The sequence below is a fragment of the Macaca mulatta genome, chromosome 19 (genome assembly GCF_049350105.2).
Source record: "Macaca mulatta isolate MMU2019108-1 chromosome 19, T2T-MMU8v2.0, whole genome shotgun sequence".
NCBI lineage: Eukaryota > Metazoa > Chordata > Mammalia > Primates > Cercopithecidae > Macaca > Macaca mulatta.
This window is the reverse complement of record NC_133424.1, coordinates 53762367-53834455: the sequence shown is the minus strand read 5'-3', so window position 1 is coordinate 53834455 and position 72089 is coordinate 53762367. Positions and strand designations below refer to the sequence as shown.

General features: G+C 42.6%; 1 protein-coding gene across 4 annotated transcripts; it reads left to right on the top strand.

The window, feature by feature from the left end:
* Positions 1-47614: 47614 nt before the first annotated feature.
* Positions 47615-66066, top strand: LOC106995754 (pregnancy-specific beta-1-glycoprotein 3-like). Of its 4 annotated transcripts, none has more exons than XR_013410715.1 (7): positions 47615-47771; positions 49043-49402; positions 54691-54960; positions 57659-57937; positions 58327-58581; positions 63718-63802; positions 65581-66066. XR_013410715.1 is itself a non-coding variant. In XM_028838893.2 (7 exons), exons 1-6 carry the CDS (start codon positions 47708-47710, stop codon positions 63750-63752), a joined length of 1263 nt encoding a protein of 420 aa, XP_028694726.2. In that variant the 5' UTR covers positions 47615-47707; the 3' UTR covers positions 63753-63798; positions 65581-66066. The 4 variants fall into 4 exon arrangements, 3 of the variants coding, with proteins under 3 accessions (XP_028694726.2, XP_077839181.1, XP_077839180.1); XM_028838893.2 differs by having other exon boundaries at positions 63718-63798; XM_077983055.1 differs by lacking the exon at positions 54691-54960 and having other exon boundaries at positions 63718-63798.
* Positions 66067-72089: the final 6023 nt, after the last annotated feature.

Genomic DNA, 72089 nt, shown 5'->3' with positions numbered 1-72089 from the left:
GAAATGAAATGGGAGCTATTACCACCAACGCCACAGAAATACAAAAGATCATTCACAGGTGCTACAAACACATTTATGTGCATAAACTAGAAAACCTAGAGTGGATGAATAAATTCCTGGAAATATAAAACCCTCCTAGATTAAATTAGAAAGAATTACAAACCCTGAACAGACCAACAAAAAGCAGCAAGATTGAAAAGATAATTTAAAAATTAACAACAACATGGCGGAGCAAGATGGCCGAATAGGAACAGCTCCAGTCTCAAACTCCCAGGGCCAGTGACACAGAAGAACAGAGATTTCTGCATTTTCAACTGACGTACTGGGTTCATCTCACTGGGGAGTGCCGGACGATCGGTGCTGGTCAGCTGCTGCAGCCCGACCAGCGAGAGCTGAAGCAGGGCGAGGCATTGCCTCACCTGGGAAGCGCAAGGGGGAAGGGAATCCCTTTTCCTAGCCAGGGGAACTGAGACACACAACACCTGGAAAATCGGGTAACTCCCACCCCAATACTGCGCTTTAAGCAAACAGGCACACCAGGAGATCATATCCCACACCTGGCCGGGAGGGTCCCACACCCACGGAGCCTCCCTCATTGCTAGAACAGCAGTCTGTGATCTACCGGCAAGGCAGCAGTGAGGCTGGGGGAGGGGCGCCCGCCATTGCTGAGGCTTAAGTAGGTAAACAAAGCTGCTGGGAAGCTCGAACTGGGTGGAGCTCACAGCAGCTCAAGGAAACCTGCCTGTCTCTATAGACTCCACCTCTGGCGACAGGGCAATAACAAAGGCAGCCGAAACCTCTGCAGATGCAAATGACTCTGTCTGACAGCTTTGAAGAGAACAGTGGATCTCCCAACGCAGAGGTTGAGATCTGAGAAGGGACAGACTCCCTGCTCAAGTGGGTCCCTGACCCCTGAGTAGCCTAACTGGGAGACATCCCCCACTAGGGGCAGTCTGACACCCCACACCTCACAGGGTGGAGTACACCCCTGAGAGGAAGCTTCCAAAGCAAGAATCAGACAGGGACACTCGCTGTTCAGAAATATTCTATCTTCTGCAGCCTCTGCTGCTGATACCCAGGCAAACAGGGTCTGGAGTGGACCTCAAGCAATCTCCAACAGACCTACAGCTGACGGTCCTGACCGTTAGAAGGAAAACTATCCAACAGGAAGGACACCTACACCAAAACCCCATCAGTACATCACCATCATCAAAGACCAGAGGCAGATAAAACCACAAAGATGGGGAAAAAGCAGGGCAGAAAAGCTGGAAATTCAAAAAATAAGAGCGCATCTCCCCCGACAAAGGAGCGCAGCTGATCGCCAGCAACGGATCAAAGCTGGACGGAGAATGACTTTGACGAGATGAGAGAAGAAGGCTTCAGTCCATCAAATTTCTCAGAGCTAAAGGAGGAATTACGTACCCAGCGCAAAGAAACTAAAAATCTTGAAAAAAACGTGGAAGAATTGATGGCTAGAGTAATTAATGCAGAGAAGGTCCTAAACGAAATGAAAGAGATGAAAACCATGACACGAGAAATACGTGACAAATGCACAAGCTTCAGTAACCAACTCGATCAACTGGAAGAAAGAGTATCTGCGATTGAGGATCAAATGAATGAAATGAAGTGAGAAGAGAAACCCAAAGAAAAAAGAAGAAAAAGAAATGAACAAAGCCTGCAAGAAGTATGGGATTATGTAAAAAGACCAAATCTACGTCTGATTGGGGTGCCTGAAAGTGAGGGGGAAAATGGAACCAAGTTGGAAAACACTCTTCAGGATATCATCCAGGAGAACTTCCCCAACCTAGTAGGGCAGGCCAACATTCAAATCCAGGAAATACAGAGAATGCCACAAAGATACTCCTCGAGAAGAGCAACTCCAAGACACATAATTGCCAGATTCACCAAAGTTGAAATGAAGGAAAAAATGTTAAGGGCAGCCAGAGAGAAAGGTCGGGTTACCCACAAAGGGAAGCCCATCAGACTAACAGCAGATCTCTCGGCAGAAACTCTCCAAGCCAGAAGAGAGTGGGGGCCAATATTCAACCTTCTTAAAGAAAAGAATTTTAAACCCAGAATTTCATATCCAGCCAAACTAAGTTTCATAAGTGAAGGAGAAATAAAATCCTTTACAGATAAGCAAATGCTTAGAGATTTTGTCACCACTAGACCTGCCTTACAAGAGACCCTGAAGGAAGCACTAAACATGGAAAGGAACAACTGGTACCAGCCATTGCATGCCAAAAACATGCCAAAATGTAAAGACCATCGAGGCTAGGAAGAAACTGCATCAACTAACGAGCAAAATAACCAGATAATATCATAATGGCAGGATCAAGTTCACACATAACAATCTTAACCTTAAATGTAAATGGACTAAATGCTCCAATTAAAAGACACAGACTGGCAAACTGGATAAAGAGTCAAGACCCATCAGTCTGCTGTATTCAGGAGACCCATCTCACACGCAGAGACATACATAGGCTCAAAATAAAGGGATGGAGGAAGATTTACCAAGCAAATGGAGAACAAAAAAAAGCGGGGGTTGCAATACTAGTCTCTGATAAAACAGACTTTAAACCATCAAAGATCAAAAGAGACAAAGAAGGCCATTACATAATGGTAAAGGGATCAATTCAACAGGAAGAGCTAACTATCCTAAATATATATTCACCCAATACAGGAGCACCCAGATTCATAAAGCAAGTCCTTAGAGACTTACAAAGAGACTTAGACTCCCATACAATAATAATGGGAGACTTCAACACTCCACTGTCAACATTAGACAGATCAACGAGACAGAAAGTTAACAAGGATATCCAGGAATTGAACTCATCTCTGCAGCAAGCAGACCTAATAGACATCTATAGAACTCTCCACCCCAAATCAACAGAATATACATTCTTCTCAGCACCACATCGTACTTACTCCAAAATCGACCACGTACTTGGAAGTAAAGCACTCCTCAGCCAATGTACAAGAACAGAAATTATAACAAACTGTCTCTCAGACCACAGTGCAATCAAACTAGAACTCAGGACTAAGAAACTCAATGAAAACCGCTCAACTACATGGAAACTGAACAACCTGCTCCTGAATGACTACTGGGTACATAACGAAATGAAGGCAGAAATAAAGATGTTCTTTGAAACCAATGAGAACAAAGATACAACATACCAGAATCTCTGGGACACATTTAAAGCAGTGTGTAGAGGGAAATTTATAGCACTAAATGCCCACAAGAGAAAGCAGGAAAGATCTAAAATTGACACTCTAACATCGCAATTAAAAGAACTAGAGAAGCAAGAGCAAACACATTTGAAAGCTAGCAGAAGGCAAGAAATAACTAAGATCAGAGCAGAACTGAAGGAGATAGAGACACAAAAAACTCTCCAAAAAATCAATGAATCCAGGAGTTGGTTTTTTGAAAAGATCAACAAAATTGACAGACCACTAGCAAGACTAATAAAGAAAAGAGAGAAGAATCAAATCGACGCAATTAAAAATGATATAGGGAATATCACCACCGACCCCACAGAAATACAAACTACCATCAGAGAATACTATAAACACCTCTACGCAAATAAACTGGAAAATCTAGAAGAAATGGATAATTTCCTGGACACTTACACTCTTCCAAGACTAAACCAGGAAGAAGTTGAATCCCTGAATAGACCAATAGCAGGCTCTGAAATTGAGGCAATACTTAATAGCCTACCAACCAAAAAAAGTCCAGCACCAGATGGATTCACAGCTGAATTCTAACAGAGATACAAGGACGTGTTGGTACCATTCCTTCTGAAACTATTCCAATCAATAGAAAAAGAGGGAATCCTCCCTAACTCATTTTATGAGGCCAACATCATCCTGATCCCAAAGCCTGGCAGAGACACAACAAAAAAAGAGAATTTTAGACCAATATCCCTGATGAACATCGATGCAAAAATCCTCAATAAAATACTGGCAAACCGGATTCAGCAGCACATCAAAAAGCTTATCCACCATGATCAAGTGGGCTTCATCCCTGGGATGCAAGGCTGGTTCAACATTCGCAAATCAATAAACATAACCCAGCATATAAACAGAACCAAAGACAAGAACCACATGATTATCTCAATAGATGGAGAAAAGGCTTTTGACAAAATTCAACAGCCCTTCATGCTAAAAACGCTCAATAAATTCGGTATTGATGCAACGTACCTCAAAATAATAAGAGCTATTTATGACAAACCCACAGCCAATATCATACTTAATGGGCAAAAACTGGAAAAACTCCCTTTGAAAACTGGCACAAGACAGGGATGCCCTCTCTCACCACTCCTATTCAACATAGTGTTGGAAGTTCTGGCTAGGGCAATCAGGCAAGAGAAAGAAATCAAGGGTATTCAGTTAGGAAAAGAAGAATTCAAATTGTCCCTGTTTGCAGATGACATGATTGTATATTTAGAAAACCCCATCGTCTCAGTCCAAAATCTCCTTAAGCTGATAAGCAACTTCAGTAAAGTCTCAGGATACAAAATGAATGTGTAAAAATCACAAGGGTTCTTATACACCAGTAACAGACAAACAGAGAGCCAAATCAGGAATGAACTTCCATTCACAATTGCTTCAAAGAGAATAAAATACCTAGGAATCCAACTTACGAGGGATGTAAAGGACCTCTTCAAGGAGAACTACAAACCACTGCTCAGTGAAATCAAAGAGGACACAAACAAATGGAAGAACATACCATGCTCATGGATAGGAAGAATCAATATCGTGAAAATGGCCATACTGCCCAAGGTTATTTATAGATTCAATGCCATCCCCATCAAGCTACCAATGAGTTTCTTCACAGAATTGGAAAAAAACTGCTTTAAAGTTCATATGGAACCAAAAAAGAGCCCGCATCTCCAAGACAATCCTAAGTCAAAAGAACAAAGCTGGAGGCATCACGCTACCTGACTTCAAACTATACTACAAGGCTACAGTAACCAAAACAGCATGGTACTGGTACCAAAACAGAGATATAAACCAGTGGAACAGAACAGAGTCTTCAGAAATAATACCACACATCTACAGCCATCTGATCTTTGACAAACCTCAGAGAAACAAGAAATGGGGAAAGGAATCCCTATTTAATAAATGGTGCTGGGAAAACTGTCTAGCCATAAATAGAAAGCTGAAACTGGATCCTTTCCTTACTCCTTATACGAAAATTAATTCAAGATGGATTAGAGACTTAAGTGTTAGACCTAATACCATAAAAACCCTAGAGGAAAACCTAGGTAGTACCATTCAGGACACAGGCATGGGCAAAGACTTCATGTCTAAAACACCAAAAGCCACGGCAGCAAAAGCCAAAATGACAAATGGGATCTAATTAAACTAAAGAGCTTCTGCACAGCAAAAGAAACTACCATCAGAGTGAACAGGCAACCTACAGAATGGGAGAAAATTTTTGCAATCTACTCATCTGACAAAGGGCTAATATCCAGAACCTACAAAGAACTCAAACAAATTTACAAGAAAAAAACAAACAACCCCATCAAAAAGTGGGCAAAGGATATGAACAGACATTTCTCAAAAGAAGACATTCATACAGCCAACAGACACATGAAAAAATGTTCAGCATCACTGGCCATCAGAGAAATGCAAATCAAAACCACAATGAGATACCATCTCACACCAGATAGAATGGCAATCATTAAAAGGTCAGGAAACAACGGGTGCTGGAGAGGATGTGGAGAAATAGGAACACTTTTACACTGTTGGTGGGATTTTAAACTAGTTCAACCATTTTGGAAAACAGTATGGCGATTCCTCAAGGATCTAGAACTAGATGTACCATATGACCCAGCCATCCCATTACTGGAGATATACCCAAAGGATTCTAAATCATGCTGCTATAAAGACACATGCACACGTATGTTTATTGCGGCACTATTCACAATAGCAAAGACTTGGAATCAACCCAAATGTCCATCAGTGACAGATTGGATTAAGAAAATGTGGCACATATACACCATGGAATACTATGCAGTCATAAAAAAGGATGAGTTTGTGTCCTTTGTAGGGACATGGATGCAGCTGGAAACCATCATTCTTAGCAAACTATCACAAGAACAGAAAACCAAACACCGCATGTTCTCACTCATAGGTGGGAACTGAACAATGAGATCACTTGGACTCGGGAAGGGGGACATCACACACCGGGGCCTATTATGGGGAGGGGGGTGGGGGGAGGGATTGCATAGGATTTATACCTGATGTAAATCACGAGTTGATGGGTGCAGCACAGCAACATGACACAAGTATACATATGTAACAAACGTGCACGTTATGCACATGTACCCTAGAACTTAAAGTATAATAAAAAAAAATTTCTTTGAACTGAACAATAATGATGCATTCTATCAAAACATCTGGAATTATGCAAAGACTGTGCTAAAAGTTCATCGCCTTAAATGCCTACATCAAAATGACTGAAAGAGCACAAATAGACAATCTAAGGTTACATTTCTAGAAATTCAAGAAACAAGAACACACCAAACCCAAACCCAACAGAAGAACGAAATTTGCGAAGAACAGAGCAGAATCAAATGAAGTTGAAACAAAATAGTACCAAATATAAATTAAATGTAAAGCAGGCTTTTTTGAAAAATAAATAAAATTGATAGACCATTGGCAAGATTAACCAAGAAAAGAAGAGAGAAGGGCCAAATAAGCTCATTTAGAAATGAAATGGGAGCTATTACCACCAACGCCACAGAAATACAAAAGATCATTCAAAGGTACTACAAACACATTTATGTGCATAAACTAGAAAACCTAGAGTGGATGAATAAATTCCTGGAAATATAAACCCCTCCTAGATTAAATTAGAGAGAGTTAGAAACCCTGAACAGGCCAATAAAAAGCAGCAAGATTGAAAGGATAATTTAAAAATTAACAACAAAACAAAACAAATTCCAGGACTATTCCACATGCTAGAGAAAGATGGAATTCTCCCTAAATCATTCTATGAAGCCAGTATCACCCTAATACCAAACCCAGAAAAGGATATAACAAAGAAAACTACAGATCAATATCCCTGATGCACACAGACGCAGAAATTCTTTACAAAATACTAGCTAACTGAATCCAACAGCACATCAAAAACATAATCCACCATGATCAAGTAGGTTTCATAATAGGGATGCAGGAATTGTTCTACATACACAAGTCAATAAATCTGGTACACCACATAAACAGAATTTTAAAATCACAAGATCCTCTCAATAGACACTGAAAAGGTACTTGACAACATCCAGCATCGTTTATTATTAAAACTCTCAGCAAAATTGGCACACAAACCCACAGCCAACATAATACTGAATGAGAAAAAGTTGAAAGCATCACTCTCAGCAGGAGAACAAGAAGAGGATAGCCGCTCTCAACACTTTTATTCAACAGAGTACTGAAAGTCCTAGCCAAATCAATCAAACAAGGGAAGTGAAAAAAAGGGCATCCAAATTGGTAAAGAGGAAGTAAAACAGTCGCTCTTTGCTGATAATATAATCGTATACCTAGAAGACGCTAAAGACCCCTCCAAGTGACCAAGCAGAGAATCAAATCAAGAATTGAACAACTTTTATGACAGCAGTTTTGAAGAAATAATAACTAGGAATATATCTAAACAAGGAGGTGGAAGACCTCAGGAAAAACTACAAAACACTGCTGAAAGAAATGATACATGATGCAAAATATGAAAATGCACCCCTTGCTCATCGATGAATAGAATCATTGTTGTGAAAATGACCACACTGACAAAAGCAATCTACAAATTCAATGCAATACCCATTAAAATGCCACCATCATTCTTCACAGAGCTAGAAAAAACAATTCAAAAATTCGTATGGAACCAAACAAGACCCAGCATACCCAAAGCAAGACTAAGCAAAAGAACAAATCTGGTGGTGTCACATCACCTGACTTCAAACAATACTCTAAGTCCATAGTCACCAAAACAGCATGGTGCTGGTATAAAAATAGGCACATAGACCAATAGAACAGAATACAGATCCCAGAAATAAACCTAAATACTTACAGCCAACTTATCTTTGACAAAGCAAACAAAAATATAAATTGGGTAAAGAACACCTTATTCAACAAATGGTGCTGAAATAATTGGCAAGGCGAATGTAGGAGAATCAAACTAGATCCCCATTTTTCACCTTACACAAAAATCAACTCAAGATGAATCAAGGACTTAAATCTAAGACCTGAAACTATAAAAATTCTAGAAGATGACATTGGAACAATCCTTCTGGACTTTGGCTTATGCAAAATATTCATGACCAAGAACCCAAAAGCAAATGCAACAAAAGCAAAAATAAATAGGTGAGACTAAACTGAAAAGCTTCTGAACAACAAAGCAACAGTCAGCAGACTAAACATATAACCCACAGAGTGAAAGGAAATCTTCATAATCTATACATCTGAAAGATAACCAACATCCAGAAACTACAAGAAACTCAAAACAAATGGACAAACAACAACCCCGATAAAAAGTGGGCTAAGTACATGAATAAACAATTCTCAAAACAAGATAAACAAATCGCTAACAAACATATGAAAAAATGCTCAATTTCACTAATGATCAGGGAAATGCAAATCAAAACCACAATGTGATACCATCTTACTCCTGCAAGAATGTCCACGTTCAAAAAATGAAAAAATAATACTTGTTGGCCAGGCACGATGGCTTCCACTTGTAATCCCAACACTTTGGGAGGCCAAGATGGGCGAATCACTTAAGGTCAAGGGTGTGAAACCAGCGTGTAAAACATGGTGAAATTCTGTCTCTACTACAAATACAAAAAAATTACCTAGGTGAGGTGGCACATGCCTGTAATCCCAGCTACTCCAGAGGCTGAGGCAGAAGAATGGCTTGAACCTGGGAGGCAGAAATTACAGTAAGCCAAGATCATGCCAGTGCACTCCAACCTGGGTGAAAGAGCAAGACTCTATCCATCTCAAAAATAAATAAATAAAAATAATAGATGTTGATGTGGAAGCAGTGAAAAGGAAAAACGTCTACCCTGCTGGTGGGAATGTAAACTATAAATGAGTGGATAAAGAAATTGTGGTATATATATGATTGAATACTACTCAGCCATAAAAGGAAGGAATTAATGGCATTCGCAGCAACCTGGAAGAAACTGGAGACTATTATTCTAAGTGAAGTAACCCAGGAATGAAAACAAAACACTGTATGTTCTCATTCATCAGTGGGAGCTAAGCTATGAGGATGCAAAGGCATAACAATGATACAATAGACTTAGGAAAAAGGGTGGGAAAGGGGTGAAGGATAAAAGACTACAAACTGAGTTCAGTGTATGCGGCTCGGATGATGGGTGCACCAAAATCTCACAAATCACCACAGAAGAACTTATGTAATTAAATATCAAATCCCCAAAAGCCTATGGAAATAAAAGATTTAAAAATAAATCAAATAAAATGATAAGACTTTAAAAACATAGTTCCTGAAAAATTCTTCTAAAATGTAAAAAAAAAATTAAAAAACAAAAGGTCCTGAACGTCATATACCAGAAACTCTATTATGTTGCCTCTTAATGCATATATTTGAACCCACTGGCTCAACTTCTGAGAACTTATCGGGAAGCTGCTGATCACCTGTTTCAGGTGTTTTCTATCTATTGTGAGACTATATCTCCCTGGCACTACCTGCAACCAATTATTTCTTTAGAGAGATGTTAACAACCACCTGACTTGACCATGACCTGGTGATGACCACTAGACATTTCTAGTGTGGGGAGGTATAAGGATCTCTCCTGCCCGGCTCATATCTGACCAGCTACCTACTGTAACACTTTCAGGTTTTCTTTTTCTTTGTTGTTTTTTTAGACAGAGCCTCGCTCTATCACCCAGGCTGGAGTGTAGTGGCGCGATCTCAGCTCACTGCAACATCCGCCTCCTGCGTTCACATCATTTTCCTGCCTCAGCTTCCAGAGTAGCCGGGACTACTGGCGCCCACCACCACGCCTGGCTAATTTTTTGTATTTTTAGTAGAGGGGGGTTTCACCGTGTTAGCCAGGATGGTCTAGATCTCCTGATCCAGCCTGCCTCGGCCTCCCAAAGTGCTGGGATTACAGGCGTGAGCCACTGTGCCCGGCCTCAGATTTCTTATTGTCAGATTTTAGGTAGGACAAACAGCTGATGTTTCTGGCCTTTGATTTTTTTTTTAACCAAAAGTATCCTCCCAAATGAAACTATTAAGCATTAACCACGATTATGGCTTAGCTAAGCATGTATGAGACATCTCCAAAGAGGTGAAGGAGCAACTCAAAAACTCAAAAATCACACAAATATCAAAACAAATAAGGCTGCTTCCCTCATCCGAAATAAAATCGAGGATGCAGCATTAAAAGCATAAAATTTTTAACTATTCAATGACAAGGTAAAGTGGCTTTTATTCTTATTTTCTCAGAGGATCTAAGGCAAGCAGTTTGAGCTTACAAAAAAAGTTTAACTTTGTTTTAGATCAGATTGTTGCTCTGTAATTTAGTCAAAAGAAATTTTAAGGCTAGCCATAACACTATTAGGTGTCTTTCCTTGACATTCAATCCTCTGATCAACCGTTTGTAATAAGAGAGCTCTAAAATATTTTTTAACTTAGAAGTCTCAATTTAAAGAATCCGTCTTCTGGCCAAGGACTATTAGAATTTCCAGTGGTGTATTGATTCTAAGTGACTCAATCCAACAGCCTCTTCAGTGAAAAAACAATCCCAGTGATCTTTTCCTCCACCCCAACAAAATAAAATATGTACTCTCAGGAATAGGCTTACGAAAGCAAAAGACTCTTGTTGCCACAGCCCTATTCAAGCAACAAGACTTGGGATGACAAAAGTACATGATGGATGGGACTTCTTATGACAAGTCCTCCTGGGAGCTTCTGACTTGGTAACAAATCAATCCCTCAAGGATATGTGACAAGGTGAGATAAAACTTTGTCCAGTACCTCCCTTTATGAACAACACTGAAGGAAAGAGGTAAAGGAAAAGACTATTTCTGGGAGGAAATGGATTAAGCAATCAAAATATTCATACCCCAGCATCACTTAAAAGTACACCAGAATTACTACACCAAGACTAGACCAACACAAATCTTCTCCCATTAATCAAAATTTGGTGGAGGAAACAGTGATTTTTACCATCCAATTGGAAAGAATGCACAGAGAGAAGCCAGGAAACTTGAGACTAATACATTTTTATCCTTTAGCTGGCTGATTATTTTTCTGCATTTCTGTATGTCCAAAATGATGTTATGGCAGCAAAACAGGTTTTAGTGGTAATACAGGTCATGGGAGAAAGAAAGGAAGTTCAGTTAGCAAAGTTGGTCTTGTGTCTGTGAAACCTTGCAGGTAGCAGCCCTCAGAGAAAATCAATGCTAAATTTTTTTACCTTTAAGGTATCAGATTCAGTCCATTTCTCCCAGATCCAGATAAGGGAAGACATGCCTGCATTAATAATGATTCTCTATTATGTAGATCTTTTTCCACAAAAGGCAACTGTGCAGGGCCATTTCTATTTGCTGGCCCTCTGGGAGACACAACAAAATTTGTCAAAGAAATATGTCGTGGGTTAAAAATATTTTTATTTTCTTCAACTAACAGGTGTTTCTAGAGGTGGAATTGGATGTTCTCCAGTTACAGAACTTTAGCCAATTTAAAGGCCTGTTTCACCAAAATGTAGAGCTCCTGATAGACTTGGATTTGACCAAGTGAAAGGGTTTTGGACATTAGACAGGGTGAAGAGTTGGTCAAATCCAAAGGAAGAATGATAAAACCCAAAACCACAAATAGCGATTGCACTATTTACATACTGTTAAACACTGTAAGCATAAGGAGAGGTTAGAATGAAGTAGTAAAAGCCTTATCCTGCAGCTAGCAAATTCTAAAACAAAACCCTAAACCAGCTCCTCAGTTGAGCAGGGAGCTAGCTGTAGTCTGATCTCCATTGTCACAGGAGCAGGAAACTCATGTTCCTTTTAGGAAGTGAGCAAGGCTCCATGAGGAGAGGAGTTCCATGAAAAAACAAAACTCAGATCTCAAACAAAAAAAAATCTGAGAAAGCAGGGACCTCAAGAGAAAGTAGGATCCAATTCCCTGAAAGTCACACGATTGGTCAGAACTAAAGCTCTATAGTTGGTACTGAGCATGAACAATAGAAGAAGCCCTGCAGGTCAAAGGTTCTAAACTCCATTAAGAGGACCCCTTCATGGTTGGCAAAATGTAAATTAAATTGAGTGCCCAATTCAAGTTTCTGAATCAATTGAAGTTTATTGGACCAGAGCTTGAGGGCATACCCTGGAAAAACACAAGTTGTAGAAACCCTCTGTGGCTTGTTATGTCTTTGAGGAGGTTTTCAGGAGGTCTGGCATTTATACATGTTCTTAAAGCAGGGAAGACAGGTAGGAAGAGACAAGTAGGGGGAAGAATATTTGGTCTCATCTTGTCTTTATTCTGTATGTAGAAAGAAAAAGCATTATCAGTGTAAAATCTAACAGACTTTAGTTTTAGGAGCGAGACGGATTGCACACCTAAAGTTAAAAAAGCTGGGACCTTGTTTTATGGAGAATATACATCTTAAGATGAAGATGAAAATGAAGAGGAAAAAACCTGCTATGCACCGGGAACCTTTATGTTTGCACTTCATATAATGCTCACAATGACCCTTTAATCACTTACTATTATCCCTCTATCCCAAAACGTCAATGAACTTGTCCCTTATCTCACAGCCCATTAAAGGTGGAACCAGGACTCAGACTCACATATTTCTGAATCTAAAACTCATGCTTCCAGCAAAAGAAACAATCAACAGAGTGAATAGACAAGCTAAAAAGTGAGAGAGAATATTTAGAAACTATGTATTTAACAAAGGTCTGATATCCAGCATCTATATGAAACTTAAATAAATTAACAAGAAAAAAACAGTAAAAAGTGGGCAAAGGACATGGAGAGACACTTTTTAAAACAAGTTATACATGTGGCCAAGAGCACATAAAAAAGCTCAGTATCACTGATCATTAGAGAAACATAAATCAAAACCACAATAAGACACTATCTCACACCAATCAGAATGACTAGTATCAAAAAATAAAAGATAACATGCTGGCAAAGCTGCAGAGAAAAAGGAATGCTTATACACTGTTTGTGGCAGTGTCAATTCGTTCAACCATTGTGAAAAGCAGTGTGACAATTCCTCAGGGCTAAAAACAGAACTACCATTTGACCCAGCAATCTCATTATTGGTTATATACCCAGAGGAATATAAACCATTCTACCATAAAGACACATGCACACAAATTTTCATTGCAGCATTATTTGCTATAGAAAAGACATGGAATCAACCTAAATGCCAATCAATGGAACCTGAATTTTTTTAATGTGGTACATACACGCCATGGAACACTATGCGTCCATAAAAAAAAGAATGAGATCTTGTCTATTACAGGAACATAAATGAAGCTAGAGGATAACTTCCTTAGCAAACTAATGCAGACTAGAAAATGAAATATTGCATGTATAAGTGGGCACTAAATAATGAGAACACATGGACACGATGGGAGCAACACACACCAGGGCCTACTTCAGGGTGGAGGGTGGGAGGCAAAACAACAGAAGAAAAAAATAATTATTGAGTGTTAGGCTTAGTACCTAATTGATGATATAATCTGTACATCAAACCCCCGTGACACGGGTTTACCTACATAACAGACCTACACCTGTACCCTAAAACTAAAATAAGCATTTTTTAAAGCCACAATGAATTTCAAACATCAACAGTTTAATCTCTAATCCTTCTCCAATCAAGATTTTAAGATTTGTTTTGAAAAGAAAACTTTTAATGAGCAGAATGAATTAGTTTCTTTTTTCTAAAAGAATAATAAACTAAAACTCATATTTCACTCTACACAATTGTACCTACCAGAATTCAAAGAAAGGAAAGTTGGCTGCCTCTAACAGAAATAACCATGCAGACATCAATGAAGAGACAGGGTCTGAAATGGGCCTTAGGACAAAAACAATTAAGGAGCTTGATTGTCTGAGTCCCACCGGCAGACCCTGACCCAGTGACGGAAAAACAAATATACTCAGACACAAATATCCAGTGAAAGAGCGGGCGGGGCTGCCAAGCCACTCACCAATACCAAGAAAGTTCAGGAAAACAGTTAGCAGCAGTGACCCCAATCAGCCAGCTAAGTTTGCATTTATTTAGTACAGATTAAATGACAAACATCTTGAGTAAACACCGCTAGAGGGTAATTGATATTACCAACCTCCCGAGTAGAGAGCAATCATGCACCTGCAGATAATCAAAGGTTGTTTTTAAGACCACCTGAGTAAACTCCTCTACAATCCTATGTAGCTACACCTTTGAAGAGAATTCACCTGCCTTCAGCCAAATATTTTACTGAAGCTATGCAAACCCCCCGCCTTCCAAGAAGGTTTGTGACTATTTGCTATAACTATCTTTATAATTTTTCCTCTAAAATCTTTCCCACCACCCTGACTGAACTCCCACATCGCCCCCTTTTCTGTTTTTTGTATCAGGCTTTGTTCATTGAAGAGCACAGCTGTGTGCAGCAATAGGTTTGTCAGTTGAGATGGTCGTTGCTCTTATTCTGGCTTTGCATCCTAGAATTAGCAAATCACATGAGACAAACATAATTAGCAACATACTTTTCCAATCAAGGAGTGACCTGTAGTGTTACTTGCCATCTCAGTTCACTGTATGCCATTACTGAGAAACCCCCTTGGGGGTAAGCTTATCCTTTCTAGCCAAACAGTGACATCCTTTGAGGCTGCGAAGGGAGTGTCTGCCCAGGTGACAGGGCGAAAGAAAGGCGGATCTAAGATATGAGCCCAATAGAGTGTAGCAGGTACAGGTTGCAGACAAAGCGAGAGCATAAAAACGATCAATACCCTACACGAGTTGCAATGTACAACAGAGAGCATAGCCAGGAACAAATAATCTGGAGTAAACGGTGTCTGTGTCCAGAGCAGGATTTATTCAGCTTCCTGAGTTGTCTTCTTCAGCATCCCCCAAGTAATGTCTGGGGCTTGTGTCCTCTGTGGACGCCATATCTTCCTGGGCTGCGGGTCCCGTAGGGTCTCTCCTAGGCTGGCTCAAGCTTTTCATCCTTTGATGAGGACGTAGTCTCCAGGCTGGTGCTGGTGTACTGGAAATTCTAGGCGTGGTGCCTGTGCTAAGAGATCCTTTATAATCTTTGTTAAAGAGCAGGTTAGTGCTTGAAGAAAAACCTGTTGTGCTTTATTTTAATGTCCAGTTTACAGAAAAACTGGAGGATACTTCTTTAGCCAATATGTTTACACACAGAATTTCTTTTACAATTAAAGTTTTAAAACTCATTTACACCTTCAAAATAAAAATTATACATTTCTTGCATAAATTCCTTTTTATAATATTTTTCATGGCTTTCACAATCTTTGACATGCCTTAACTTTCTGACTTTGTTTTATAACCTTCCTTACTAAAGGTGCATTCTTATGACTTTCTTAATATTTCTTTCTCTTCGTCCTACTTTATCACTCTATGTCTTACTTTATGTGTCTCTTTCTCATCTGTCTCTTCTAGTCTTTCTCTTTTTTTTTTAATTTATTTATTATTATTATACTTTAAGTTGTAGGGTACATGTGCATAACGTGCAGGTTTGTTACATATGTATACTTGTGCCATGTTGCTGTGCTGCACCCATCAACTCGTCATTTACCTCAGGTATAACTCCCAATGCAATCCCTCCCCCCTCCCCCCTCCCCATGATAGGCCCCTGTGTGTGATGTTCCCCTTCCTGAGTCCAAGTGATCTCATTGTTCAGTTCCTACCTATGAGTGAGAACATGCGGTGTTTGGTTTTCTGTTCTTGTGATAGTTTGCTAAGAATGATGGTTTCCAGCTGCATCCATGTCCCTACAAAGGACACAAACTCATCCTTTTTGATGGCTGCATAGTATTCCATGGTGTATATGTGCCACATTTTCTTAATCCAATCTGTCACTGACGGACATTTGGGTTGATTCCAAGTCTTTGCTATTGTGAATAGTGCTGCAATAAACATACGTGTGCATGTGTCTTTATAGCAGCATAATTTATAATCCTTTGGGTATATACCCAGTAATGGGATGGCTGGGTCATATGGTACATCTAGTTCTAGATCCTTGAGGAATCGCCATACTGTTTTCCACAATGGTTGAACTAGTTTAAAATCCCACCAACAGTGTAAAAGTGTTCCTATTTCTCCACATCCTCTCCAGCACCTGTTGTTTCCTGACTTTTTAATGATCGCCATTCTAACTGGTGTGAGATGGTATCTCATTGTGGTTTTGATTTGCATTTCTCTGATGGACAGTGATGATGAGCATTTTTTCATGTGTCTGTTGGCTATATGAATGTCTTCTTTTGAGAAATGTCTGTTCATATCCTTTGCCCACTTTTTGATGGGGTTGTTTGTTTTTTTCTTGTAAATTTGTTTGAGTTCTTTGTAGGTTCTGGATATTAGCCCTTTGTCAGATAAGTAGATTGCAAAAATTTTCTCCCATTCTGTAGGTTGCCTGTTCACTCTGATGGTAGTTTCTTTTGCTGTGCAGAAGCTCTTTAGTTTAATGAGATCCCATTTGTCAATTTTGGCTTTTGCTGCCATTGCTTTTGGTGTTTTAGACATGAAGTCTTTGCCCATGCCTGTGTCCTGAATGGTACTACCTAGGTTTTCCTCTAGGGTTTTTATGGTATTAGGTCTAACATTTAAGTCTCTAATCCATCTTGAATTAATTTTCGTATAAGGAGTAAGGAAAGGATCCAGTTTCAGCTTTCTACTTATGGCTAGCCAATTTTCCCAGCACCATTTATTAAATAGGGAATCCTTTCCCCATTTCTTGTTTCTCTCAGGTTTGTCAAAGATCAGATGGCTGTAGATGTGTGGTATTATTTCTGAGGACTCTGTTCTCTTCCATTGGTCTATATCTCTGTTTTGGTACCAGTACCATGCTGTTTTGGTTACTGTAGCCTTGTAGTATAGTTTGAAGTCAGGTAGCGTGATGCCTCCAGCTTTGTTCTTTTGACTTAGGATTGTCTTGGAGATGCGGGCTCTTTTTTGGTTCCATATGAACTTTAAAGCAGTTTTTTCCAATTCTGTGAAGAAACTCATTGGTAGCTTGATGGGGATGGCATTGAATCTATAAATAACCTTGGGCAGTATGGCCATTTTCACGATATTGATTCTTCCTATCCATGAGCATGGTATGTTCTTCCATTTGTTTGTGTCCTCTTTGATTTCACTGAGCAGTGGTTTGTAGTTCTCCTTGAAGAGGTCCTTTACATCCCTTGAAAGTTGGATTCCTAGGTATTTTATTCTCTTTGAAGCAATTGTGAATGGAAGTTCATTCCTGATTTGGCTCTCTGTTTGTCTGTTACTGGTGTATAAGAATGCTTGTGATTTTTACACATTCATTTTGTATCCTGAGACTTTGCTGAAGTTGCTTATCAGCTTAAGGAGATTTTGGGCTGAGACGATGGGGTTTTCTAAATATACAATCATGTCATCTGCAAACAGGGACAATTTGAATTCTTCTTTTCCTAACTGAATACCCTTGATTTCTTTCTCTTGCCTAATTGCCCTAGCCAGAACTTCCAACACTATGTTGAATAGGAGTGGTGAGAGAGGGCATCCCTGTCTTGTGCCAGTTTTCAAAGGGAATTTTTCCAGTTTTTGCCCATTCAGTATGATATTGGCTGTGGGTTTGTCATAAATAGCTCCTATTATTTTGAGGTACGTTCCATCAATACCGAATTTATTAAGCGTTTTTAGCATGAAGGGCTGTTGAATTTTGTCAAAAGCCTTTTCTGCATCTATTGAGATAATCATGTGGTTCTTGTCTTTGGTTCTGTTTATATGCTGGGTTATGTTTATTGATTTGCGAATGTTGAACCAGCCTTGCATCCCAGGGATGAAGCCCACTTGATCATGGTGGATAAGCTTTTTGATGTGCTGCTGAATCCGGTTTGCCAGTATTTTATTGAGGATTTTTGCATCGATGTTCATCAGGGATATTGGTCTAAAATTCTCTTTTTTTGTTGTGTCTCTGCCAGGCTTTGGGATCAGGATGATGTTGGCCTCATAAAATGAGTTAGGGAGGATTCCCTCTTTTTCTATTGATTGGAATAGTTTCAGAAGGAATGGTACCAACACGTCCTTGTATCTCTGTTAGAATTCAGCTGTGAATCCATCTGGTGCTGGACTTTTTTTGGTTGGTAGGCTATTAAGTATTGCCTCAATTTCAGAGCCTGCTATTGGTCTATTCAGGGATTCAACTTCTTCCTGGTTTAGTCTTGGAAGAGTGTAAGTGTCCAGGAAATTATCCATTTCTTCTAGATTTTCCAGTTTATTTGCGTAGAGGTGTTTATAGTATTCTCTGATGGTAGTTTGTATTTCTGTGGGGTCGGTGGTGATATTCCCTATATCATTTTTAATTGCGTCGATTTGATTCTTCTCTCTTTTCTTTATTAGTCTTGCTAGTGGTCTGTCAATTTTGTTGATCTTTTCAAAAAACCAACTCCTGGATTCATTGATTTTTTGGAGAGTTTTTTGTGTCTCTATCTCCTTCAGTTCTGCTCTGATCTTAGTTATTTCTTGCCTTCTGCTAGCTTTCAAATGTGTTTGCTCTTGCTTCTCTAGTTCTTTTAATTGCGATGTTAGAGTGTCAATTTTAGATCTTTCCTGCTTTCTCTTGTGGGCATTTAGTGCTATAAATTTCCCTCTACACACTGCTTTAAATGTGTCCCAGAGATTCTGGTATGTTGTATCTTTGTTCTCATTGGTTTCAAAGAACATCTTTATTTCTGCCTTCATTTCGTTATGTACCCAGTAGTCATTCAGGAGCAGGTTGTTCAGTTTCCATGTAGTTGAGCGGTTTTCATTGAGTTTCTTAGTCCTGAGTTCTAGTTTGATTGCACTGTGGTCTGAGAGACAGTTTGTTATAATTTCTGTTCTTGTACATTGGCTGAGGAGTGCTTTACTTCCAAGTACGTGGTCGATTTTGGAGTAAGTACGATGTGGTGCTGAGAAGAATGTATATTCTGTTGATTTGGGGTGGAGAGTTCTATAGATGTCTATTAGGTCTGCTTGCTGCAGAGATGAGTTCAATTCCTGGATATCCTTGTTAACTTTCTGTCTCGTTGATCTGTCTAATGTTGACAGTGGAGTGTTGAAGTCTCCCATTATTATTGTATGGGAGTCTAAGTCTCTTTGTAAGTCTCTAAGGACTTGCTTTATGAATCTGGGTGCTCCTGTATTGGGTGAATATATATTTAGGATAGTTAGCTCTTCCTGTTGAATTGATCCCTTTACCATTATGTAATGGCCTTCTTTGTCTCTTTTGATCTTTGATGGTTTAAAGTCTGTTTTATCAGAGACTAGTATTGCAACCCCCGCTTTTTTTTGTTCTCCATTTGCTTGGTAAATCTTCCTCCATCCCTTTATTTTGAGCCTATGTATGTCTCTGCGTGTGAGATGGGTCTCCTGAATACAGCAGACTGATGGGTCTTGACTCTTTATCCAGTTTGCCAGTCTGTGTCTTTTAATTGGAGCATTTAGTCCATTTACATTTAAGGTTAAGATTGTTATGTGTGAACTTGATCCTGCCATTATGATATTAACTGGTTATTTTGCTCGTTAGTTGATGCAGTTTCTTCCTAGCCTCGATGGTCTTTACATTTTGGCATGTTTTTGGCATGCAATGGCTGGTACCAGTTGTTCCTTTCCATGTTTAGTGCTTCCTTCAGGGTCTCTTGTAAGGCAGGTCTAGTGGTGACAAAATCTCTAAGCATTTGCTTATCTGTAAAGGATTTTATTTCTCCTTCACTTATGAAACTTAGTTTGGCTGGATATGAAATTCTGGGTTTAAAATTCTTTTCTTTAAGAAGGTTGAATATTGGCCCCCACTCTCTTCTGGCTTGGAGAGTTTCTGCCGAGAGATCTGCTGTTAGTCTGATGGGCTTCCCTTTGTGGGTAACCCGACCTTTCTCTCTGGCTGCCCTTAACATTTTTTCCTTCATTTCAACTTTGGTGAATCTGGCAATTATGTGTCTTGGAGTTGCTCTTCTCGAGGAGTATCTTTGTGGCATTCTCTGTATTTCCTGGATTTGAATGTTGGCCTGCCCTACTAGGTTGGGGAAGTTCTCCTGGATGATATCCTGAAGAGTGTTTTCCAACTTGGTTCCATTTTCCCCCTCACTTTCAGGCACCCCAATCAGACGTAGATTTGGTCTTTTTACATAATCCCATACTTCTTGCAGGCTTTGTTCATTTCTTTTTCTTCTTTTTTCTTTGGGTTTCTCTTCTCACTTCATTTCATTCATTTGATCCTCAATCGCAGATACTCTTTCTTCCAGTTGATCGAGTTGGTTACTGAAGCTTGTGCATTTGTCACGTATTTCTCGTGTCATGGTTTTCATCTCTTTAATTTCGTTTAGGACCTTCTCTGCATTAATTACTCTAGCCATCAATTCTTCCACGTTTTTTTCAAGATTTTTAGTTTCTTTGCGCTGGGTACGTAATTCCTCCTTTAGCTCTGAGAAATTTGATGGACTGAAGCCTTCTTCTCTCATCTCGTCAAAGTCATTCTCCGTCCAGCTTTGATCCATTGCTGGTGATAAGCTGCGTTCCTTTGCCGGGGGAGATGCGCTCTTATTTTTTGAATTTCCAGCTTTTCTGCCCTGCTTTTTCCCCATCTTTGTGGTTTTATCTGCCTCTGGTCTTTGATGATGGTGATGTACTGATGGGGTTTTGGTGTAGGTGTCCTTCCTGTTTGATAGTTTTCCTTCTAACAGTCAGGACCCTCAGCTGTAGGTCTGTTGGAGATTGCTTGAGGTCCACTCCAGATCCTGTTTGCCTGGGTAACAGCAGCAGAGGCTGCAGAAGATAGAATATTTCTGAACAGCGAGTGTACCTGTCTGATTCTTGCTTTGGAAGCTTCCTCTCAGGGGTGTACTCCACCCTGTGAGGTGTGGGGTGTCAGACTGCCCCTAGTGCGGGATGTCTCCCAGTTAGGCTACTCAGGGGTCAGGGACCCACTTGAGCAGGGAGTCTGTTCCTTCTCAGATCTCAACCTCCGCGTTGGGAGATCCACTGTTCTCTTCAAAGCTGTCAGACAGAGTCCTTTGCGTCTGCAGAGGTTTCGGCTGTGTTTGTTATTGCCCCGTCCCCAGAGGTGGAGTCTACAGAGACAGGCAGGTTTCCTTGAGCTGCTGTGAGCTCCACCCAGCTCGAGCTTCCCAGCAGCTTTGTTTACCTACTTAAGCCTCAGCAATGGCGGGCGCCCCTCCCCCAGCCTCGCTGCTGCCTTGCCGGTAGATCACAGACTGCTGTGCTAGCAATGAGGGAGGCTCCGTGGGTGTGGGACCCTCCCGGCCAGGTGTGGGATATGATCTCCTGGTGTGCCTGTTTGCTTAAAGCGCAGTATTGGGGTGGGAGTTACCCGATTTTCCAGGTGTTGTGTGTCTCAGTTCCCCTGGCTAGGAAAAGGGATTCCCTTCCCCCTTGTGCTTCCCAGGTGAGGCGATGCCTCGCCCTGCTTCAGCTCTCGCTGGTCGGGCTGCAGCAGCTGACCAGCACCGATCGTCCGGCACTCCCCAGTGAGATGAACCCAGTACCTCAGTTGAAAATGCAGAAATCTCTGTTCTTCTGTGTCGCTCACGCTGGGAGTTGGAGACTGGAGCTGTTCCTATTCGGCCATCTTGCTCCGCCCCCCCTCTAGTCTTTCTCTTAATCATTTTTTCCCTTTTAGAGGCAAAACTGCTTCGAATTGCTTTTTACTTAAAGGAATCCTGATGATACAAGGATCATTACCTAACAACTGATTGCATCGTCTGTGGCCCAAATACATGACTTTACTTATTAACTGGATATAGGGAGATAGTGTTTTTGTCCTGGTATGTGAGTAAAAATTCATTTCTAGAAAGCACAGTCCCAGGGTCATCGGTCCTGTTAACCTTGTAGGGGAGTGTTTGGTGGGAAAAACAGACAACTGAACAGAACAGAGCAGAGCTATGCCATCTAGTTGCCTGTGAAAAATGGCTTGTTCTATTTCCTCAATCTCCCTTTTTGCTGCAGGGGTTAAATATCTGAGAGAATCTAAGGTTGTATTGCCCTTTAAGATAGAAAACAGGTTTTGCAACTGATAAGTCGTTATGCCCAAGACAGGGCAAAGTCAGTTTAAATCGCCCAGAAATTTCTGATAATCATTTGAGGTATGTAAGTTGCTAGTATTTAATTAAACGTTTTGAGGTCTTACTGACGGGGAAGTTAGTATGTACCTCAGATATTTCCAAGGAGAGGACATTTGTACTTTTTCAGGTGCTATGATTAAACCTCTTAACTGTTTTTTGTTTGTTTCTTTGTTTGTTTTTGTTTTTGAGACGGAGTCTTGCTCTCTCACCAGGCTGCAGTGCAGTGGTATGATCTTGGCTCACCGCAACCTCTGCCTCCCGGGTTCAAGTGATTCCCCTGCTTCAGCACCCCGAGTAGCTGAAACTAGAGGTGCATGCCATCATGCCCGGCTAATTTTTGTATTTTAGTAGAGGCAGGATTTCACCATGTTGGCCAGGATGGTCTCCATCTCCTGACCTCGTGATCCGCCTCAGCCTCCTAAAGTGCTGGAATTTCAGGCGTCAGCCACCGTGCCTGGCCAACTGTGTATTTTTTATGACGGAGGCATATAAACTTAAAAGTGCTGGCTCTCTTGGGGCTGCCAGTAATATATCATCCATAAAATAAATAATCTTGCAATTAGAAAATTATTTTCTACTGGGGAGCAAAGCCTGATCTACGTGTTACTAACACATGGTAGGACTATTCAGCATTCCCTGAGGAAGCACTTTCCAATGAAATCAGCAAGCTGACCTTTCATTATTAATAGCTGGTAATATAAACACAAATTTTTGTCTGTTCTGTTCTATGAGAGGAATAGTATAAAAACTGTCTTTTAAGTCAATCACAATTAGAGGCCAATCTTGAGGAATCGCCACGGGGGAAGGGGTCCCATAGGCTGTAGATTAACATTAATAGCACGGAAGTCATGCAAAAGTTTCCATTTGCCAGACTTTTGGGAATGACGAAATGGGTGAATTCCAAGGGCTGTTAGATGGTTCTATATGACCAGCTTTTAATTGTTCCCCAACTAATTCATGGGCTCTTTGTAATTTCTCCCCCTTCAGAGGTCACTGTTCTACCCAAATAAGATTTTGAGAGAGCCACATCAGGGGTAGTGGAGGAAAAACAGTGGCAATGACTATAATTTAAATATAACTTAAATTTTAACAGAGAATTATAATTTGGGATGTTCCTTGTATACAAGGAACACATGACATTTTACCATGGGCCCCCTGGGAGCAGCAGGGCAGCGAGGCAGGTCCTGGGCAGGGGTCCCACTGTGCTTGCATAGGCAGCGTTTTTTGTCTGCACCCATCCATCCTCCCACCGCTGGGCGGAGGCTGCCTGCCTGGATGGATCTTGTCAGCTTGGGCACTGCTGGTTTTTCTCCCACTGAGCCTTTTCTTACGCCCGCCGCCTGGTTGGCTGCACAGCTTCGGCTTCTAATGCCTTTTCTTATCTCTTTATAAACATACACCTGGTTGCCTTTTTGATTTTGCATCACTGGGCAGGCTAAAAGCTCCCCTTCCAATGCCGCTTGCTTAAGACAGGGTCCCATAGCTGTAGTGTATGCCTTGTCTTTTTTCTTATTTATTGGAGGAGGGGGCTCAGGCAAAACCTCCCTTTCGTCTTTGTTATTTTGGCCAGGTAATAGTGGGCCTGAGGGACTCAGGGGTGGTAAAGTAGGTGATGGTTCTTTCTCCTTCCCCTTTTTAGGCTCTTCTGTGTATAATGGGACCAGAGTCACCCTCACTAAAGCCCATAGCATTAAAGATTATACTGGGACCCGTTGCTCTTGCGCATGAGGTGAGGGGATCGAGACCATCCTGGCTAACACGGTGAAACCCCATCTCTACTGAAAATACAAAAAAATTAGCTAGGTGTGGTGGCAGGTGCCGGTAGTCCCAGCAACTCAGGGAGCTGAGGGAAGAGAATGGTGTGAACCCAGGAGACGGAGCTTGCAGTGAGCCGAGATCGCGCCACTGCACTCCAGCCTGGGTGACAGAGCGAGACTCTGTCTCAAAAAAAAGAAAGAAAGAAAGAAAGAAAGAAAGAAAGAAAGAAAGAAAGAAAGAAAGAAAGAAAGAAAGAAAGAAAGAAAGAAAGAAAACAACAACAACAACAAAAAGATTTCTTCCCACTTGATCCCAAAGCTCTAAGTCTAGCTTACCTTCTTTCAGGAACCATGGGTTAAGTGATACAATTTGCATTAGGTCCCTTAATTGAGCCTGCAAAACCGAGGCTCCAGTGGCTTTAAGCAGCTGTTTGAATGCTTTTAGATACTGCTTCTGTTGTGCTGATAAGTGTTGTCCCGAGATAAAACCCTACCCTGAACAATTCCGTCGAACTTGGAGATCCCAAGCGGGCACCGATGACCTACTGACCTACTGACTTATCGACTTACTGGCTTACCAACCGCACAGTCTTCACCTTCATTTTCAAGGGTTCTGTCGTGATTATTTGCAGCTATACCTCAGACCTGGGCACCAACTTGCTAGGTCCTGGAGTAAACAAGCTATTTTTTTATTTATTTTATTTTTTTATTTATTTATTTGTTTACTCAGGACGGCCTGTGTAAACAAGCTATTTAGATAAACACCTCTACATTCCTGTATATCTATGCCCTAAGCTTTTAAGATAATTCAGCTACCTTCAGCCAAACATTTTACTGAAGCCATGCATATCCCCAGACTTCCAGGAAGGTTTGTGATTATTTCCTATAACTATCTTTACAATTTTTCTTCTAAAATATTTCCCACAACCTTGACTGAAGTGCTACAGCTGAGAAGACAAGGAAGGGCATTATATAAGCAAGAATAAATTAGAACAAATTTGGCCATAAGAAAGTAAAATGGCCCCGGAGCAAGATGGCTGAATAGGAACAGCTCCAGCCTCCAGCTCCCAGCACAAGTGACACAAAAGACAGGTGATTTCTGCATTTTCAACTGAGGTACTGGGTTCATCTCACTGGGGAGTTTCGGGCGATCGGTGCTGGTCAGCTGGTGCAGCCCGACCAGTGAGGGCTGAAGAAGTTCGAGGCATCACCTCACCTGGGAAGTGCTAGGGAGAAGGGAATCCCTTTAGAAACTGAGACACACAACACCTGAAAAATCAGGTAACTCCCACCCTAATACTGTATTTTACCAAGGGTCTTAGCAAACGGCACAGCAGGAGATTATATCCCATCTGGTGTGAGGGTCCCACGCCCATGGAGCCTCCCTCATTGCTAGCACAGAAGTCTGAGATCTAACTGCAAGTCAGCAGCGAGGCTGGGGGAGGAGCACCCGCCATTGCTGAAACTTAAGTAGGTAAACAAAGCCTCTGGGAAGCTTGAACTGCGTGGAGCCCACCGCAGCTCAAGGAGGCCTGCCTGTCTCTGTAGACTTCACCTCTGCAGACAGGGCATAGCTAAAAAAAAAGGCAGCAGAAACATCTGCAGATGTTAATGACCCTGTCTGACAGCTTTGAAGAGAGCAGTGGCTCTTCCAGCACAGAGGTTGAGATCTGAGAACAAACAAACTGCCTGCTCAAGTGGGTCCCTTGTTATGCCTAGACTGTTTATTCCCTGAAGAAGACCACCAGAGTCCAGAGTCAAAGCTAAGCAGCAAGGATCTTTATTACAGGTTCGAACCCGGAACTCTCCCTCGCTCGTAGAATGAGACGGGCAGAAGAGCTCCCCCACCGAGTCCTGAACAGCGTTATATAGTCTAAGGAGAGTGGGCATAGAATCATTATACAGATTAGATGTATGATTGGCTGGAGTTTGAACAAAGCGATTTGGCAAACTATGATTGGTTCCCGCCATTTCTGATATTTCAGTTCAACCTTTGAGGCGGAAGAGCAGTTTTACACAAAGGCAGTTAATTATATTGCGTCAGGTTGCACAACCAGTTTATGGCTATCTTACTTAAACACACACCTAGTTTATGGCTATGTTACTTAAACACATCTTGTGACCTGGCCTCAGAAAGAAAAACAGGTACTTACAGAACTTACAAAACCTCTGGTACGTGCAGAGATTAGAAAGCAGAACAAAGGGTTTAGCAATAGGGTGTATCGGGGGGAAGGGTACGCATTTTTGTGTCTTTGTGTCCTTTCATTTCCCCCTCTCATAAGTAACTGGACATCTAATCTTGGATTTTTGAAGTTTTACAATGCAACTTCACTTTCTGGGTGTAGGAGAGGCTGGTGATGGCTACGGAGGACCATGAGTTGAATTGTATCAAACCTCTCTCTGACAAATTGTAAAATTTTATTTATTACACAGGGGCCTATGGTGAACAGAAGTAATAAGGACATTAGGGGGCCTAAAAGGGCGGCCAGAAGGGAAAACATTGAAGAGTTCTACCAATTGTTAGCAGCTGTAGCGAATTGCTGCCTTTTCATTTCTAAGCTTAGTTTATGCAGACATTGGACTCTCTCTTCAACTAACCCTGATTCATTAATATAGAAACAGCATTCCTCTTTGAGGAACATACAGGTTCCTCTTTTTTCTGTGGTGAGCAGATCTAGGGCTCTTCTATTCTGTAAAGTTACCTGGGCCAGGGAAGTGAGTTGTCTCTGGAGGGATGCAAATGACTCGGCTGATGCTTCCATTGCCATGGAAAACTGTTGAAGTAACTTATCGTTTTCTATCATGGAGTGTTGTAACGCCCCTCCTGCTAGCCCCGCCGCGACGACAGAGGTGGTTAAGGATATTCCGGAAATTAGTGGTAGAAAAACTGCCCATCTATGTCGCGTAGTTTCAGTTGGGGCAGTCCCTGCCTAGCCTATAAACTCTGCCGGGATCAGCAGGGTCAGTCGGGGAACTAGTGTAATGGGGATACACAACTGTCTATCAGAGATGCTTTTGGACAGAGTTTTTAGCAGGGTCATATTACACCAGAAGAACACACCAGGGGGAGCACGTATGGGGCTATTAGGGTATGTAGCCGTCTGGTTGCAGAGGCTGCTACCAAATGCTGAATAACAGTAGGGGTATTTTTCCTTGTAAGGGTCACGATACAGGGCTACATCGGGTATTGCAACTGTTGATGAATTAGAGTCTGGCATATAGTTTGTGGGGGGGGAGGACAGGGGAACAGCGGTTAATGGTGGTCTTCTTAGGGTGGCACACATAAAGCAAGAGGACAGGTCACCTAAGCCGGTGAGGTTGGCGACTGCTAGCCTTTCCTGTAGTAGGGTTAGCCAAGAGAAGGGCTGCAAGTCCTGTGATAGCTTAGTTTCTTGTCTGTGGATCTGTGTATGGATTAAGGGTTGAATCTGGACTAGACTTCGCCACAAATATAAGTGGCTACTGGGCCAGGTACTAGTTGATGAATAGTACACGCCTCCGTGTTGCGGGGTTGTCTACCAAGAGTCCTACGGGTCTCTAATTATCTAAGTATAGGTGACTGGAGACTCAGTTTGGTAAAAATACCACCTTTGTTGTTCTGTCCAGTATCGGACAGAGTGCATCGTACAGTAGCTGTATGGGCAACCTGCACTCTGGTGCCACCAATAATTTTTACAATTATATTCAGTCTGATCATACTTAAAACAGATCATGGGTATTGCTGGTTGGGCAATCTGGAACTTAGTGAAATTGAGGTAAACTATAGTATTACACCCGGAGGGGGGGTAGTCTGCGCTAGCTAGCAGTTTACCTGCCTGGGGGGTTTCCCCGGGGTGAGTTTTGTTCTCATAGAGCCAGAACCTCCAGACATAGGGATTAGATGGCGCAGCAGTGAGGAGAGTCAGATGCATAAGGCATAAAAGCATAGGTAAGCTAGACATGGTTACGGCTATGGGGATGACGGCGCAGGGTTAGCTTTAAGGGATTGTTCTTAGCTTTGTCTACAGTCCATGTAACCGGTGCTCTAGACGGCATGAGAAGGTCGGATGCTGGGTCCACTGGTTTGACGTGTGTGCAGTGGATTCACGAAGTGATGCTTTCTACCTTGAGAGTGGTGGGAGTAGTCAGGAGTACTTGCAGTGGTCCTTTCCACCTGGGTTGAAGAGTTTCTTGCCGGTGGCGCTTGACTAGGACCTAGTCTCCTGGCTGGAACGGATGGGACGTCGGCGGAGGTCCTGCTTCATACAGTTCTCGTAGTCTGGGCTAAATTTCCTGGTGAATTTTCTGTAAGGCTTCTAAGGAGAACAAGGGCTCAGAGACATTTTCAGTCTCAGGTTTGAGTAAGTCATCTTTTAGACTTGGGACCAGGGGTGGGGGTGTGCCATACATGATTTCATATGGTGTGAGGCCTAGTCTGTAAGGGGTATTTCAGGCCTGGAACAGAGTGTAGGGGAGAAGTACTACCTAATTAGTGCCAGTCTCCATGGTCAATTTAGTTAAGGTCTCCTTTAGAGTCCGATTCATCCTTTCTACCTGTCCTGAGCTTTGGGGCCTATAAGCACAATGTAATTTCTAATTTGCCCTAAGAATGGAAGCCAAATCCTGACTTACCTTAGCAACGAAGGCTGGTCTATTGTCTGACCTTATTTGGACAGGAAAGCCATACCTGGGGAGGATTTCTTCCAAAATTTTCTTTGCTACAACCTGAGCAGTTTCTCTCTTAGTTGGGAACGCTTCTGTCCATCCTGAAAAAGTATCTACAAAGACAAGTAAGTACTGATACCTATATTTTCCAGGCTTTATCTCAGTAAAGTCTATTTCCTAATAGATGCCAGGCCTAGTTCCTCTACTCTTAATTCCTGCAGCGGTCTGGGTTTGGGGGCAAGCGTTGTTCAGTTGGCAGGCTTTGCAATTTGTTGTGACATCGCTGGCCAGTTCAGCTATGCACCTGATTCTGAACTTGGCGTGCCTGATTAAGTCTATCATTCGCCGGGCACCCAGGTGGGTTGTCCGGTGGATATGTTCTAACACCTACCATCCTAGTTTTTCTGGTAGGATGGTCTGGTCATTTATATCAGTCCACCACCTATTTTGAACCTGTTTTAGGGGAAGCATGTCTATCCATTCGCGATCCTGTTTGGTATAGTTGGGAAAACATGGCAAATTTCATGGGCCAGGACCAGGGAGCTGGAGCGCGAGGAGCTGACTGGGAGATTTTGCTATGCTCCTTGCGGTTTGGTCAGCTAAGAAGTTGCCTCGAGCAATTGGCGTAGTTGGTTTCTGATGCCCACGGCAATGTACGATAGCCAATTTCTTTGGTTTCTACAAAGCAGCTAATAAAGCTAGGATCTCTTGCTTGTTTTTTATTTCTTTGCCTTCAGCTGTTAATAGTCCTCTCTCTCTGTAGATGGCCTCATGTATGTGCGCAGTAGCGAAAGCATAGCAGCTATCCGTGTATACTGTTAGTTTTTTCTCTGCCCTTAGGGTGAGGGCCTGTGTGAGTGCTATCAGTTCGGCTCTTTGGGCCGATGTCCTTGGAGGCAAGGGTTCGGCCCAGATTACCTCAGTCTCTGATGTTACAGCCACTCCTGCATACCGCTGGCCTTGGTGGACGTAGCTGCTGCCATCAGTGAACCAGATGAGTTCTGTGTCTGGGAGCGGACGATCTTGCAGGTCCTCCTGCACCTCATGTATCTGAGCCAGTATCTCAGTGCATTCACGGGATGGGGCGTCCAAATCTGGATTTGGCAGCAGTGAAGCAGGGTTTAAAGAGGCTGGGGGCAGAAAAGTTATTCTGAGGGGGTTTAACAGCAGTCCTTGATAGTGGGTGAGCCGAGCGTTACTTATCCATCAGTCCGGCGGCTGCCGGAGGACGCCTTCAATGGCATGCGGGGTTATAATGCACAACTCTTGCCTTATGATAAGTTTATCAGCATCCTGGACCATTAGGGCGGTCGCCGCGATTATCCGGAGGCAGGGTGGCCAGTCAGCAGCCACCGAATCTAATTTTGTGACAAATAGGCAACTGGCCTCTGCCAGGGGCCTAGGTACTGTGTTAACACGGCTTTTGCAACACCTTTACTTTCATCCACGTATAAGTGGAAGGGCTTGGAGATATCAGGGACCCTTAGCGCGGGGGCCAATAACAAGGCAGTTTTGATTTGTTGAAAGGCCAGCTCAGCCTCTTCCGTCCAATTGAAGGGCTGCCGTTCCTTTGTTGCCTGGTATAGGGGCTTGGCTAACTCAGCAAATCTGGGTATCTATAACATACAGAACCTTGCCGACCCCAGCAATTCTCTTACTTGCCGTGTCGACTGGGGTCTAGGGATGCGTAGGACTGTTTCCTTTCGGGCTTTGGTTAGCCAGCGTTGCCCCTTTTTTAATAGGTACCCCAGATAAGTTACCTCCGACTTGCAGATCTGAGCCTTTGTTGCTGAGGCTCAGTAGCCTAGCTCCTCCAGAGTCTTCAAGAGGTCCTGAGTCTCTTGAACACAAGTTTCCGGGGACCTGGCCGCTATGAAGAGATCATCAACATATTGCAAAAGAGTTATTTCAGGGTGTTGCCGCCGGTACTTACTTAGATCTTCATGAAGGGCTTCATCGAACAGGGTTGGCGAGTTCTTGAACCTTTGTGGCAGCCGGGTCCATGTTAGTTGACCGTTGATGCCCCTCTCAGGATCCGTCCATTGAAATGCAAAGAGTTCTTGACTTTTGGGAGCCAGAGGAAGGCTGAAGAAAGCATCTTTTAGATCAAGAACGGTATACCACTGTTTTTCGGGATGTAAGGCACTCAGAAGGGTGTATAGATTGGGCACAGTGGGATGTATGTCCATGACCTTTTTATTAACTTCTCTTAAATCTTGTACTGGCCTGCAGTCCGTACTGTTGGGTTTACGAACAGGTAACAGTGGAGTATTCCAGGATGAGTGGCAAGCCCATAGGACTCCTTGGTCTAGGAGTCGGCAGATATGGGGTGTAATTCCTTCTTTTGCCTCCAGGGGCATAGGATATTGCCGAACCCGAACTGGGTCCGTCCCTGGCTTAACTTCCACAAATATGGCAGGTCAATGTTTAGCTAGCCCTAAGCCCCCAGTTTCTGCCCACGCTTCAGGGAAACACTGGAGCCAAGAGTCAATTTCCTGATCGGGGAGCTTTTGCTCTTGATGGAGTCTGTACTCATCTTCTAAGATGACAGTCAGGATAGATATTGGCCTGTTTTGGGAATCAGTTATCTTGGGCCCTTCTGGCTCAAAGTGGATTTGGGCCCTTATTTTTGTCAGTAAGTCCTTCCTTAGTAGTGGGCAGGGGCTCTCTGGGATGACTAGGAAGGAATGGGAGACTTTTCCCGTTCCTAAGTCTACAGTCCTCTGGGTTGTCCAGGGGTATTTTTTGATGCCTGTGGCCCCGTGCACCCAGGATGTTTTCTTAGACATTTTTCCAATAGGTTTGGTTAGGACTGAGCGTTCCGCCCTAGTATCGACCAAGAAGCAAACTGGGGACCCCTCCACTTGCAAAGTTACCTTGGGTTCGGGGAGGGGGTCCGAACCCTGTCCTCCTTAGTCGGAATCCTGGGTAACGAGTACGGAGGTTGGGTTAGCTGGTCTCCGTTTCTTTGGGCAGTCTTTAATCCAGTGACCACGTTCCTTGCAATAAGCACACTGATCCTTTTCTAATCCTTGCCTAGAGCCTTGCTTTTTCTGCTTTCCGCTTTGGCCATTCCCTGCCTGGGGGAAAGCTGCTACTAAGACTTTGGTCATTTCTTTGGTTGCCTTGAACTGTTTTTCTTCTGGAGTATCCTTATTATTATAAACTCGCTGGGCCATCTGAAGGAGGTCCTGAATCTGCTTTCCCTCTAAACCTTCTAATTTCTGGAGTTTTCTTTTAATATCTGGTGCTGCCTGGTTTACAAAGGACATTACTACTGCTGCCTGATTTTCCGGTGCTTCCGGGTCCATAGGGGTAAACTGTCTGAAACCTTCCATTAATCGCTCTAAGTATACAGCGGGGCTTTCTGTCTTACCTTGTAACACAGAATATACTTTAGCCAAATTAGTGGGCTTGAGAGCTGCAGCCCGGAGACCCGCCATTAGAGTCTGACGGTAAATGAGCAGTCATCCTTTACCTTCTGCCATGTCTTAGTCCTATCTGGGCCGGGTCAAAGGAAAAGCCGCGTTAATGAGGTCAGGATTTGCAGTTGGCTGGCCGTCATCTCCTGGAACCAGCTTTCTGGCCTCAAATTGGATTCTTTCCTGCTCCTCCGTTGTAAACAGGATTCGGAGGAGCTGTTGACAGTCATCCTAGGTCGGCTGGTGAGTAAACATGACACTAACAGCGAGGTTAGATCCTTGGGATTGTCTGAGAACCGAGCATTTTGGGACTTCCAATTGTATAAATCACTAGTGGAAAAAGGCCAATACATGAGACGGGAGAGCCTGGTATCATCGAGCGATCCTATTTCTCTGAGAGGCAGGGCTACAGTGGAGTCAGGGAGTCGGGAAGCTTGGTCCTGCTGTACGCGGCCTCGCGTTCGGCCGGCCGGCCCCCCTGGGTTACTTTTGCTTTTGGCCGCTTCTGCTTCTCGGTTTCCCTCTATGGAAGCACTACCTTGGGGGACTGGGTCCTGCGGGATAAGGTGCGGATATGGTGGGGGAAGTGTGGGTTCTAACGTTAGGGGGTCCTGGCTGTCTGGCAGCACAGGGGCCGAGGGAGCAGAGGGAGTCCTTTGTCTTGTAGGTCGCGTTACTAGGACCTTGCAAGGCTCAGGGATGAATGGAGTTACCTAGGGCGGTGGATTTTCCACAAGATCCTGCCACACTAGAATATAAGGAATTTGATCAGGATGTCCTGACAGCCCTGGCAGGAAAATCTTACTTTTTACCTTAGTAATAATAGAGAGACAGAAAGTTCCTTTGGAGGGCCACCTTACGCCGAAAGAGGGCCACTCCGAATGGCAGAAACTAACTAGCTTTCCTTTCTTTAGTTCTACGCTTCAGTTACGCCCCCGAGCCTTCACATCTTTGAAATTGGTAACTAGGAGTGAGAGCGGCGTGCTCTGGTTGTTGCCTATCTTTGGACTGCTCCTACAAAGAGAAGGAGGGACGAAAATGAGTGTGAAGCAGAGGGGAGTATCCGACAGGTCCGGTCCTGGAAGGGGAAGAAAAGGTTTTATGTTTCGTTTTGGACTTACACTTAACACTTAACAATAGCGGACAGACAGTGATTAACGATGAGCCTTCGCGAGCGCGCGTCGGACTTCCGACCTGAGTCAGACGGGGCAACCAAGGATGCAGGCCCCCAGATGGGCACTGGGGGACGTCTCCCACCAGTCCCGAGTGGCTGTCTTCTAGCACGTCCGCCAAGACCATGCCACTTACAGAACAGACCAATACAGATTACAGATTATGGATTTCATGAAATTTCAGGGAGACAGACAGAGACAAAGACAGAGACAGTGACAAAGCCGGCTTACCTACAGATTAAGATCCATTGACTTGGGGGTCTGGTGGGCTTGGGGGAAATCCCGGACGAGCCCCCATTTGTTATGCCTAGACCGTTTATTCCCCGAAGAAGACCACCAGAGTCCAGAGTCAAAGCTAAGCAGCAAGGATCTTTATTACAGGTTCGAACCCGGAACTCTCCCTCGCTCGTAGAATGAGACGGGCAGAAGAGCTCCCCCACCGAGTCCTGAACAGCGTTATATAGTCTAAGGAGAGTGGGCATAGAATCATTATACAGATTAGATGTATGATTGGCTGGAGTTTGAACAAAGCGATTTGGCAAACTATGATTGGTTCCCGCCATTTCTGATATTTCAGTTCAACCTTTGAGGCGGAAGAGCAGTTTTACACAAAGGCAGTTAATTATATTGCGTCAGGTTGCACAACCAGTTTATGGCTATCTTACTTAAACACACACCTAGTTTATGGATATCTTACTTAAACACATCTTGTGACCTGGCCTCAGAAAGAAAAACAGGTACTTAAGGAACTTACGAAACCTCTGGTATGTGCAGAGATTAGAAAGCAGAACAAAGGGTTTAGCAATAGGGTGTATCGGGGGAAAGGGTACGCATTTTTGTGTCTTTGTGTCCTGTCACCCTAACCCCAGAGTAGCCTCACTGGGGGACATCCCCCACTAGGTGCAGACCAACACCTCACACCTCACATGGTGGGATACAGCCCTGAGACAAAGCTTCCAGAGCAAGAATCAGACAGCAGCAATCGCTGTTCAGCAATATTCTATCTTCTGCAGCCTCCGCTGCTGATACCCAGGCAAACAGGGTCTGAATGGACCTCAAGCAAACTCCAGCAGATCTGCAGCTGAGGGTCCTGACTGTTAGAAGGAAAACTAACAAACAGAAAGGACACCCACACCAAAACCCCATCAGTACCTCACCATCATCAAAGACCAAAGGCAGATAAAACCACAAAGACGGGGAAAAAGCAGTGCAGAAAAGCTGGAAATTCAAAAAATCAGAGTGCATCTCCCCTTCCAAAGAAATGCATCTCATTGCCAGCAATGGACAAAAGCTGGACAGAGAATGACTTTGACCAGTTGAGAGAAGAAGGCTTCAGTCGATCAAACTTCTCAGAGCTAAAGGAGGAACTACATAACCAGCGCAAAGAAACTAAAAACCTTGAAAAAAGAATGGATGAACGGATAACTAGAATAATCAATGCAGAGAAGACCTTAAAAGAACTGATAGAGATGAAAACCATAACACAAGAAATACATGACAAATGCACAAGCTTCAGTAACCAACTAGATCAACTAGAAGAAAGAATATCAGCGATTGGAGATCAAAGGAATGAAATGAAGTGAGAAGAGAAGAGTGGAGAAAAAAGAGTAAAAAGAAATGAACAAGCCTACAAGAAGTATGGGATTATGTGAAAAGACCAAATCTACATCTGATTGGTGTGCCTGAAAGTGACAGGGAAAATGGAACCAAGGTGGAAAACACTGCAAGATATCATCCAGGAGAACTTCCCCAACCTAGTAAGGCAGGCCAACATTCAACTTCAGGAAATACAGAGAACACCACAAAGATACTCCTCGAGAAGAGCAACTCCAAGACACATAATTGTCTGATTCCCCAAAGTTGAAATGAAGGAAAAAATGTTAAGGGAAGCCAGAGAGAAAGGTCGGGTTATACACAAAGGGAAGTCTATCAGACTAACAGTGGATCTCTCAGCAGAAACTCTTTAAGTCAGAAGAGAGTGGGGCCAATATTCAACATTCTAAAAGAAAGAAATTTTCATTCCAGAATTTCATATCCAGCCAAACTATGTTTCATAAGTGAAGGAGAAATAAAATCCTTTACAGACAAGCAAATGCTTAGAGATTTTGTCACCACCAGGCCTGCCTTACAAGAGATCCTGAATGAAGCACTAAACATGGAAAGGAACAGCTGTTACTAGCCATTGCAAAAACATGCCAAAATGTAAAGACCATCGATGCTAGGAAGAAATTGCGTCAACTAAGGAGCAAAATAATTGGCTAATATCACAATGACAGGATCAAGTTCACACATAGCATTATTGACCTTAAATGTAAATGGACTAAATGGTCCAATTAAAAGACACAGACTGGCAAATTGGATAGTCAAGACCCATCAGTTTGCTGTATTCAGGAGACTCATATCACATGCAGAGACACAAATAGGCTCAAAATACAGGAATGGAGGAAGATCTACCAAGCAAATGGAGAACAAAAAAAAGCAGGATTGCAATCCTAGTCTCTGATAAAACAGACTTTAAACCATCAAAGATCAAAAGAGACAAAGAAGGCCATTACATAATGGCTTCCAATCAATAGAAAAAGAGGGAATCCCCCCTAACTCATTATATGAGGCCAACATCATCCTGATACCAAAACCTGACAGAGACACAACAAAAAAAGAGAATATTAGACTAATATCCCTTATGAACATCGATGCAAAAATCCTCAATAAAATACTGGCAAACCGAATCCAGCAGCACATTAAAAAGCTTATCCACAATGATCAAGTGGGCTTCATCCCTGGGATGCAAGGCTGGTACAACATACACAAATCAATAAACGTAATCCAACATATAAACAGAACCAAAGACAAAAACCACATGATTATCTTAATAGATGCAGAAAAGGCCTTTGACAAAATTCAACAGCCCTTCATGCTAAAAACTCCCAATAATTCAGTTTTGATGGAATGTATCTCAAAATGATAAGAGCTATTTATGACAAACCCACAGCCAATATCATACTGAATGGGCAAATACTGGAAGCATTCCCTTTGAAAACTGGCACAAGACAGGGATATGCTCTCTCACCACTCCTATTCAACATAGTGTTGGAAGTTCTGGCTAGGGCAATCAGGCAAGAGAAAGAAATCAAGGGTATTCAGTTAGGAAAAGAAGAAGTCAAATTGTCCCTCTTTGCAGATGACATGATTGTATATTTACAAAATTCCATCATCTCAGCCCAAAATCTCCTTAAGCTGATAAGCAACTTTGGCAGTCTCAGGATACAAAATCAATGTGCAAAAATCACAAGCATTCTTACACACCAGTAACAGACAAACAGAGAGCCAAATCAGGAATGAACTTCCATTCACAATTGCTTCAAAGAGAATAAAATATCTAGGAACCAAACTTACAAGGGATGTAAAGGACCTCGTCACGGAAAACTACAAACCACTACTCAGTGAAATCAAAGAGGGTACAAACAAATGGAAGAACATACCATGCTGATGGAAAGGAAGAATCAATATCATGAAAATGGCCATATTGCCCAAGGTAATTTATAGATTCAATGCCATCCCCATCAAGCTACGAATGACTTTCTTCACAGAATTGGAAAAAACTGCTTTAAAGTTCATATGGAACCAAAAAAGAGCCCGCATTGCCAAGACAATCCTAAGTCAAAAGAACAAAGCTGGAGGCATCACGCTACCTGACTTCAGACTGTATTACACGGCTACAGTAACCAAAACAGCATGGTACTGGTACCAAAACAGAGATGTAGACCAATGGAACAGAACACAGCCCTCAGAAATAATACCACACATCTACAGCCATCTGATCTTCAACAAACCTGACAAAAACAAGAAGGGGGAAAGGATTCCTATTTAACAAATGGTGCTGGGAAAATTGGCTAGCCATAAGTAGAAAGCTGAAACTGGATCCTTTCCTTACTCCTTATAAGAAAATTAATTCAAGATGGATTACAGACGTAAATGTTAGACCTAAAACCATAAAAACCCTAGAAGAAAACCTAGGTAATACCATTCAGGACATAGACATGGGCAAGGACTTCATGTCTAAAACACCAAAAGCAATGGCAACAAAAGCCTAAATTGACATATGGGATTTAATTAAACTAAAGAGCTTCTGCACAGCAAAAGAAACTACCATCAGAGTGAACAGGCAACCTACAGAATGGGAGAAAATTTTTGCAATCTACTCATCTGAAAAAGGGCTAATATGCAGAACCTACAAAGAACTCAAAAATTTACGAGAAGAAAGCAAATAACCCCATCAAAAAGTGGGCAAAGGATATGAACAGACACTTCTCAAAAGAAGACATGCATACAGCCAACAGGCACATGAAAAAATGCTCATCATCCGTGGCCATCAGAGAAATGCAAATCAAAACCACAGTGAGATACCATCTCACACCAGTTAGAATGGCGATCATTAAAAAGTCAGGAAACAACAGGTGCTGGAGAGGATGTGGAGAAATAGGAACACTTTTACACTGTTGGTGGGATTGTAAACTCGTTCAACCATTGTGGAAAACAGTATGGCAATTCCTCAAGGATCTAGAACTAGAAATACCATATGACCCAGCCATGCCATTACTGGGTAAATACCCAAAGGATTATAAATCATGCTGCTATAAAGACACATTCACACATAAGTATATTGCGGCACTATTCACAATAGTAAAGACTTGGAATCTACCCAAATGTCCATCAGTGACAGACTGGACTAAGAAATGTGGCACATATACACCATGGAATACTATGCAGCCATAAAAAAGGATGAATTCATGTCCTTTGTAGGGACATGGATGCAGCTGGAAACCATCATTGTCAGCAAACTATCACAAGAACAGAAAACCAAACACCACATGTTCTCACTCATAGGTGGGAATTGAACAATGAGATCACTTGGACTCTGGAAGGGGAACATCACACACCGGGGTCTATTATGGGAAGGGAGGAGGGATGGCATTGGGAGTTATAACTGATGTAAATGACAAGTTCATGGGTGCTGACGAGTTGATGGGTGCAGCCCACCAACATGGCACAAGTATACATATGTAACAAACCTGCACGTTGTGCACATGTACCCTAGAATTTAAAGTATAATTTTAAAAAAGAAGAAGAAAGAAAGAAAAAGAAGAAAGAAAGTAAAATGTTGGTCAGGTCTTTCAACACAGATCAAAATAAAAGGAGATTAGGGCCATGCTATGAGGACATTGAATGGCAGACCACATAATGGGAACATCATCCTACAGATAAGAGGAGTCACTGTAAAGCTTTGAGAAGGTCACAAACATGACAAACAGCATTTCCAGGAAGATTACTCTGACCAGTATTAGGCAAGATAAGTTGGGAAATGATCTTCAACTATGGAAACTTAATAGAAATATCTAAATGGTCTATGTTTCTTTTCTTTACTTTTCATGTTTAATTTTGAAATAATTTCAGACTTTCAAAAATGTTCCAAAATTAGGCAAAGTCCTCATATGCTTTTCATTCAACTTCCCCAAATATTAACATTAAAGATATGCACCTAATAATCAAAATCAATAAATGATTATTAACGCTATAAAATGAATGCCTGTACAGACCTTATCCAAATCCCCTCTATCTTCTGACTAATGTCCTTTTTCTGAACCAGGATTCAATCTAGTATCACGTATTGCTCTTCATTGTACTGTTCTCTCATTTCCTTTAATCTGGGAAAGTTAGGATTTACCTTTAAGAGTTTCACATATTTGAAGAGTATTGGTTACTTATTTTGTAGAATGACCCTCAGTTTGGACTTTTCTAATATTTTCTCATGATTAACCTCAGATTATACACTTTGTACAAGAATACCACAAGGATGGTGCTGCACCTTCTCCATCCATTATATTAGAATGGCCTAAGATGTCGTTATCTCTGATTACTGGGGATGTTAACATTGATCACTGGGCTAAAGTTCCTCCACTGCAAAATGACCCTTTTTCTTGAAAGCATTTTTAAACAAAAAATCCCCGGGCCATACCATACATCAGTCAAATCAGATATACTTGAGGGATGGTACAGGCATTGGTAGGCTTTAAATGCCCTAAAAGTAACTCTAATCAGTATCCAGAATTGCAAAACTATGGCTTAGACAGTGAAGATTAGAATCCTGAAAATCAGCTAGGAGACCATTCCTAAGGCTTCTCTTTAAAATTAAAAAAAAAAAAAAAAATCTAATTCTAAACAAAAGCAAATACATCTAGATTTTGGCATGGACATATGGTAGAGAAATAGAGGAAAAATAGAAATCACCTGATGGGGAAAGAGATGAGTGAGTAGACTGCAGTCCAATTAAACAAACAAACAAACAAAAAAGGCAGAATCAGGTGTGATGACACTTGCTTGTAGTTCCAGCATTTAGGGATTGAAAGTGGACAGATCACTTGAGCCCAAAAGTTTCAGACCAGCCTGGGATTTCACCAGCCTGGGTGAAATCCCATCGCTACAGAAAGAAACACAAAAACTTAGCTAGGCATGGTAGCACGTGCCTGTGATTCCAGCTACTCAGGAGGCTGAAGCAGGAGGATCGCTTGAGCTCACAAGGTTGAGGCTGCAGTCAATTATGATCTTGCCACTGTACTTCAGCCGGGGTATGAGAGTGAGACACTCTTTTTATATTTAAAAAAAAATAACAACAACAACAGTAAAAGTAATGTTCTAACGTCAGATCTAGTACAAAAACTGCATATCATTCTGTGATGTTTAGATGCTATAATTAAAATACAATATGGAGGTGTTTCCATATGAATAGCTGAAAGATTCTATACTTTTTATGTAGCTGCATCATATTCTATTGTGTAGATATAAGGTAACCTCTTTAAATAGCATTGTGCTGGTGAAAGTCTAGGTTATTCCCCATATTTTGCTGTTAAACAAACAATACAGTGAATAACCCTGAATACGTGTCATTTTTTATGACTGGGACTGTAATAAATTTTTCCCAGTAAAGTTTGGGAGGCAAAAAAATGTATTTTTTAAATTTTCACATGCATTAAGAAATTTTACTCTACAAGGTTTGTACATATTTTTATGTTCCAAAAAAAGTAGGGGAGGGTAATATCACCTCAGTTGCTCTCACACAAAGGTCCTGAGTGACAGGACCTTTAGGGACACAGGCACAGGGCCATATCCCTGGTGCCCACACAGGGCAGGGGCATCTGGATCCTGGGAAGCTCCTGGAAAGATGAGGGTGCCCTCTAGAGGACACGCTGCTAAGGATCAGAAAGGGGCCAAGGAAATCAAGAGATTACAGCAGGTCTTAAATTAAGGGCAAGTTCAAGAGGAGGGCATTAAGGTTCCAGGAGCAAGCTGAGGTGAGAAAGTGGTAGAGACTGATTAAAGGAGAAGGTAAAAACCTCCAGGGAAGCTAGGGGAGGCATATCAGGGCTCTCCACTCCTCCTCAGCATTGAACTTTGTAGTGGTCATGCTGGTGGGGCTCTGTGAGCTCTAGAATGTTCAGCACTCTCTGGGGACTCTACCCACTCAAGGCCAGAAGGACTCCCTCCCCCAGCTCTGACAACCAGCAATGTCTCCAGACTTTGCCAAATGCTTTTCCCAATGAAAAAATTGCCCCTGGCAGAAGCATTAATCTTCACTAATCTATAAAAGCAAATCACCACTAAAATCCATCACCTCTTGGTAGAAGAATTACAAGTGTGAGAGGGGTAAAATGGAGGTCTTCAATATCTACTGAAATGATTTTCACTTATTCAGAAATTTGATGTCCCAGAAGGCATGTTTAGAGGTGATGCTGCATGGCTGCCTGTACCTCACAGCAGAAAGGGTAGGGGTTTTCCAAGGGTCTGTAACCGTGAACCGGAAAGATCTGTAACTACGAAAGGGAATGACACCCACTGGGTTACATTAAAAAGTAGGATGTAGGGAATTCTGTAGATATTGGGAGGAAAAAATACACAACATAAACCCAAACCCCATTCTGATTCTCTCACTATCTTAGGGCTATCTTGGCTATCTATGAATGGTAGCATAGGGATTTTTGTATATTTTCAAAATTGTATACTGTTGGACCATTTTTAAAATAGGAATAAATCCCAAACTGGACCAAGTAACTGGACACTGCTGGAATCTCACTTTTGGCCAGGAGAGCTGACAACATCCTGCTCCTCCTGGCCTGGACACTGTCTGACTCAGGGACTTAAATGCTCTCTTATTATGGAGAAAGAGGATGTTTTGAATATTCTCACCATTCACACATTCACCTTTCACACCTGTCGACCTCTCAAACCTCTTGCCCACTCTTGGATTTCATTCTAAATTTACTGAGCTCTATTCATGTCCCTTGTGCATTCCAATATGTGGTGGGTCCAGCTGGTGGCCTCTGCCCACGATTTTGTAAAAAAAAAAAAAAAAAAGACGCTCGAAATGACTTTCCCTGATACCTCCTTGAACTGACCTCCACCTGCAGCCCCATGATCATACCAGCAGCATTTGGACACTTTTTCTGGTAATCAGATGCTTTCCATCTCTCATTAGGAAATGTGACTCTCTCCACCCTGCATAAAGATTTCCCAGTAGAAGTGAACACAGAGATACTGCCTGTGTGTTCCCAAAGAAAACGATTTCTCTAAGAACATGTGAAAGCTGCAATTATAGAAAAGACCACCTAAAACATATTTTACATAGATGATTCTCACCATTCCTTTAAGAGATACATTGTAAAACATGACATTAATAATTATTTGAGAAGAATAAAGCAAGCATACTGTTTTCTTAAATTAATTTTAATAAGGTGGTTCCTCCCATGTGCCCAGGCTGGGCCTCTGAACAAAATTCTCCATCTTCAGTGGCAATGCCTGAGAGGACGACATGGACTTAGGCCTGATATGCAGCCATTCCTGTCTACCCTGACCCTGATGCAGGACAGTATCAGTTCAGGGCCCACATCTCCTGCTGAAGAGCTGAGAGAGAAAATGGAATATCCAAAGCCTCTTACCTTTTTCCAGTCCACTGCAGTGGGTAACAGTGTAGTCCATTTGCCCCTGAGGACACTCACTTGCTGGTCTTTGGCTTCTAAGAGTCAGACCTCATTGGCTTCTCTGTGTCCTGGCTGCTTTCACTCTGCTGAGCCCTGCTCTTTCCCATGGGGGTCACTCTCCTGTCAGGCATGTCCTCCAGCTCCAGCTGATAGGTCAGCCAACCCAGAACCAAGAGAAGGAACAAAGATTTCAATATCTAGTATGTCCAGCAGAGATGTAACCTGTACAAAAAAATAAAGAAGTAGAGATGCACACAACTCCCTTGACAACATTTTGTCCCAAAGCAATGTCTTCTGTGCCCCTCATTAAGAAGCTCACTGTCCCTCACCACATGGGCAAGTGCTTCCAGGGTCTCTCAGTTCCTAACGGGAGGCAACACACATTTTAACACAGTATCTCAGCAATGGAAGTGGTGATAATTTAACTACTTTGATAAAGTTCCTGAAAATCTCTAGACTACAAAATTTTCCTCCGAAAGAAGACAGAAAACGCTTTCCCAATTGCAAAACATTGGCCTCCTTGCTTTTCAAAAAAGTACCCTTGAAAGAGTCAAAGCAATTTTGCCAAAATAAATTGCAGAAATTGAACTTTCTTTTTTGAAATCTCACAAAACATTACAACTATTAAAAACAGAAGCTGCTGGCATAAGAATACAAATAGAAACCAAAGGGATAGAATTGAGAGTCCAGAAATAAACCCTCACCCTTATAGTTCATTGCTCTTGCATAAGGGTGTTAAGATAATTTAATGGAGGAACAATCCTCCTCTCAAATATCGGTGCAGAAAGAACTAGATAACCATATGCAAAACAATAAACTTACAGAACTATACTTCCAACCATATCAAGCAATTATCTAAAAATGGATCAGTGAGTTAATTATAAGATCTATAACCATAAAAACATCTTAGAAAAAGACATAGGGGTAAAACTTAATGACCTCAAATGTGCCATGGATTCTCAGGTATGACTCAAATGCATGAGAAACAAAAAGGAAAAATAGATAAATTGGGCTAAAGATGTAAGCCTTTTATGCATCAAAAGTATTATCAAGAAAATAAAAAGAGCAAACACAGAATGGGACATAATAGTTGCAAATCACTCAGACAATGGTTTCATGCCCAGAATATATAAAGAACGGCTACAACTCAATAACACAAAGACAAACCCCCCAATTTATATAAATGGGCAAAGGACTCAAATAGACATTTCTACAAAGAAGATATGCAAATAATTAAGAGGGACATGAAAAGAAACTCAACATCACTAGTTATTAGGAAAATACAAATTCAATGTCACAATGAGATACCACACTACACCTACAAATATGGCTACCATTATTTTAAAATGTTAAATAACAAGTGAAAGCATTATGTAGAATTTGGAATCCTCATACATTGCTGGTGAGGTTATAAGAAGGTACAGCCACCAGGAGAAACAGTTGTGCTGTTCCTCAAGAAGCTAATCATAGAATTCTCATGTGAAACAGCATCCATTCCTGGATATGTACCCAAAGACTCAAACAGGTACTTACATAGGAATGCTGATTGCAGCATTACTCACAAAAGATAAAATATGAAAACAATCCAAGTGTTCATCAACACATGAATAAACAGATGTGGTCACACATACAACTGAATGTTAATCTGCCATAAAGAGGAATGAAGCTCTGACATCCGCTGGAACATGCATGGACTTTGGAAATCTTATGCTAAGTGAAATATGTCAGAAACAAAATAGCATATATGTATAATTCCATTTATATGAAACATCAAGAATAGGCAAATTCATAGAGACAGAGTAGAGGTGATCAAGGTCTAGGGTGGAAAATACAGGGAGTTATTATTTTTTAAAAGATACAAAGTTTCAGTTTAAAATGATAACAATTTTCTAGGAAAAATAGTGGTGATGGTAACTGAACACTCTGCATGTAGTTAATTCCACTTGAGTGCACATTTTAAAGTGATTAAAATAGCAAATTATTCACAGAACTGTGAAAAATCAATTTCTATTATTTAATTCACCCTGGCTAAGGTGTTTGTTATGGCAGCTGAAGCCCATGAATATATCATCTGACCCAGTGTTTTCCATGAATCGTATCAGTTTTTCAATCAAGTTAACTGGAAGCTGTGGGGAAAAGAAAGATCAGACTGTTACTGTGTCTATATAGAAAGAAGTAGACATAAGAGACTCCACTTTGTTCTGTATTTGAGATGCTGTGATCCTATCTCCAACCTTGTCCTTGCAAGAGACATGTGCTATGGTGACTCAAGGTTTAAGGGATTTGGGGCTATGCAGGATGTGCTTTGTTAAACAAGTGCCTGAAGGCAGTATGCTGGTTAAAAGTCATCACCATTCTCTTAATCTCAAGTACCCAGGGACACGTACACTGCCAAAGGTTGCAGGAACCTCTGCCTAGGAAAGCTAGGTATTGTCCAAGATTTCTCCCCATGTGATAGTCTGAAATATGGCTTCGTGGGAAGAGAAAGACCTGATCGTCACCCAGCCTGACACCCGTGAAGGGTCTGAGCTGAGGAAGACTAGTGTTAAGAGGGAAGAAGGCCTCTTGGCGGTTGTTGGCGCTTGAGATAGAGAAAAGCATCTGTCTCCTGCCCATCCCTGGGCAATGGAACATCTCGGCGTAAAACCCGATTGTATGTTCTGTTTACTGAGAAAGGAGAAAACGGCCTTAGGGCGAAAGGTGGGACTTGCTAGCGCAATGCTGCTCTTTATGCACTAAAAAGGTTTATGGAGATGTTTACATATGCATATCAAGGCACAGAACTTTTCCTTAAACTTATGTCACAGAGATCTTTATTCACACGTCTTACTGCTGACCCTCTCCCTACAATAATCCTATTATCCTGCTACATCCCTTTTTCTAAGATGGTAAAGATAATAATCAATAAATACTAAGGGAACTCAGAGACCAGTGCCACCGCGGGTCCTCTGTATGCTGAGTGCCAGTCCCCTGGGCCCACTTTTTCTTTCGCTATACTTCATCTCTGTGTCTCATTTCTTTTCTCAAGTCTCTCGTTCCACCTAACGAGAAACGCCCACAGGTGTGGAGGGGCAGGCCACCCCTTCAAAAGCTCCTGTGCCCAGCAGAACCAGAGGTCCCAAAACAAGAGCTCCAGCAGGGGCTCAACCAGCACAGGTCCCATAGGGCAGCCTCGATGTCAGGCTATGGATGGCATGTGAGGCTACAGTGATACAACCACAACATGAAACTGTAAGTCCCTGCTCCCCTTCCATTGATCCTCCTGCCCTGCTGCTCCCTCTTCTGCTCCAAAGCCCATGTGCAGTGCTCAGCCCCAGACATCACTGCCCCCAGGGCATACACAGTGCCGCCTAGAAACACAAACTCACAGAAGGTGACGAAAATCTGCCTTTGGGACATCCCATTGTGAAAGCAGGAGAACAGTGAACGTAGAGTCACAGAGACTGGGACTCACGGGGCTGGAAGGTGATGGAGCTGTAACATAACATATGGGTGACCTCATGTGAAATGTGCAGATCCTTGTGGAATAAAACACGCAGCCTGGCCTGGGACTTCGGCCACCCACACTTCCCTTCCAGTCCACCAGAGGGCGGCAGAGTCCCTCCCAGCCTGGAGCCTTCCCAGGGGATGCCGACCTCCCTCAGCAGAACCCAAAGCGGAGAAGAGTCCACCCTCACCAGGGTCACCTAGGCCCAAGTCCTCAGGGCCCTCCATGCTCCCAACACGGACTTTGTCAGCTCCTCCCTGACCTGGTAGCCGCCAACCTAACACCACTCCCTCTGCAGGCAGCTCCTGCCCCACACACCTGCTCCTTCCCTGGGATCAGCTAAAAAGACATCTCCCATTGCAGCGCTGGTGCACACGACGCCACACTGGGCGCTTTCCCCTCGTGACCTCCCTCCATCCTCATCAACTCTTTCTGTCACTGCTCCCTAAACGCCCGCCCGTGCTCCAACTGTCCTGTTCTCTGGGGCATCCCAGGCCAACCCTAGCGCTGATACAGAACAGCGGCTGCCTGAGGACCCACAGCCTCCCTGGGAATCAGTCAGGCACCCTGTGACCTGTCTGCCCGCTGCACCCCGTGGGGCGCAGAGCGCGTGTGATGGTCACGCACAGGCACCATCCAGGATGTGGCCTCCTACCCCCGGCTGTCCCTTGGGAAGACAGACGTCTCCTGTGTCCCTGCTGGGAGAAGGAGGTATTATTGCTCTTTGCTCCCAGTACACAACTCACACCCAGCCACCCTCTCAGGGGTGAGCAATGTCCCTCTAAACAGGATCTCTGGCGACTGCCTGTTCCTTCTTTACAGAGAGCAGCTTGGCTATGTCAAAACCCTCAGGACAGACCCCTGGGTATGTCAGCACATGGAGGGCTGAGCCCATCATGACCACGGAGTAAGTTGGGATGAATCTCTCCAGCTCTGAACCCCTGTTCTGTCCCAGGCTCCCCTTCCTGCGTCTCAACGAGCCATGTTCCACGGGGTTCCTGGGTAACTCCCCACTTCCTCCTGCACCACCATGGGGAACGTGTGGTAATTACAGGACACTCAGATGGGGAGAGACGAGACGACACCAAAAATGGTCAGGAAGAAATGAGAAACCCTGAGCCCCAGCTCAGCCACCAGTCTCCAGGGAGCAATAGAGTGACTAAAACTGTCCTTTGACCATGGAACTCACAGCCCCCACTGAGCAACCAGCACAGGCCTCTCCTCCCAAGAGACATGAGAGATTCACCCTGCACGCCTCCAGGAAGGACACTTTCCTCTGGGACACCCAGGTCCTGAATGTTCATCCTTGGAAGCTGCAGCCAAGCTAGACACAATTAGAGAAAGGAAGGGTTCCTGTCATCAGCCAACACACAACTCACCCACAGCACAATGGGGTGTCCCTGTGACAGGGACCTGGTGCAGCTCCAGCCTCCTGCACTGAAGGGGAGAGCCAGATGGGGAGGAAAGAAGGCAAAGGGCGTGAATGTGCACCCCAAGCCAGACCCATGGGGACAGCAGGAGGCTGAGGCCCAGGACTGTGCTTGCCCAACCTACAGGGTATGTGTGTGACTGTGTGTCTCTTTTGTGTGTGTGTGTGTGTTTCTGCACATAGTGTGTGTTGAGGTTTGGTGACAGACTGCTGAAACAGACAGATGCCTCCACAATTCCCAGGGACCTGACACACAGACAAAAGGTAAAAGAGAAGGAGGGACAAGGAGGCAGGACTGAGAGGGGAAGGGAAAGAGAAGTGTCCTGGGCACAGACCCCGCCCATGAGCCTGAGAAGTGCTCCTGCCCCAGGAAGAGGCTCAGCACAGAAGGAGGAAGGACAGCACAGCTGACAGCCGTGCTCAGAAAGTTTCTGGATCTCAGGCTCATCTCCAGAGAGAACACGCAGGCGGCACAAGCCATGGGGCCCCTCTCAGCCCCTCGCTGCACACTGCACATCACCTGGAAGGAGCTCCTGCTCACAGGTGAGGAGAGAACTTCCTGGGAGAGGACAGGAGGAGGAAGCAGAATGATTGGATGGGGTTTCCTGGAGAGGATGGGGTTCTAAGAAATAAAAGAAGCCAGCACTTTGGGAGGCTGAGGTGGGCGGATCATGAGGTCAGGAGTTCAAGACCAGTCTGGTCAACACAGTGAAGCCCTGTCTCTATGAAAAATACAAAAAATTAACCAGCTGTGGTGGTGTACTCCTGTAATCCTAGCTACTCGGAAGGCTTAGGCAAGAGATTTGCATGAACCTGGGAGGCAGAGGTTGCAGTGAGCCAAGATCTCGATACTTCATGCCAGCCTGGGTGACAGTACAAGATTCCATCTCAAAAAAAAAAAAAAGAAGAAGAAAGAAAAACAAAAAAACAGAAAAGAAGGCTCTGTTGGAGTCTGGATAGGGGAAAATACACCAGAGAGGGACATGGGTCAAAACAGGAAAATCACATTGAACCGGAATTGGTAAGAGGTAGGAAAATCTCAAGTGTTCTGTTTTCCTGGTTAATCATCACTGGACACCACATTTTGAAAAATGACAATAATAACTATTATCAGATGACACTTCAAATGAAAATATAAGCGGGGCATGAAACACTGTCCTCAGCAAAAAACCTCAACAATTGGGGAAAGAATAAAAGAAACAACCCAGGCATGGAGGGCCCTGGGAACCTTCAAATCTACAGAAGTCTGCAGCCTGTCTCAGACACTGGGGTACAACCAAGATCACAAAAGTCCCTGTCCTCATGGAGCTCACTCTGTCATGGGAAGGAAGACAAATATGCAAAGAGATCTAGAATGTGAGGTCAAGTGTTGACAAGAGCTCCGGAGGGAGCAGAGCAGGGAAAGGTCAGAAAGGGAAGACCCAGGGTCTCTGAAGGAGGTGTCAGGAAAGAAGTCTAAGGATGCCCTGATGTGAGCAGGACCTGAGGGTGGTGTGCAGGGAGCCGTGAAGATCCCTGGGGAAGAGGATTCCAAACAGAAAACTGCCAAGGTCAGAAGGGTTGAAGGAACGGGGATCATGCTGCTGACCTTCACCCAGTAGGACAGTAGGACACACACACACAAACACACACACACACAAAAGGGGTGTATGTGTGTGTCCTACTGTCCTACTGGGGTGTGTGTGTGTGTTTGTATGTGTGTGTGTGTATCTTCAAGGCTGATGATTGAAGAGATCTTCTCAGGACCCAGGGCCCAATGTTTTCACCCCCATACATAGGTCTCAATATTGACTGATGCTCTCTCCACCTCCTAGCATCACTTTTAATCTTCTGGAACGCGCCCACCACTGCTCAAGTCACAATTGAAGCCCAGCCAACCAAAGTTTCCGAGGGGAAAGATGTTCTTCTACTTGTCCACAATTTGCCCCAGAATCTTACTGGCTACATCTGGTACAAAGGGCAAAAAACGGACTTCCACCTTTACGTTACATCATATGTAAAAGATACTGAAACAGTTATAGCTGGGCCTGCATACAGTGGACGAGAAACAGTATATTCCAATGCATCCCTACTGATCCAGAATGTCACCCAGAAGGACACAGGATCCTATACCATACAAATCATAAAGCGAGGTGACAGGACTGAAGGAGAAACTGCACATTTCACCTTATATCGTGAGTGATTCCACATGATCCCTGGGTGTTGGGGGGCGGGGGTCACTTCTACTTTGCACATACAGGATTGTCAGGCCTGAACTGTGCCTTTGTCCCTCTCTGCATTATGTCCCATGTTGGGGTTTTGGTATTTAGTGCAGGACACACACAGAGGAGACAAACTTCAACAGATCAGAATTCCTTTCCTGCCTCCAGACCCTGCAGACACTTGTTGCACAAGAAGGACAGTCTGATGGGGGGTGCTCAGCACGAGGAGATCAGCCTCAGCCAAGCACCTCATGCCCTCTTCATAAACCTTACCCTGAGAAACACCCTGGAGAACTGAGTAGGGCTTTGCCTAAGGGGCAAAGATACTCTCAAAGAAGCTCAGCTCTAGAAGCTTCAACCCCAGACCCCTGTCCCTTAATCCTTACTCCAGATAAAGCTGAGGAGCCTGTGCCAGGGCTCGGTTGTGGCAGGGCTTACTGGGACCAAGGATTCACCAGCTGTCTGAGGACTGTGTCTCCTGGAGCTGCTCACTGCCAGGGCTCAGCTCTCAGAGGCTCATCTAGGCAAGGACAGAGCTTTCTTCACCTGACACTCAGAGTGAAGAGGACAGAAAGACAAGCTTTGTAGGCCATCAGCCAACTGTCTTGCAAGGCTTAGGACACTCCAGAGAAACTCTAATGTCCCCGGAAACAGAAACAGAAGAGAGAAAATGTACCTGGCAGCAGCTTGTCCACAGGGATCTGACCTAAAGGTGCTCCCTCATGGAAGTGAATAATAATAAATGCTGTTTGTGTGAACACCTCCACTGTGCCAAACATTAGGTCAGGTGACTGTGAAGAATTTACAATTTATTCACAGATAGCATGAAAAGCCACAGTCCATTTGCCATTTAGCTTATTTGACTGAGAGAAAACTGAGGCACAGGAAGGCACCGTCACTGAACCAGAGTCACACAAACACAAAAGGCAGATCAGGGTCAATGAGGTCTGTCTGCAGCCACAGGCCCATCCTCTCCTCCACCAGAAGTGAGGGCTTATTGGATTCCAAGGACCCCATAGTCAATTATTGTCTCAAATCGTCTCTTCTTAGGCATTCAAACCTCAGAGGAGTGAGAGCAAATGGTCAGCTGATTAGTCTGTTCTCCAGAATTAAATCACCTGTCTCAACTGTCAGAGTCAGTGCAAAAAATGTCCAGGCCTCCCCCTCAGATCTTAACCCCTATCACTGAACCTGAAATCCTGTTTCCCAAAGTGTCCATGTCACTGGCATGACAGGATAAAGGAGAGAATCTTGTTTTCTTTCCCCACTCACACCCCGCACCAGCACAGGCCCAGTGAGAGACACACACTCAGGAGCTCTCGCATAACAAATGAAGGAATTGAATGAAGAAATGAATGGTCCATAACTGCTTTACAGAGTGGACCTCAGATGCAGCACCCTAGGAGGTCTAGCCACACCTGTTTCTTGTCCTTCAGAGGCTGACACTCATGTTTCATCCCCCCACTACCTCTTGCTCCTAAAGACACCACATCTCATGTAACTCTGAAGCTCTTTGGGCACGGGAGGGTTTTCAGGGCTCCCTGGTCCTGGACTGTGGAAATGGGGTCACCTGGCCCCTGGGGTCTCTGAAGTCACTGTAGCCCCCATTGTTCACTGCCAGGCTGTCTCTGCCTCTCTCTGCTTCTCTGTGTCCCTCATCTTCCTCCCACTTCATTCTAACTGGCAAGCCCTGCCCTGCACAGCTTCTTCCTCCACTCCTAGGCCTTCCCCAGACACTCCCTCTAACTAGGCTGACTGTTCTATTATTACTCAAATCAGCCTCCCTAGTGGATCAGGGGTTAGAGATTTTCAAGGATAGTTTCAGGGGCACAGGACTAAAAAATGGGTACTGCTGATTGTTTGGGGGATGGAATCATGGGGGTGGAGGGAAATGATCTGTTTGTGCTTGAATTCACCTCTAGGTGGGGACCACGAGACTGGCTGAGCCATTAGTCATGGGTATGAATGAGATCAGCCTGTTGCCAGAATGCAAAGAATGAGAAACATCTCAAAAGACCAATCTCAGGTTCTACAATAGTGATGTTATCTATAGGAGCAATTAGTTACAAGTTTTGTAAACTCTGGCCAAATGACATTTGAGGAGTAAGGGATTATAGAAACTATGCCTACATTTTAGCAGAATTCAGTTTCCTCCTATAATCTTAGTCTCATGGTCTTTCACCAGTTTTACAAAGGCAATCCCTGGGCAAAAGAAGGGTATTAGTGTTATGGAGGAACTATTATCATTCTTGCTTCAAAGTTAAACCATAAACTACATTCCACCCATGGTTAGCCTGGCCTATGTCCAGGAATGAGTGAGGACAGCCAGCCTGAGACTAGATGCCAGATGGAGTCAGCCATGCTAGTTTGCTGTCATTGTTGTAATCTTTGCACTGACTCACCAGGGTGTCAAAGGCTGGACAGGTCTGCAGTCTCCAAAGCCCATGGACTGATTTCACCCATTTCACTTGTGACTCCATCCTCAACCTACTGTGGAGCTCACATTCTCCAGTCACTTCCTAGAGACTTCTGGTTTCCTGTCAGGCATATAACAAACTTGAAATTTGTCACTCGGTTCTAACAGTAAGTAAAAAGCTGAACAAACTCAAAAGTCAACAACTCATTAAAATCCCTCAGAGATGGCCAGTCACAGTGGCTCACGCCTGTAATCCCTGCACTTTGGAAGGCTGAGATGGGTGGATCACGAGGTCAGGAGATTGAGACCATCCTGGCTAACATGGTGAAACCCCGTCTCTACTAAAAATACAAACAAATTAGCCAGGCGTGGTGACGGGCACCTGTAGTCCCAGCTACTTGGGAGACTGAGGAAGGAGAATGGCATGAACCCAGGAGGCAGAGCTTGCTTGAGCCACGGTCGTGCCACTGAACTCCAGCTTGGGCAACAGAACAAGACTCCGTCTCAGATAAAAAAAAAGAAAAAAGGGGCTGTTAGAGAAATGTAGAATGCTTTAGATGATTACTGGTGGATTGCACACAGCTGAGGAAAGAATCTTTTAGCTTGAGGATGTGTCAATAGAAACTTCCAAAAATGAAACAGGAAAGTTCAAAAAGAGTGTGGGGAAAAAAAGTTGAACAACAAATTCAACTTCATATTTAACATTCTTTATTGACAATAGCAATTTTTCAATTTTGTAGTTGCGGGACAACTACCAAGGCTGTAACATACACATAATGGGAATACTGGTGGTTTCGGGGACCTGTTGAAGTTGGCCAGGTGTGTGCTATCTGATGATTTTACTGCCTGTGCCACATACGATTGTTTCCTGATGATGATGCCATATTCACAAGTTGGGATTCTTCGTGTGGGGGACACATGAGCCGTTGGCATGTCACTTGGACTCTTCCTAATTCACACAAACTGAAAATCTAGTTGTATTTCCTGAGACTGGGAGAAAATGAAGAAAGAATTTCACATATCTGTTTTGGGCTCCTCCCCATTTTTCCAAACTGCACGGAAATTAGAAACAGGGAACTCTTTTTATATTTACTAACATAACACTCATCACTTCTTTTAATTCGGCATCATTCCTCCCTTTATGTAATAGACACACTGGCCAGTTCTGTCCTTTTAACGGGACTCTCTCTACTTAAGGACTTGCTAATTTCAAATCACGTTTGGCATCTTTTTTGAGCATAATGTGATCCTGCTGGAATTCACCCCACACCTAAACCTTAATTGGGTATCAAGAGAAATACTACTACCAGCAATTGATCTTAGATGTTTGGACCATCAGTAAAAATTTCCACTTATGACAACATTTTAATGTTTCCTCCAAACATTTTAATGTTTTGTTACTAGAGTCAAAACATAACATGAGGTCTAAACTCCTGACATTTTATGGGAAAATTACAGTATCACAAATTGAGCATCCCGAATGCAGAAATCCAAAATCTGAAATGCCCCAAAATCCAACACTTCTGACCACTGATGTGGTGCTAAAAAGAAGTGCTCACTGGAGCATTTTGGATTTTAAATTTTTCAGATTTGGGATGCTAAACCATTACATCTATTGCAAATATTCCAAAATAAAAAGAAAGTTAGAAATCCAAAACACTTGGTTTTAAGCTTTCTGCATAAGGAACATTTTATCTGCATGAACTATAGGCATGAAGCTGTACAGGAGATCTCTAGAACCTCCTCATCCTGCATAACTGAAACTGCACACCCACAGAACAATGCCCTATTTCCCCGACCCCAGCTCCTGGAAACTACTATTCTACTCTCTTACTCACTCTGGAATCCACTGCTATTTGGCACATAGAGTAGTCAAACTCATATAATCAGAGAGTAGAAATGTCTAATGAGGGAAAGTATCTGCAAGACTTCTTCCCAAATATTGGTCTAATAGTCACCAAACACAAATGGTCCATGAGGGCCAGACTTCCATCATCAGTTCATGTTTGCCCTCTCCATCAGTCAGTTCTGCATTTGCAAACATCCACATGTATTTCTAGAAATATCCACATGGTCCTCACCTGCCCTCTACAGGGGGAAGGGAACATCATGGACCCAGAACAGAGAACATGGTCTTGGTCCAAAGTTATCAGCTCTTGCCTGTCCCCTTCACTCTTTGTAGGTCATTCCTTGGACTCTGCTCTATCTTTAGAGGTCACTGGCTAAAGTCAGTCACTATGAGACAGCTGGGAAAACTGCCCCACCTTGTGGCTCCACTACCTGATGACTGAACTGACCTCCAAGCTTGACTCTGGTCTCCCCAGTGTTATTTCTACTGAAGTACGCAGTCCCAGGCCAGGCTTCACAGTACTCAAAGGGCTTAAGGACAATGGGAAGTTCCATCATCTATATCTAGGATGTCCTTGGAAAGGGAAGCTGCAGAGAAAACATACCTTGGGGGGCAAAGTAAGACTGAAACTAAGATGATTCCAGCACCACATGCTCCAGGTGAGGACCACAGGGTGACCAGGCAGGCAGTTGGAGTGGGAGGGACTCAGAGTCACCAGGGGCTGTGACTGCTGGTCCTGTATCTTGCCATGACCCAATGCTGCTGCTCAATACACATTTGAGAAAGTCTGTGCTTCTCACACATGAAGCAGGTAGCCTCACAATCTCTGAGCCCTCAGATTGCCATGCATCTGTCTTGTAACACACACACATCTGCCATGGGCTTTTAAGGAGTGGGGTGCGCTGAGAGGTGGGAAATGCCATCTCCGATTTAAAAATGTCTTTGGAGGAATCAAAGGTGCCATACAGGGCAATCTTCTCTCTGTTATCTGCATAGTGGAGACTCCAAAGCCCTACATCTCCAGCAGCAACTTAAGCCCCAGGGAGGCCGTGGAGACTGTCATCTTAACCTGTGATCCTCACACTCGGGATGTAAGCTACCTGTGGTGGATAAGTGGCCCTATCAGTCACAAGTTGAAGCTGTCCAAAAACAACAGGACCCTCATTATATCTGGTGTTACAAACGATACTGCAGGACCCTATGAATGTGAAATGAAGAACCCAGTGAGTTCCAGCCGCAGTGACCCAGTCACCCTGAATCTCCTCCGTGAGTATTTTCTGTTCCTCTGTGTGTCAGGCTGCCATCCCAAATACACATGGCCAGAGGCCAGGCCTCTCAGTCCCTCTCAGGTGCAAGTACAAAGACCTTTACCCCTGGACATCAAAACTGGCCATGACTACTAAGAGTAGGCTTAGGCTTGATCAACAATGGGAGAGAAGAGGCTGCTCCTGTCATGGGAGACTCAGGGTCCACAGCTTATGATGGGAGAAACAGGGGAATGTCTCAGGCTCCAGATCAGTGAACACAGCAGGGATTTGGCTGGGACTTCAGTGTTGTGACTTAGCTCATAGGGTCACTGTGGCCCTTCCATAGACCAGGATTTTCCCTTCCCTCTGACAACATCAGCTGTGCCTTTATTCTCTTTGCTCCAGATGGCCTGGATGCCCCCACCTTTTCTTATTCATACACCTATTACCATACAGGGGAACTTTTCAAGCTCTCCTGTCTCACAGACTCTCTGGCAGAGCATTCTTGGCTAATTGATGGGAAGTTCCAGCAATCAGCACAAGTGTTCTTTATCCCCCAAATCACTAAAACATATACAGGGGTCTATGTCTGTTTCATCCATAACTCAGTCACTGGTGGAACAAATCTCATAATCAAGAGGATCATAGTCCCTGGTAAGTGGATCCCTGGAGCACTGGCAATATGTTTTCCAGTGAAGTCTATCTGGTTATTCTGGCTGTCAGAAAAGAGCCATCTTCCCTCTGCAAAGGGAGAGGGAAAATCAAAAACCCAGGACAGGGAATATGTTTCTGCTCCAAAACCGCCGGCTCTTGCCTGTCGCTTTGCTCTTTCTAGATCATTCTTTAGACTGCATACTAACAATGAACAATGTGAAAGGAAATTAAGAAAAGAATTTCAATTTACATTAACATCAAAAGGAATAAAATATATTGGAATAAGTTTAACCCAAAAGTCAAAGGGTTATACCCTGAAAACTCCAAAACATTACTGAAAGATGACATCAATATATGGAAATACATTTCATTTCCATGGATTGGAAGAATCAATATTGTTAGGAAGACAATACTACCCAAAGTGATCTGCACATTCAATGCAACCCCTACCAGAATCCCAGTAACATTTTTTGCACAATTGCAAAAATCTGTCCTAAATCTCACCTGACAGGCTCTTATTAATGACTGCCATGACAGAGACACTGAGAAAAAGATGCAACCATGAAAAGGTGGAAAGATTTGATGACGTAGAAAATAGCAATCAGCCTTTCTCACATCCCAAAGCCTTCAAAAATATACTAGTGCAGCATGGCCAGTATGGAATTGACCAAAAACTAATCACCAAGCTAGAAATGTGGTGTAAGAAAAAAAAAGGGGGGGGCAAGAATATATTTGGCTTATCACCTCCCACTTTTGTGTACTAATCTGATGCTGAAAAGAAATGCTCACTGGAGCATTTTAGATTTTGAATCTTTCAGATTTGGGATGCTCAACTAGTAAGTATATGACAAATATTTCAGAATCAAAAAAATCATTTTTTGTCCTAAGTCTTATGCATAAGAAACACTCAATCTGTGTGAACTGTAGGCATCAAACTGTACAGCAGATCTCTAGAACCTCCCGGTCTTGCATAACTGAAACTGCATACACATGAACAACTTCTAATTCTCCCCACTCCCAGTTTCTGAAAACCAGCAGTCTCTTCTCAAATTCACTCTGGAATCCACTTCCATGAAGTCCCTAGAGTAGTCAAACTCATGGAATCAGAGAGTAGAGTGTCCAATGGAAGAAAATATTTGCAAAACTTCTCCCCAAATTTGTCTCATATCCATCAAACACACATGGTCCATGAGGACCAGATTTCCAGCAGTTCATTGCCACCCTTTCCACCAGTCAGTTCTGTATTTGCAAATATCCACATGTATTTCTGGAAAGATCCACATAGTCCTCACCTGTCCTCTGCAGAAGGAGGGAAAACTTAAAGAACCCAGAACAGGGAACATGGTTCTACTCCAAAGCCACCAGCTCTTGCCTGTCCCCTTCACTCTTTCTAGATCATTCCTTGCACTCTGCTCTATCTTTGGAGGTCACTGGCTCAAGTAAGTCATCATGAAACACCTGTAGAAAACTGCCCCACCTTGTGCCTCCACTGCCTGATGACTGAACTGACCTCCAGGCTTGACTCTGGTCTCCCCTGTCTTATTTCTGCTGAAACATCCAGTCCCAGGCCAGGCTGCTCAGTATCTTCAGGGTTTCGGGACAATGGGAAGTCCCATTATTACTCATCTCTAGAATGTCCTTGGAAATGGAAGCTGCAGAGAAATCACATCTAGCGGGGCAAAGTAGGATGGAATTTGGAAGAGATCCAGCAGTTACACATTCCAGGTAAGGAACCCAAGGTGAGCCAGCCAGTCAGTTGATTAGAGAGGGACTGGGAGGGGTACCAGGGGCTGTGACTCCCACTCACGTGTCTGTCCATGACCCAACACTGCTGCTCAATTCACACTTGAGAAAGTCTGTGCTTCCCTAAGACAGAGCAGGTGGCCTCACAGTCTTTGAGCCCTTAGGTCATCATGCATCTGTCTCCTGACACACGCGCCAGCTGTTGACTTTCAAGGACTCAGGAGGGCTGAGAGGTGGGAGATGCCAACTCTGATTGAAGGATGTCTGTGGAGGAATCAAAGGTGCCACACAGGACAATCTTCTCTCTGTTATCCACACAGCGGTGCTGCCCAAGCCCTACATCACCAGCAACAACTTCAACCCCATGGAGAATAAGAATGTTGTAGCCTTAACCTGTGAACCTAAGACTCAGAACCATACCTATGTGTGGTGGGTAAATGGTCAGAGCCTCCCGGTCAGTTCCAGGCTAAAGCAACCCGGTGAAAACAGGATCCTCATTCTAGCCAATGTCACAAGAAATGACACAGGACCCTATGAATGTGAAATACAGGACCGATTTGGTAGCATCTTCAGTGACCCTGTCACCCTGAATGTTCTCTGTGAGTACCTTTGTGGCCAGGTCACGAGCTTAAATACAAACGACCAGAGGCCAGGCATCTCAGTCTCTCTCAGGTCCAAGTACAGACACTTTTATTTCTGGACACCTGAGCTGGCCATGACTCCCTGCCCTGGGAAAACCTGGGTAGGCACAGCCTTAACCAAGAATATAAGGGGAGGGGATGCTCCTGTCATGGGAGACTTGGGGTCTACAGCCTGTGATGGGTCTAAGCCTGAGAACCTTAGGCCTCATCTCAGTGAACAGAGAGGGGGTTTGGCTGGGACTTGAGGGTGTGTCTTGGCTCAGAGTGACACTGTATCCCTTTAAGAGACCAGGAGCATCCCCTTCCCTCGGATGACATCACCAGTGGCTTTATTCTCTTTACTCCAGATGGTCCAGACTTCCCCAGCATTTTCCCTCCGTTCACCTATTACCATTCAGGAGAAAACCTCTACTTGTACTGCTTCGCGGACTCTAACCCACCAGCAGAGTATTCTTGGACGATTGATGGGAAGCTTCAGCAATCAGGACATAAGCTCTCTATCCTCCAAATTACTACAGAGCATAGCGGGCTCTATGGTTGCTCTGCTCGTAACTCAGCCACTGGCAGGGAAATTTCCACATTCAAGAAAATCAAAGTCTCTGGTAAGTGGATCCTGCATCATTGGCAATAGGGTTTTAGGTGGAGTCTATCTGGCTTTCAGAGAAGAGTCAGGAAAACATTTTTATTCCCAGCCTGTGTCCCATGTGCAGAAGCAAATCCTAAATTCTCCTGAACCCTCCCAATTTGTCTCTACAGACTATCTTCTCCTTGTTTTACTGTTTTCTCATGGTTGACCTTGTGTCCAGCCTGAGAAAGGTTGGGAGGGGGCTTTGTCAGCCCTGAGTCCTACGTGGTGGAAGAGGCTTCACAGAGGGACAAGAAGGAGAGTCCTCAAGATCAAGTTGCTTCTCGCTGTCACCGACACATCCCTTTCTGCCACATCTTTGTTTTCTTTTACCTACTCCCTGAGCTAAAAGGAACATCTGAGGCTTTGAAACAAGCTCACAATTTTCCTCCAAATGAGAGGAGGAAGGCCCTTGCATGAGGGAGGAGCAACTCAGACTGCTCCCTGCTTTGCTCCGGGCTCCTCTGGTGACGCCCTGCCTGACTCCACCTGGGGTGGGACCAGCATGATGGAGAAAGAGCCCTGGTGGCCTGTCCTGAATTCGGATAAATCGAGCTGCCAGTTGAAGTGAAGCCTAGGCTGCAGGGAAATAAGAAGAGAGGGAGCCTTGGGGAAGACTCTTGAGCTGTGTCCTGGCTCTGAAATCACCGGCTGTATGAGGTTGTGGGCATAGCACGTGGGACACAGCACAGAGGACAGTGAGTGATGCACACTTGGAGAAATAGGGAGATTCACCTCTGGGGCTCTGCATGGCAGGAAAGGGGCAATGCCAAAAAGTGTATATTTATAGAGAGGGTAAGACTACTGAACACTTCATATGTATCTAATATAAGACTTATCATTAACTATTTCTAAGCGTGCAATTTAGTGTTGTGTAACCATCACACTATCCATTTCCAGAACTTTTTCCTTTTACCATATTAAACCTCTGTACCCAATAAACAGTAACTCTCACTCCTTCTCCCCATAACCCTTAGAACCCAGCATTCTACTTTCTGTCTCTATGTAACTGGCTATTCTATCTTTTATAAATGGAATTATATATTTATTATCCTTTTGTGTCTGACTTATTTCAGTTAGCATAATATCTTGAAAGTTCATCCTTTTTGCACGATGTATTGGAATTTTATTCCTTTTTATGGTTGAATAATATTTCGATGTATAGACATACCTCATTTGCTTACCCACTTATCTTTCAATGGACTTTTCCGTTGTTTCCATTTTTTGGCTACTGTGGGTAATGCTTCTCTGAACATCAATGTGCAAATATTTGTTCAAATTTCCTTCAATTCTATACGGAGCATGTCCAGAAGTGGAATTGCTGGATCAAATGGTAATTTATTGTTTAATTTTTTGAGAAACAGCCACACCATCTTTTACAGTGGCTATAACATTTCCCATTCCCACCAGCAATGCACTAGAGCTCCAATTTTTCCACCTATTTGAAAACACTTGTTGCTTTGTGTTGCTGTCATTGTTGTTTATCAAAGCCATCCTAAAATGTGTGAGGTGGTGTCACATAGTGGTTTTGATTTGCATATCTCTAAGTATTCGTGACGCTGAGGAACTTTGCATGGACTTATTATATATTTGTATATCCTCGTTGGAGAAAACTATTTTAATCCTTTGTTCATTTTTTAATTGGGTTATTGAATGTTTGTTGTTTTTGACTTGTAGTTTTCATGTATTCTGGAAATTAATTTCTTATCACACTTATAATTTGCAAATATTTTTCTCATTTCATGGGTTGTCTTTTTGCTCTCTTGATGTTATTCGGTATATAAAAGGTTTTGATTTTTATGAAATCCAATTTATCCATTTCATTTGTTGCCTATGCTTTTGTTGTTACAACCAAGAAATCATTGTGAAATCCAATATCATGAAGATTTTCTCCTATGTTTTCTTCTAAGAGTTGTAGAGTTTTTGCTCTTACATTTAGATCTTTGATCTATTGTGGGTTAATTTTTGTATATGGTGTTAGGTAAAGGTTCCACTCATTCTTGCCCTTGGATATACAGCTTGCCCCATATCATTTCGTCAGAACACTGTCCTTTCCCCCATTGAATGATCTTGGCACACTCGATGAAAATCATTCGGCCATATATGCAAGTATTTCTTTCTGGGCTCTCTGTTCTATTTCATTAATTTCTATGTCCTCTTCTATGCCAGTACCACACTGTATTCGTTACTGGGGCTTTGTAGTAAATGCTGAAATCAGGAAGTGTGAGTCCTCCAGCTTCATTCTTCCTCTTCATAGTTGTTTGTCTATTTAGAGTCATGAGATTGAATATAAATTTTAGGACAGATTTTTCTTTTACTGCAAAAATGACACTGAGATTCTGATAGGTATTGTATTGAATCTGCAGCTCACTTTGGGTAGCATTGTCCTCCTGACAATATTGAGTCTTCTAATTCATGAAAATAAAATGTCTTTCAATTTACTGATGTCATCTTTAATTTCTTTCAGTAATATTTTGTGGATTTCAGGTATAATCATTTCACCTCTTTGGTTAAACTTATTCCTAAATATTTTATTCTTTTTGATATTAATAGAAATTAAATTTTTGTCTTAATTTCCCTTCAGATTGTTCATGGTTAGTGTATTGAAATATGACTTATGTTTGAATGTTGATTTTGTATTGTGCAACATTACTGAATTCATTTATTAATTCTAATAGGTTTGTTCCACCTTTAGGATTTTCTACATATAAGTTCAAGTTATCTGCGAACAGAAATAATTTAACTCCTTTCTTCCAAATTGAATATCTTTTTTTAAATACTTGCCTAATTTTTCTGACTAGACCTTTCAATACTACGTTGAATAGAAGTGTCAAAAGCAGCATCCTTGTCTTGTTCCTGCTCATACAGGGAAACCTTTCAGTCTTTCTCCGTTGCATATGATGTTAGCATTGGGTTTTTCACATATTGTCTTTATGTTGTGGTGGTTTCCTTCTATTCTTAGTTAGAATGTTTTTATTATGAAAAAATACTGAATTTCATCAAATGCTTTTATTGATTCAATCTCATTACTGATTATAGTTCTATTCATATTTTTGTGTTTTTCTAGGAATTTGTCTATTTCATCGAGGTTATCCAATTTATTGGCATACAATTACTTATAGTACTTTCATAATCATTATTTTATTAGAATTGGTAGTAGTTGCTTCATTTTCTTTTTGTTTTTTGTTTTTTGTTTTTGTTTTGTATTGTTTTTTGGAACAGAGGCTCTCACTCTGTAGGCCAGTTCAGGCTGAAATACAGTGGTGTGATTATGGCTCACTGCAGCCTCAACCTCCTGGCTCAAGCAATTCTCCTCCTCCTTAAGCCTCCCAAGATACTAGGACTACAGATGCATGCCACCATGCCCAGCTCGTTGGTTTTGTTTTGTTTTGTTTTGTTTTGTTTTTGTAGAGACAGGGTCTCCCCTGGTTACCTATGCTGGTCCAAACACCTGGCCTCAAGAAATCCTCCCATTGTGACCTCCCAAAGTGCTAGGATTAAAGCATGATGCACCATGGTCAGACTGCATTTTCATGTCTGATTTTAGTAATTTTAATCTTCTCTCTTTTTTTCTTAGTCAGTCTAGTTAATGGTCGTCAGTTTTGTTGATTTCATTTTGAAGAATCAACTTTTGGTTTCATTAATTTCCTCTATTCTTTTTCCATTCTCCATTTTATTTTTGTCCACTCTAATCCTTATTGTTTCCTTCATTCACTGTGCTTGGGTTTAGTTTGTTTTTCTTTCATATCCTGAAGTATTAATGTAGGTTGTTGATCTGATATCTTTCTTCTTTTTTAATGTAAGAGTTTACAGTTATAAATTTCTTGCACAAGACTCTTAACTTCTCTGAATCTCTGATTCCTCACCTGAAAATTGCAATGAGAGAGCTTGCTTCATACCATTCTTTTAAATGTTTAAGGCAGTCAGTGAAACAAGATGACACACACAGACAAACCAATGTCAGCTGCTATATTACTTCCATCATCATTAGCCTTGAGGTCAAATAGTCCTAGAATCAAATGTCAGATCCACCTATTACTAGCCATATGACACCAGGAAAGTTTTCACACTACTCTAAGCTTCTGTCTTTTCATTGGCAAAATGGAAATAATGTCTACCTAACAGGATTATTGTGTGAATTAAATGAGGTACAAGTAAAGTATTTAGCACACGGCCTGGCACACAGGACATGCCCCTCAACAGTAGCTAACTGTTTCCATATATATATAGAAAAAGAGGTAACACATAAAACACTAGGACATGGTGACTGACTGCTTGTGGGAAAGAAAGGAAAAAAGCTAAGTGCAAAGAATCAAGCCTGCTATGTTAGTTTTTACCAACTGACATGAATCCAGGATGGGATTAGACATACAAGATAATTTATCAGGGAAGGCACTTGTGAGGGAATGTGGGGCAGGCATGAAGGTAGTGTGGGAGAACCCACAGACAGCTATGCAAAGCTGACTACTCTGAAAAAGAAACAGAAAGAAATTTTAGGTTACAATGCAGTTCTAAGAGACTTTTTGCAAGGCTGATAGGGAGTCCTCCAACCAGCCACTCATTAGAGTTAAAGAGAGCCTCAGAGAACTAGGCTTGCTTTCACACTCTTGCTGGGAGCCTGTGGGAAGGAAGATTTCTGTACAAAGGAGGTGGTGAATTTGAAATGCACTGACCTGGGCCTTCTGTCAATCAGGTCCCTTTCATCCATATAGATATAAAACTCTTAGTTCCAATGAATGAGACCTGGCAGGGTCTCATTCATGGCTGCCACAACAGAGACTCTGAGAAAAAGATGCAACCATGAAAAGGTGGAAAGGCAGAAAGTTCTAATGACACAGAAAGTAGCAATCAGCCTTCCTCACATCTGAAAGTTTTCTGAACTATCTGAGTGCAGTAGAGAATTGGCAGAGGACTGATCACCAACCTAGAAACATGGTGAGAGGGGGAAAAAAACTGCAAGAACATAATCATCTCCCATCAACTTTCCAACAGAAATGATGTATTCCTTTAAGAAACAATTATAGAGTACCTCATGTTACATCCTTGTTCCTGAGGCTCCCCCCTGTAAAATAACATCACCTCCATTCCATCTTCTCTTTTCTTTCCATGACAGCTCCTTCGGGAATAGGAGATCTATCCTGGGCTTAATCCGATATAGCAGCCATGATGTCATTTCTGTATTTCAGGAAGACTGGTAGGTATGATGGCCTTTCTCTTGTCCTTTTTTGTGCAGGGCCGACTGCCTGCTCCCTGTACCCTGCTGTCTTTTAGACATAGTTATCTCCAGCCTCTGCTCGTTTGTTTCTCAGATTCAAATGAGAAACACAGTATCACATTGTGAAACCCTCTTCATTATTTTTCACATCTCTCAATAGTGTAATTCTCTCCATTCCCACAAAGCTCAAACACTTCTCAAAGTATTGCTTGACTTCTTGTCTCCAGACTTTGAAACATTCCTTGCAAATGACTGCCTCATTATCTTTCTAAAATCTAGTTAATTCACTTAATCAAGAATCTCCAGGAGTCTACTCTAGCCTATTTGGTAACTTCACATTTCTTCTATTTACTAATCCTTCTCACTTCCTTTACCTCTATTTCCTAGTATAATTCCTCCATCCTAATTAGAACTGTCTTCCTACACCACCCTACCCTTTCACCCATATAGATATAAAACTCTTAGTTCCAATGCTACGCCTAAAAACAGGGTGAACTCCCCTCCACCATCTGCACTACAGACTTAACCACTCCCTTCATCACAAGCAATCTCTGACCTCGTGGAGAACAAAGAAATTAGGATTAACCTGTGAACCCGAGACTCACAGCACAACCTATGTGTGGTTGACAGCTTTTCCTGATGACCAATTCATGTGTTCCAAAAAGATACAGAAATGAAGAAGGCAAGGTCCCTACCCCAGGGGACATAAAGCCTAGGACAGGAAATGAGACCTGAAAATAATCATGATACCAAAAAGAAAAAAGTGAAGGCCACAAGAAATCAGAGAAATATGATGGGAAATAAAACCACACGTTGGAATCACTGGAAAACATTTTAAAAGTGGATACTCAACCCCCACCCATGAGTTCCAGTTTAAAGGTCTAGAGAGGGACCCAGGCATTGGTAATTTTTAAGTCTTCCCTGACACTACAAACATGTAAAGAGGATGGAGAATTCTTGTTGTAATAGGTAGAACTTAAAGCTAAATCAATGATTTTCAGCTAGAAGTACTGGAATTACCTAAGGACCTTTTCCAACATACATAAGACTATACCTTTTTGGCCCTAAGTATTAATGGGCTACACCAAGAACTCAGTAATCCAGTTGGGAAACAGAAGCTAAATGGAAAAGCCACCTTATTTGATATGTTAAAATATATATAAAGCATTTTCAAATGAGTGATAAGTGATGCTAAACCTTCTCTAAATAATATTTATGGGAATGTTAATACTATGAGTATTCTACGCTGGGCGAGGTGGCTCACACCTGTAATCCCAGCACTTTGGGAGGCCAAGGCGGGTAGATCATGAAGTCAGGAGATCAAGACTATCCCGGCTAACAAGGTGAAACCCTATCTCTACTACAAATATAAAAACAAAATTAGCCGGGCGTGGTGGCAGGCGCCTATAGTCCCAGCTACGCTTCAGGCTGAGGCAGGATAATGGCATGAACCCGGGAGTCGGAGCGTGCAGTGAGCTGAGATCGTGCCACTGCACTCCAGGCTAGGCGACAGAGCAAGGTTCCGTCTCAAAAGCAAAAATAAAATATAATAACAAAAATAAAAATAAATTTTAAAATGAGTATTCTAAAAAAACTATATGAAATTTCTGGAAATCGAGTATGTTATCAGTCATAGTGTCATATGCACAGAAGTAACTAGATTACTAGATTTCTATGTGAGCTGTGTCTTTACCATAATAAACCTAATAAAAATCTCATTAGATTTTTCACCATAGTCATTTTAAATCTTTGTCATTCCAGGACAGCTGCTTTGATTCTTCTTTGAAGTATTTACAATCAGCTACAGTCCAAAATTGTTTTTTCTTCCAGAAGATATATGGAAAAGACTCTGATGACAACTCTTGAATACAAGTTTCTGATAACTTCAAGATCATACCACTGGACTCTCTGAGAACTTTCAAAATTTTAATGAACAGGCTGATACCTTCATGAAATTCAAGACAAAGAAGAAAAAAAACCTCAATTTTATTGGACTGAATCATCAAAAGGATAATGTTTTCATAATTTTTTATTTGAAAATGCACTGATTCTTTGAATGTTTTATTCTCCAGATTTATGAAATTTCTCTTTGAAGCTATTTATAATTTACAGCAATTTGGTAAAGTATACTTTTGTAAACAAAAATTGAAACATTTGCTTTTGCTCCCTATCTGAGTGCCCCAGAATTGGGAACCTATGCATGAATATTCATATGCTTATGGTAATAAAGCTATTTGCACAAGTTCAGTAAGAATCTACCCTCTTTATAACAGGACACATATGAAAACATTGGTTGTATTACCAAGGCTTTGACTGGGAAGTTCTATTTGACAATACACATAGAATAAACCCATAGGGAATGCAGGCAAAGTCTAAAGTTGGCCTTGGTTTGGCTTCCTAGCCTCAAGAGGTTTTTAAAAGTTTGATCTGAGATTCTTATAAAACTTCTACCAAGCAAACTTTAAAAAGAGCCTCTATGGTCCATTACTACTCTTGCTGCACTTAGGTAAATAATCTAGGCAAGTTTGGTGAGACTCAACCTATTTGCAAACAAATTCATCCTACTGGAATTATCTTTGGTAAAATAGACTCCTATATAGAGAAAAATTATGTTGAAAAGAAAAACTGTAGTACACCTGTTACGATATTGAATCACTGTTCATTATCTTTGAGTATTTATAATCCACTGGTAGAATGGACTGGACCTTGAATTCTTTTAGTTCTTCCAATTCAATTTTCTCCAATGAAATCATTAAGAACAAGAACAGCTCTACTCTTGAAGCCATATAAGTTGGAGGTGGACAACTCAATGTCAATTTCATGGGAAAATGCTCCTGACAGAGGTGTGGGCCATTCAGAGCTCACCAAATATTCAACGCCATGACTTAGAGACACTTAAACTGCAAACCACGACAACAAGTTGATGACTTTACACTGTGGATAGCTTTCCTCAAGATGTCAGAACAAGACTCAATCATGATGAGACTCTTACCTCTCTTAATTTGTCCTTGCTTATGCCTGTCTCCTTTGCTTCCTAGAATAATGCTGTACTTAGGATTTCATAAGAAGTAGTTTTTGAGAGTAAGTTAATAGCGTCAGATATATCACATCAACCACACTTTTTTTTTTAAAGATGCAGTTTCTCTCTTGTTTCCCATGCTGGAGTGCAATGGCACAATCTTGGCTCACCACAACCTCCGTCTCCTGGGTTCAAGTGATTCTCTTGCTTCAGCCTCCCTAGTAGTTGGGATTACAGGCATGCGCCACCACACCCGGATAATTTTGTATTTTTAGTAGAGACAGGGTTTCTACATGTTGGACAGGCTGGTCTCGAACTCCCAACCTCAGGTGATCCACACACCTTGGCTTCCCCAAGTGCTGGGATTACAGGCATGAGCCACCACAACTGGCCCACACATTTTTACATAACAAGAGATCCTTTAGTCCACCCAAAGGCTGACATTAGCTGCATCTTTAACACAACATTTTCTTCAAATGTATGGAGTTTTTTTTAGGCTTCCACTTCTATACTTGCCTATTCTTCTCACACCCTGTTTTAATTTAACATAGGCATGCAATGCTAGAAAATAGAATTGCTCTCTACCAGCTTAACGGGGGAGCCTGTACAGTTTCTGACACTTCTTGTTGCACATGGATAAATACATCGGGTATTATAGATACTCAGTTGTAAAAATCAACAAATGTGTTGCCTGGTTAAAATGACTAGACTCTTCTGGCTTCTTCTTTGATCTATTCTATTGTAGTTGGTTTGTATCTTGCCTAAGGTGCATATTCCAAACTCTTGATATTTTCATCCTGACAGTCATACTGGTAGTCTCTCTCATGTGGTGCAATCTACGAACATTTTTATTTGTGGGCAAATATTTGTGTGCAGCCATTCTTCAAGTATCAAATTCTTTCTCTTGGGCTGCAATTCAAAAACTCAAACAAATGTGTCGTTTATGAGCCGGGGGCAGTGGCTCACATCTGTAATCCCAGGAATTTGGGGGGCAAAGGCGGGCGGATCACAAGGTTAGGAGTTCGAGATCGGCCTGGTCCATATGGTGAAACCCTGTCCTACTAAAAATATAAAAATTAGCCAGGAGTGGTGGCGCCCACCTGCAGTCCTGTAGGGAGACCCCCTGAAACCATTGCTATGGAATAAAAGATGAAATGCTCCTGATTATTGTAAATACAAAATTGCATGCAGGATTGTGTAAAGACAATGCCAGGTTGGGCTGCCACAATGAGCGAACAGCGCGTGATGTGCTTCCCCCTGCAGAGAGCCTATAAATGGACCTGTAGTCAGGAAGGTTTCACATCACCAAGATTCCTATCCCAGAAAAGCAGATGTTCATAGCTCTGGGAATGGAAGGCAACCCTTGTGGAGACCCTATAAATGGACACATGAGGGGCGCCTGTTCATACGGATAAGATAAGGTTATAAACACCCTTATCTTGCCATGGCTCTTATAGGTCTCTTTAGGGTTAAGGCATACTCCCTTCTGAGAATTTTTTGGTGTAACCATTTCTCTAGCTTCACTTCCTGTTTCTATTGATTGTTTGCAACCAGCTTTTCCTGCAACTGTTACTGCTGATTAGTATCTTGCTAATCATATGATATGGATAGACTGTGTTTCTGTTTTAAGGCTCTGTTATAAATTGCTGATGCACATACTATGTTGCAAATTCTTATCTCTGTATTCTGTACTTCTGCATACTGATGTTATGCTAAAGAATTACTTCATCCCCATGTGACCATCTCACCTCAGAATCAAACGACCCTAAATCCCTCACTAACCTACCCCCGCCCTCACTAAACTTAATAATAAATGCTGGTATATCCAGTGCATTGGCGGCATCACAGGACCATAAGGCAATGACACCGCTGGACCCAGCTTTCACTATCTCTGTGCGTCTTTTATTTCTTGACCTGCCAATCTGCCTGGGAACAAAGAAAGAGCCCTGTTGCATTGTGGGTTGCTGGCCAGATCCCACAATACAATCCCAGCGACTTGGGATGCTGAGGCGGGAGAATCACTTGAACCCAGAAGGTGGAGGCTGTGGTGAGCCGAGAGCATGCCACTGAACTCCAGTCTGGGCCACAGAGCAAGACTCCATCTTAAAAAATAAAAAAGGAGGGGGTATGGCACCAAGATGGCCGAGTAGGAACACCACCAGCCTCCATATTCCAGCATGAGCAACACAGCATACAGGTGATTTCTGCATTTCCAACTGAGGTACGGGGATCATCTCACTGGGGCATGTCAGACAGTAGGTACAGGACAGTGAGTGCAGCCCAGCAAGTGAGAGCTGAAGCAGGGCGAGGCATCACCTCACCCAGGAAGCACAAGGAGTAAGGGAATTCCCATTCCTAGCCTAGGGAAACAGTGGCACACAACACCTGGAAAATCAAGTCACTCTCACCATAATACTGCACTTTACCAGGAGTCTTAGCAAATAGCACACCAGGAGATTGTATCCCGCCCCTGGCTCAGAGTATCCCAGGCCCACAGAGCCTCCCTCATTGCTAGGACAGCAGTCTGAGATCTAACTGCAAGGCAGCAGTGAGACTAGGGGAGGGGTGCCTGCAATTGCTGAGGCTTAAGTAGGTAAACAAAGCAGCCAGGAAGCTTGAAGTGGGTGGAGCCCACCACAGCTCAAGGAGGCCTGCCTGCCTCTGTAGACTACCTCTGGGGACAGGGCATAGCCAAACAAAAGGCAGCAGAAACCTCTGCCAATGTAAATGTCCCTGTCTGACAGCTTTGAAGAGAGTAGGGGTTCTCCCAGCATGGAGTTTGGGATCTGAGAACGGACACACTGCCTGCTCAAGTGGGTCCCTGACCCCTGAGTAGCTAAACTGGGAGACATACAAACTAGGGGCAGACTGACACCTCACACCTCACACAGCTGGGTACACCTCTGAGATGAAGTTTCCAGAGGAATGATCAGATAGCAACATTGGCTGTTCAGCAATATTCACTCTTCTGCAGTCTCTGCTGCTGATATCCAGGGAAAAAGGGTCTGGAGTGGACCTCAGGCAAACTCCAACAGACCTGCAGCTGAGGGTCCCGACTGTTAGAAGGAAAGCTAACAAACAGAAAGGACCAAAACCAAACCCCTCTGTATGTCACCATCATCAAAGATCAAAGGTACATAAAACCACAAAGACGGGGAAAGAGCAGTGCAGAAAAGTTAAAAATTCTAAAAATCAGAGTGCCTCTCCCCCTCCAAAGGAACACAGCTCCTCGCCAGCAACGGAACAAAACTGGACAGAGAATGACTTTGACAAGTTGAGAGAAGAAGGCTTCAGACAATCAAACTTCCCTGAGCTAAAGGAGGAAGTACGAACCCAGCGCAAAGAAACTAAAAACCTTGAAAAAAGATTTGACGAATGACTAACTAGAATAACCAATGTAGAGAAGTCCTTAAACGACCTGATAGAAATGAAAACTATGAAAAGAGAACTACGTGATAAATGAACAAGCTTCAGTAACCAACTCGATCAACTGGAAGAAAGGGTATCAGCGATTGAAGATCAAATGAATGAAATGAAGTGAGAAGAGAAGTTTAGAGAAAAAAGAGTAAAAAGAAATGAACAAAGCCTCCAAAAAACATGGGAGTATGTGAAACGACTAAATCTACATCTGATTTGTGTACCTGAAAGTGATGGGGAGAATGGAACCAAGTGGGAAAACACTCCGCAGGATATTATCCAGGAGAACATCCTAGCAAGACAAGCCTAGCAAGGCAGAACAACCTAGCAAGGCAGGCCAACATTCGAATTCACGAAATACAGAGAATGCCACAAAGATACTCCTCGAGAAGAGCAACTACAAGACACATAATTGTCAGATTCACCAAAGTTGAAATGAAGGAAAAAATGTTAAGGGCAGCCAGATAGAAAGATCGGCTTACCCATGAAGGGAAGCCATCAGACTAACAGTGGATCTGTAGGCAGAAAATCTACAAGCCAGAAGAGACTGGGGGCCAATATTCAACACTCTTAAAGAAAAGAATTTTCATCCCAGAATTTCATATCTAGCCAAACTAAGCTTCAAAAGTGAAGGAGAAATAATCCTTTACAGACAAGCAAATGCTGAGAGATTTTGTCACCACCAGGCCTGCCCTACAAGAGATCCTGAAGGAAGCACTAAACATGGAAAGGAAAAACTGGTACCAGCCACTGCAAAAACATGCCAAAATGTAAAGACCATCGATGCTAGCAAGAAACTGGAACAACTGAGCAAAATAACCAGCTAGCATCATAATGACAGGATCAAGTTCACACATAACAATATTAACCTTAAATGGAAATAGGCTAAATGCTCCCATTAAAAGACACAGACTGACAAATTGGATAAAGAGTCAAGACCCATCAGCGTGCTATATTCAGGAGACCCATCTCACATACAGAGACACACATAGGCTCAAAATAAAGGGAAGGAGGAAGATCTACCAAGCAAATGGAAAGCAAAAAAAAAGCAGGGGTTGCAATCCTAGTCTCTGATAAAACAGACTTTAAACCAACAAAGATCAAAAGAGACAAAGAAGGCCATTACATAATGGTAAAGAGATCAATTCAACAAGAAGAGCTAACTATCCTAAATATATATGCACCCAATACAGGAGCACCCAGATTCATAAAGCACGCCCTTAGAGACTTGCAAAGAGACTTAGACTCCCACACAATAATAATGAGAGATTTTATCACCCCACTGTCAACATTAGACAGATCAATGAGACAGAAAGTTAACAAGGATATCTAGGAATTGAACTCAACTCTGCACCAAGTGGACTTAATAGACATCGACAGAACTCTCCACCCCAAATCAACAGAATATACACTCTTCTCAGCACCACATCACACTCATTTGAAAATTGACCACATAGTTGGAAGTAAAGCATTCCTCAGCACATGTAAAAGAACAGAAATTATAACAAACTGTCTCTCAGACCACAGTGCAATCACACTAGAACTCAGGATTAAGAAACTCACTCAAAACCACAAAACTACATGGAAACTGAATAATCTGCTCCTGAATGACTACTGGGTACATAACGAAATGAAGGCAGAAATAAAGATGTTCTTGGAAACCAATGAGAACAAAGATACCATATACCAGAATCTCTGGGACACATTTAAAGCAGTGTGAGAGGGAAATTTATAGCACTAAATGCCCATAAGAGAAAGCAGGAAAGATCCAAAATTTATGCCCTAACATCACATCACAATTAAAAGAACTAGAGAAACAAGAGCAAACTCATTC

What these genes read in the sequence shown, in the direction of transcription:
- LOC106995754 (XM_077983054.1), top strand. Translation starts at nt 47,708, where the DNA reads ATGGGGCCCCTCTCAGCCCCTCGCTGCACACTGCACATCACCTGGAAG. An exon ending in GAAGGAGCTCCTGCTCACAG is followed by an intron (nt 47,772 to 49,042) that starts GTGAGGAGAGAA and finishes TCCACCTCCTAG; the next exon opens with CATCACTTTTAATCTTCTGG. An exon ending in TGCACATTTCACCTTATATC is followed by an intron (nt 49,403 to 54,690) that starts GTGAGTGATTCC and finishes TTATCTGCATAG; the next exon opens with TGGAGACTCCAAAGCCCTAC.